Below are 72,089 nucleotides of genomic sequence, written 5' to 3' on the forward strand. Positions count from 1 at the left end.
TTTGTGCATATAGCCTGGCATACACCATACACACACCTGTGGACAGTTGTTTTGCTAATCCCAAATGTCTCAGCCACTACCCTGTACTCTGCACAGGTAGCCAGTTTATAAACAGCTATTGCTATGCGTTTATTTGTAGAAACTGGCTCCCTTGGGCATGATGCAGCAGGTGATACAAGAGGCCCGATTGCATTGCACAACTCCAAAAAAGTTGATCTTTTCATCCGGAAATTCTGAATCCACAGGTCTTCTGTGAAATCGCGCACTACAACTTCCCAGAAAAAACGCATACGCGGCCGCTCCCAAGTATAGGGGGCTTGCCTTGCCATTAATGCTTGTATGATGCGCAAACGTCTCCTTCGGTTATAAATAACGGGTAGTGTGGTGGCTACGATATACGTGAACCTACCAGCGTCTGTCGCCATGGTTTTTTGAATGACTTATCGCGGGAAAACGAGTTTTAGTCGCATAACACCGGTTAATGGAAACGCTGCCATTGCGCAATAGTTTTTTATCGACATTAGGAAAATAGCGCAAAACATTTGCGCAAATCTGTAATGGAAACGCGGCTATTGTGTACTTACGATGGGGAATTGTTGAATTTGGACGATGGGGAATTGTTTTAATTTGGACTCTGTGCATGCTCTTTGGCTGTGTTTACACTTGGCATTAACATGCGACCTGTATCTGGATGTTGTCCACATACACATTGAAAAGACGAGTGTAAACGCGCTTCTGATCGAAATGTTATCTCAGTGTAATGTAAACGCAATCCAGCCATCGTGTCTGCATTCACAGGTTGACGTACTATAAATCCCCGCCCAGTCTCCCCACGTGGCTGTCAGAAAATAATTGCCAGACGTAGACGTTTAGACAATAAATTCAATTTATTTTAACTTAAAAATTTCGTTCCACTAGATGTCCCCACATTTAGCGGAATGACAATAAATTGAACTTGACTTGATTTTTCATTTTAATTGTGCAACATTATCTGAACGAGGCGATCGCCTGTACAATCACAGCTGTGACTCATGAGATCTTAAAGCTACACTGTGTAACTTCTTTAGTTTATTCTTAGCTAAAAACACTTAGTTCTTTCAAAAATATATGTGCTCATTAATGTATATTTACTTCGTTCAAGTAATAAAGTATTCTCGTGAGTGTATAATATGCCATTGAAAATACATACGGGTGGGGGGTTCGAATGCCGGTCGCCATGTTGCCCCTCCATCTTGAAAGTACATTAGCCAAAGAGGGACATACCCGTTAATTCAAGCTTCGCCTTTCGCGTTTTAACACTCGATGGAACGGCACCGTGTTGGCACATGTGAAGAGGGGGATTGCTTGAGACTGCTATATAAAAACCTGAAAGCCTTTTTGAAAGTCTGTTGCTGATGGAGGATCACTCTTATTCTCGAGGATATGTATCAGAGTCGCCAAGGAAGCGAAAAAGAGAATTAAGACGGCAACGCAACAGGCAAATCAACAAGACAAATGAGACGCGAGAAACACACACACACACAATCACAAATTCTCCGCGCACATTCATATGCGACGCGAACACTCACACACACACACAAATTCTCCGCGCACATTCATATGAGACGCGAGCACACACACACACACACACACACACACACACACACAAATTCTCCGCGCACATATCCATTTGAGACGCGAGCACACACACACACACACAAATTATCCGCGCACATATTCATTTGAGACGCGAGCACACACACATACCTTAAAGATGTGGAAAAGTCGATCAAAAGTGTGGGTACATTTCTCCAGGCTCGATGCCAACAGCGCGCGATGCAGTATTTGCGATAAAATAATTGCTGCAAAGACCGGTACCACGACAAACATGATGAAGACCTTGACAGTGCACGGAGTAAACATAAGAGCAGAAAGTTGCTCCGTCTTCGACTGGTAAATGAAGAGATACCTTGTTGATCACTCTGACAGTGTTTATATTGCAATAAATAATAACCTACTGAATGTACACTGCCATTCAAAAATGTGTTGGTTAGTCAGATTTTTTTTTTTCAGTAAGAATGCATTAAAGTTATCAAAGGTGACATTAAAACGTGTGTAATGTTACAAAATATTTCGTTTGTAAATAAATGCTTTTATTTTTATTTTTTTATTCATCAAAGAATCATGAAAATTTGTATCATAGTTTCCAATAGTTACCTGATAGCTGATGTTAGCAATAAAATGGTAAAAAAAATAACGAAAACATAAAACTATTATTCATTTTACATAGATGTCATAACCTATATGTTAACTGACCAATTAAATTACTGCAAATTATAATAGTTTTCTAAAGTAACCTCATCACTTGAAGGAACACAATGGACGAGGTCGAACTGGAAGCCATGTTAATCTTGGACTACATTGGCCACCGTAGGAGTTAAAACGAAATCGGAATTGAGAGGAACAGAAACTAATATTCACTGGATGGTCATATACCCTTTCACCGCTAGATGGGGGTAAAAATCACATAGTGTAGCTTTAATGAAGAGCGTGCCAGAGGAATAATAGGAATAAACGTAGAATTTGTTTTATGTTTTAAATGTTGATTTTTTTTTTTATTGTTTCAGCATGTTTATTAATCTCCCATTTCTGTTAATATAGTCATTGCATGCTATAACCTTAAACCCAGATGATCGATGATGTGACTTGTGTTTTTTATATTTTTTATAGGCCTAACCCAGTTATTTTTGTATGATCAACTCTGGAAATATTCCTTCATTCAAAAAACATAATTTGATTTAAGGATGGAGATTGCACAGGAAAGTAAAGTGAGTGAGTGACAGCAATTGGGACATTGCTTAAATTGTATAATCTTTACTCTTATTGGTGTCGTGCTACAGACCTAATTTAAATATTATGCAGGAAACAGAAATCCGATCGGTTATCCAGATACAGAGGCTACTTAATATGAACAAATGTAAACGCACGGTGTCCTGATTGGCTAATGATCCGATCTGCTTGATCAGATCATGGTGATCGCATGTTAATGCCAAGTGTAAACGCAGCCTTTGAGACAGTGACCGTGGACCTGCATGATATGACTGTCAGACAAAAACGGTTTGACCTAAAAATATCAAAATTGAAACTACTGCGGATAAAAAGACACCTACATCTTGGATGCCCTTGAGGTAAGCTAAAACATACCAAAATTTAATTTCAAAGTGAACTATCCCTTTAAGCTGGCTATGATTAAACCGCTTGTTAAAAAATGATTTACTACAATACATACTACATAGCCTACAATAAAAGATAATGAATTTCAACCCTGAACCAAGCATATTTTTATTCAAAGATCAACAGTCTGTCATTAGTCTTTAGTCAGCCACAAGAAAAAACATTAAAATCTCCAGCCACAGACGTTCAGCACGGAGGAATCTAAGGTGGCCTTCGTTCTGACACTGCTCTCAGGTACCCCTTTTTCACCAGCAAGATCAACTCTGGAAATATTCCTTCATTCAAAAAACATAATTTGATTTAAGGATGGAGATTGCACAGGAAAGTAAAGTGAGTGAGTGACACCTGATCACAACGAGTTCCTGTCACGCAGTATTTCAAGAATGGACCAACAAGAGGAAAATCTGGCCACCACGGGGCGAGCGGTACAAGCCTTGGTAGCACAGGTGTCCGAGCTGACCCAACAGATTCAACACCTCGCTTGTCCCACTGTGCCCAGCCCACCGCCGATTCTCCCCACTCCACCCGCATCCAGCCGCCAGCCCGAACCGTGCCTGCCGGAGTGTTACTCTGGTGAGCCTAATTATTGTAGATCTTTCTTGACGAAATGTTCCATTTTCTTTCCCCTCCAGCCACAGACGTTCAGCACGGAGGAATCTAAGGTGGCCTTCGTACTGACACTGCTCTCAGGTACCCCTTTTTCACCAGCAAGAACCAGGTGCTGGTTCAGAGCTAGAGCTAGAGCCGGTTCGGAGTTGGTTCTACTGACGGGTCTTCTAAGAACCGGTTTGCCTTTCCACAGGCTAGAGCGCCACAACAGAGCCAGATCTTACGTCACTGTGTATACATCTCATGTTGCCCAGCAACGCTAGCGCGGCAGCGCCAAACAAAAACACAGGCTTGTTCGAGATGGTTCGGCTTCTCGCTGACCGATCGCCGCGTGACATCAAAGCACTGCAAAAGCGATCCAAAAGCACAAGGAGTCGTATGCTCTCCAAACACTCCCGGAGCTCTGATCGGTCCGCGCCGCTCCGATGCATCTCGAACAAGTCTTACATCAACAATGGCGGTCGTTGCGTTACTATTGATGCTCATGGCTTTGCGAAACTACATCGGCATCCAAACACGGCGAACCCAACACGTTCGTGCAGCTCGCCGTAACTTGCATAGACGGAGATTACAATCGTGCAGCTATTAGCTTGATTAGCAGCTATTTAAAAAATGGCGGTCACAAGTTTCTTTTCGTCTTGTTGGTCACGGTAACCAGCCCCTGACGCAAGCGGTTCTTACTCTAGCCCAGCAATGTTTTGGTGCTACTTAAGAACCACTTTTACTGGTTCGGAGCTGGTGCTTTGGTGGTCGAAAAACAAAGAACCGATTTGAAACTAGGCTCTGGCTCCGAACCAGCACCAGCTCTGCCTTGGTGGAAAAGGGGTAAGGGCGGGCGGCCCTGTGGGGAACGGCGATGTGGGAGAACCAACATCTATGCTGTTCCTCGTCCCAGACACTCTCAGAAGAGATGAGGCGTGTTTTCGACCGGGCGGTGGCAGGAAAGGAGGCAGCTCGTCAACTCGCCGACCTCCGTCAGGGTAATCACTCGGTCAGTGACTACTCGATTGATTTCCGAACCCTGACTGCTGAGTGCCACTGGAACGAGGATGCGCAGTGGGACATGTTCCTGCATGGGCTGGCTGACCGCATCCAGAAGGAAATCTTCACCTTGGACCTGCCCAGTAAACTTGACGGGCTGATTGAGCTGGCTTTGAGGGTGGACGCTCGCCTCAATCGTCTGGAACAGCAATCCAGGAGGTTTCCTCATCCAGGGAGCGTCGAATGCCCTCAGGCCAGCGGCGGTGATGCGGTCAGCCCTGTCTTCGATCTCGAGCCCATGCAGGTGGGTCGAGCTTGGCTTTCCCGGGAGGAGAGAGAGAGACGGAGATCCCTTTGCCTCTACTATGGCGAAACCGGACACTTCCTCAACAACTGTCCGGTAAAAGATCGGGCCCACCATGTAAACAGGAGGCTACTGTCGGGCGGGATCTCCGTGGATAGGACATCATCCTCTACTCTCCTCCCGGTAAGATTGCTGTGGGCAGCCCGGTCCCACATCTGTCAAGCACTTATGGATTTGGGGGCGGAGGGTAACTTCATGGACTTTTCACTGGCACAGACACTCGGTATACCCCTCACTCCACTCAAGGACACCATTTCTGTCAGTGCACTAAACGGTCAGGAACTTCCCGCCATAACTTTTACCACCGAGCCTCTGACACTCATCACATCTGGCAATCACTCAGAACTTATATCATTTCTCCTCCTGGACTCACCCCTGGCTCCCATCGTCCTCGGTCACCCCTGGCTGATCCAGCATAGCCCGAGGGTTGACTTGGGGACACAATTCCGTTTCATCCTGGAGCACTAAATGTTACGAGTTTTGTCTTGTGTCTGCCTGTTCATCTGTGTCTTGTCCTGTTTTTCAGGAGGCGGTGAATTTGTCTAATGTGCCCTCAGAGTACCTCGACCTGAAGGAAGTGTTCAGTAAGTCTTGGGCTGTTTCTCTCCCTCCGCATTGTCCCTATGACTGTGCAATAGATTTACTCCCAGGTAAGTCTTAGCCTAAGGGCAAACTTTACTCTCTTTCTGTTCCAGAAAGGGAGGCCATGGAGAAATATATTTCTGATTCTCTAGCCTCCGGGTTCATCCGCCCTTCCTCTTCTCCAGCGGGGGTGGGGTTATTTTTTGTGGGGAAAAAGGATGGTTATCTGCGACCTTGTATTGATTACCGAGAGCTGAACAACATCACGGTAAAGAATACTTATCATTTGCCATTGATGTCTTCAGCTTTCGAGAGGTTGCAGGGAGCATCCATTTTCACAAAATTGGATTTACGTAACTCCTATCATTTGGTTCACATCAGGAAGGGGGATGAATGGAAAACCACGTTCAACACCCCCAGGGGTCATTTTGAATATTGGGTTATGCCGTTCGGTCTATCCAACTCCCCAGCGGTTTTCCAAGCACTCGTCAATGACGTGCTGAGAGACATGGTAGATCAGTTCATTTATGTCTACCTGGATGACATATTGATTTTTTCTTCGTCTCTCCAGGAACACGTTCAACACGTCAGACGAGTGCTTCAAAGGTTGCTAGAGAATGGGCTTTTTGTCAAGGCGGAGAAATGCGCTTTTCATGCACAGTCTGTTCCTTTCCTAGGTTACATCGTCTCTTCTGTGGGAGTACGTATGGATCCTGACAAGGTTAAGGCTGTGGTAGATTGGCCAAGTCCAGATTCCCTACAAGGCCCTACAGAGGTTTCTGGGGTTCGCCAACTTCTATCGGCGTTTCATTCGCAACTTCAGCCAACTAGCCGCACCTCTGACTGCCTTGACCTCCCCCAGAACGACGTTCAGGTGGTCCGATACAGCCGAGGCTGTATTTTCCAACCTCAAAAGTGGCTTCGTTTCGGCTCCCATCCTTGTGGCCCCTGATCCTTCACGTCAGTTCATGGTGGAAGTCGACGCGTCAGAGGTGGGGGTAGGTGAGGTTCTATCCCAACGTTCTTCCTCAGACAACAAGATGCACCCTTGCGCGTTTTATCCCACCGTTTATCACCTGCAGAACGTAATTATGACATTGGTAACAGAGAATTGTTGGCCGTCAAGTTGGCATTGGAGGAGTGGCGTCATTGGTTAGAACCTTTTATCGTTTGGACTGATCATAAGAACCTTGAATATATTAGATCTGCTAAAAGACTCAACTCCAGGCAGGCTCGGTGGGCACTTTTTTTTCCGGACGTTTTGACTTTTCCCTCTCGTACCGCCCAGGGTCCAAAAACATCAAACCCGATTCTTTATCTCGCATTTTTGATCCTTCCGAATGCCCGGTTACTCCCGAATGCATTTTGCCAGAGAAGATAGTTATCTCCACACTCGCATGGGAGGTCGAATCGAAGGTCAAATCGGCCTTAGAAGGGGTAACGCCTCCGCCCGATTGCCTTACCGAGTCGATTGTTTGTTCCGGAGGAGTTGCAGTCCGTAGTCATACGATGGGGTCACTGCTCCAACATCGCCTGTCATCCAGGAGTAAACCGGACTAGCTGTTTAATAAAGCAACGATTCTGGTGTGTATTTGTGCATGTGGGCGGAGCCGCTGATCACTGCTGCTGATCAGCACACACAGCTGAGGCTGATCAGCGAGCCAGCTGCAGTTGATCAGCGCTCTCTATTTAGTCTCTCTGTTTTCCCCTTGTCTTTGTCAGAGCGTTGTTGGATGTTCCATGTGTTCCTGCCTGTTCTAGCCTGTTTCTATGTGTTCCCGCCTGTCGCCGTGTGTTCGTCGTTGTTCTGCGCTTCAGTCACCCGCGATATCTACTTCCTGGTTTCCACTCCTGTCTTCCTCACCATCATCCCGGACTGCTTCCATCATCCTCATCTTCACCTTCATCATCACCATCACCATCGGATCTTCACTGAAGGATTGGGCTGACCTCAGCGTCCCTGTGCTGCCAAGTGTTGCTCATCTGGCTACTCATTGACATCCATCAATCAAAACTAACTTTAGCTGGAAAATAACATTATTCAAGAACCGCTATGAAGCCAAAACAATCTGTTACCTTAAATTATACGTTTATCTCTGTAAAGCAGCTTTGAAACAATCTACATTGTTAAAAGCGCTATATAAATGAAGATGACTTGACTTGACTCATCTCTGGACACTATTTCCACCACCACTCTCACCATCTCTGGCCCACTCTCCTAATAAATATAACTTTTACTTACAATTGAATCTTCCTCATCATTTCGTTACAGACTCAACCTCCACGGACAGTTTTTAATGTTTTATCAGACAATAACTACGGTACTCAATATTTTGCTTTAGTATAATTTTCGGGACAATTAGGGCGGAATTCAGGACAATTCACCTTTGGCTAAGCCTAGAATGTAGATTTGTCTAACCCTAGAATGTAGATTGACCAATTATGCTGTTAAGCATACCGGTTGTTGATACGCTAGCACGCGCTGCTAATAAATACAACGTTATACTCGCATAGTCCGTTTGCTTTGTAATAACGATTATAGAAGTAAATTATAGAGACCTACCCATCTTTGCATTAACAGTGTTGCTCCTTGATATTGTTAGTCCCAGCCTAGGAAATGTGGTGGTTCATTTTGTCACAGTCAAAAAATGAACCACCACATTTCCTAGGCTGGGACTAACAATATTTTCAAGACATACAGGAACAAACGCAAGGAACAACAAGGCATCCAACAATAGAGCATATATGCTTTTGCCTCTATTTGGATGCCTTGTTGTTCCTTGCGTTTCACCTGTATGTCTTGAAAATAGCCTTCGAACGCATATTGCAGCCCCTTTTGCCTACTTCTATCGGACACTTTATTTGCTGCTTTATAAAAGTTTGATAAAATTTCAGCAGGAAGAGCTGTCACAGCATAAGCCATGTTGATACCATACCAGAGCCCAGATGAAGTTGTCGGACGTAGCTACAGTAACTAAGGGGGGCGGGGCTTAGCCAAAGGTGAATAGCTTAGATTTCGGGACGTCTGGTCACCCTACTCCCGCTATAGACCTCGCGGAACCACGCCCCCCTCGTCACAATGATGTTTCGAACGTACTACATCTTTCACATACTGATTTCTCCTACTATATAGTAGGTAAGTAGGCATATTCGAAAGCACTATTAGTATTCGCACGTCCGAATGTAGCGAGAATTAGTACGTCACCCAGGGCATTCTCACCTACTCTTTTATAAATACTACGGAATCGTACATACTTTTTCGCTCGCCTACTGCTTTTCCTCTACTTTTCCTCTACAGCTTACTCAACATCTCAGATTAACCTGACATTGCTAGCTTCCGTTATTGTCAGCACAACACGCTAACTCGCTAGCCTTTTAACGCACCACCCGTGCGCTCAGTTATTTATTTTTCTCTCGCGCGCCCGCGCCTTTGAGTTCATAAAAGCCCAGGTGAGTAAGAATCAGTCAACAAACACGGTGAGTAATGTCTTCTCCTGTTATTGTCACCTGCACTTCATGTCACATGTTTACCATAGCCTTCTCTGTCGGCAATATAGGATTTATATGTGATAAATGCAAGGAGACAGTCAGGCTGACGGAGAAGATTTCAGAACTAGAGACACGCATCCAAACTTTAATCGAGAATAGTAAGAAGAGTGCTTTTGGATGCGCCTAGCCTAGTGAACTCTTTACATGAGCCGGTTCCGGCTGAAGTAGAGCCCGTGCAGCAGGGCAGATGGGTGACAGTGAGGGATCGCTCTAGTCGCGGATCAAAAAACCACTTTTCCGTTCCGATAACAAATCGATTTGCCCCGCTCAGTGAAACACCCACTGAGAATTATTCTGATTGTGCCCTAGTTATTGGCGATTCTATTACACGGAACGTGAAAATAGAGACACCAGCCACCATAGTCACATGTTTGCCGGGAGCCAGAGCGCCTGACATCAAAGCAAATTTGAAAGTGCTGGCTAATGCTAAACGTAAATTCTCTAAGATTATTATTCACGTCGGCACTAATGATGTTCGACTCCGCCAGTCGGAGATCACCAAAATTAATATTAAAGAGGTGTGTGAACTTGCAAGTACGATGTCAAGCACTGTAATTTGCTCTGGCCCCCTTCCTGTTCGCCGGAGTGATGAGATAGTTAGTAGATTGTGTTCACTCAATGGCTGGCTGTCTGGGTGGTGTCCACGAAATAATATAGAATTCATAGACAATTGGAAAAGTTTTTGGGGCAAACCTGACCTGTTGAAAAGAGATGGTATTCATCCCTCCTGGGATGGTGCTGCTCTTCTCTCTAGTAATTTGGCTCATAGTCTTAGAGATAAAACATGACAATCTGGGCCTCAGGTCAGGAAGCAGACAGACTGGCTTAACCGACCGTCTGCTAGCGGCCTCACGTCACCAAGGTCAGATAAATCCCATCACATAGAGCCTCTTTCACCAAGATATCATCATATAGAGACTGTGTCTGTTCCCCGAACTTGGAAATCAAAAATACGTTCAAACCCATCTAAGGTTACAAATTTAATTGATCTTCAACAAATAAAAAATAGATATAATACAAATGAGCAAATGATAAAGCTTGGGTTGCTGAATATTCGATCTCTTACTTCAAAAGCGCTAATAGTTAATGATATGATTACAGATTATAACCTAGATGTGCTGTGTTTAACAGAAACCTCGCTAAAACCAAACGATTACATTGCTTTAAATGAGTCAACCCCACAAGATTACGGTTATAAACATGAACCTCGTCTGAAACGCAAAGGAGGAGGTGTTGCTGTAATTTATAGTAATATTTTCAAAACCACTAAGAAATCTAGTTGTAAATATAATTCTTTTGAAGTGTTGGTGCTTAATGTAAAAATATATAGTGTAAACGATAAATCACGTTTGAAAATTCTGCTGGCTACTGTATACAGGCCACCAGGGCACCATACAGACTTTATCAAAGAATTTGCGGACTTTCTATCAGAATTAGTATTGGCTGCAGATAAAGTACTAATTGTTGGTGACTTTAATATACACATAGATAATGAAAAAGATGCATTGGGATTGGCATTTAAAGACATTATAAACTCAATTGGAGTTAGACAACACGTGTCAGGACCGACTCATTGTCGTAATCATACTCTAGATCTAATACTATCACATGGAATAGATGTTGATGCCGTTGAAATACTGCAACAGAGCGATGACATCTCAGATCACTATCTAGTCTCGTGTAAATTACATTTAGCCAAGGCTGCAAAGCCGACTCCGTGTTATAAATATGTTAGACCGATCACTTCTGCCACTAAAGATTGCTTTATCAATAATCTTCCTAATCAGTTTCATCATCTCAGCATCCCGGATAGCTTAGAAGAACTTGATATTGCAACAGAAACTTTTAACTCTCTCTTTTCCAGCACTTTAGACACAGTTGCTCCACTGCGCTTAAAGAAGATTAAAGAACATAGTCCAACGCCGTGGCACAACGAGCACACTCAGGCCCTTAAGAGAGCAGCCAGAAAAATGGAGCGCAACTGGAAGAAAACCAAACTAGAGGTGTTTCGGATTTCATGGAAGGAGAGCTCGATTGCTTACAGAGAGGCTTTAAAAGCTGCTAGATCTGCTTATTTTTCAACCCTATTAGAAGAAAATAAACATAATCCTAGGTATTTATTTGAAACAGTGGCTAAACTAACGTAAAAGAAAGCTTCAAGCCCAGAAGCTTCCAAGAAACACAGCAGTAATGACTTTATAAACTTCTTCACTTATAAGATCGATAATATCAGGGACAAAATTATAACTATGCAACCGTCTAATACAGTATCGCATCAGGAAGTGCATTGTAGTCTCCCTGAGGGAAAATTTGATTCATTCATTGCTATAGGAGAGGAAGAATTTTGCAAACTCGTCAAATCATCTAAATCCACAACGTGCATGTTAGACCCTATACCGACTAAGCTGCTGAAAGAGATGCTTCCAGATGTCATAGATCCTCTTCTTAATATCATTAATTCATCTTTGTCTCTAGGATACGTACCAAAAACCTTTAAGCTAGCTATGATTAAACCGCTTGTTAAAAAACAGCAACTTGATCCTACAAAACTAGTCAATTACAGGCCGATCTCTAATCTGCCATTTCTGTCAAAGATATTAGAAAAAGCAGTATCCTCACAACTGTGTTCCTTTCTTGAAAGAAATGATATCTGCGAGGATTTTCAGTCCGGATTTAGACCGTACCATAGTACCGAGACAGCTCTCGTTAGAGTCACAAATGATTTGCTCTTATCATCCGATCGTGGTTGTATCTCTCTATTAGTATTACTGGATCTTAGTGCTGCATTTGACACCATTGACCACAACATCCTTTTAAATAGACTCGAACATTATGTTGGCATTAGTGGAATTGCACTAGCATGGTTTAAATCATACTTATCTGACCGTTATCAGTTTGTAGCAATAAATGAAGAGATGTCTTATCAATCACAAGTTCAGTATGGCGTACCACAAGGCTCAGTACTAGGACCGCTGCTGTTCACTCTGTATATGCTACCATTAGGAGATATCATTAGGAAACATGGAATTAGCTTTCACTGTTATGCCGACGATACTCAGCTGTATATTTCTTCAAAACCTAACGAAACCTACCAATTCACAAAATTAACGGAATGCATAGCTGATATAAAAAATTGGATGACTAGTAATTTCCTACTACTAAATTCAGAAAAAACAGAGATTCTAATTATTGGACAAAAAACTTCCACACGTAATAACCTAGAGTACTGTCTAACACTTGATGGCTGCTCTGTTAAGTCTTCGTCGTCGGTTAGGAACCTGGGTGTGCTCTTTGATACCAATCTTTCATTTGAAAGTCATGTGTCTAGTATCTGTAAAACCGCTTTCTTCCATCTTAAAAATATATCTAAATTACGTCATATGCTCTCAATGAATAATGCAGAACAATTAGTTCATGCGTTTATGACCTCAAGGCTAGATTATTGTAATGCTCTACTGGGTGGCTGCCCTGCACGCTTAATAAACAAACTACAGCTAGTTCAAAACGCAGCAGCTCGAGTTCTTACTAGAACCAGGAAGTATGACCATATTAGCCCCGTTCTGTCAACACCTGTTATAAACATCGTATAAATTTTAAAATATTGCTGATCACTTACAAAGCACTAAATGGTTTAGCTCCGCAGTACTTGAGCGAGCTCTTAACTTATTATAGTCCTTCACGTCTACTGCGATCTCAAAATTCCGGCCAGTTAATAATACCTAGAATATCAAAATCGACTGCTGGCGGTAGATCCTTTTCCTACTTAGCACCAAAACTTTGGAACAGTCTTCCTACCATTGTCCGGGAAGCAGACACACTCTGTCAGTTCAAATCTTGACTTGACTTGATTTGTATACAATTTGCAGTCACATGTCTAATGTTTATTTGTTTGTTTGCTTTATTCAGCTCTTACGGTGTTTTGGATATTAAATTCTTTAACATCAGTTCCTGAGAGTCAATTGCATCTGTTCAGCCGGGAATGCTACAGCGAGATTTTCACCCTTGTCCGTTCCTCATTGGGAAGCACTCACATAATAGCTAAACATGTCTGAGTAGATCCTCTGCACCTCTCGGTTTCATACGGATTACCTAATCAGATAACATGTATTAAATATTTATACATTTACAGGCTTTAGACATAGCCGATTTCTTATCGTGACTGAGTGGAGGCAATGGCTTTCGGTTAATTTTTGTGACACGCAGTTCCCGGAGACAGAGAGATAAACTTTTGTCATTAGCCTAATATGAATAAAAGTTTACAGTTTAGAACGATGTAGGCTACTCTACTCTTATCTGTATTACTAAAAAATTACGGAGTAGCCTATTAGGGCCTAAGTTATTTTAGCTGTTATGAGAAAAATAAATTCAAATGAACGCGCCGCCGCGTCTGTCGAACACTAATTCAACATGCCAGAATAAAACCCGACTTTAGAACAATGGATAGCACCACTCGGCGTGGTGTGCCAAAATACTTAATTATAAACTTCAATATTTCATTAAAAAGAATCTCAGAACGCTTTGTGACATTTTGAAAGCCGTGCATGCATTAAGGCCAAGTGAACCATGAACGTAACTGAAACTGGTTCTGATTTTATTGTTTCTCGTTTAAACGTGCCTGTTGCGTGTTGCATATCTTTATTTTATATATTTTATATGGTCTATTGGTGAAGTAATATATAGCATTGATTACTGTGGAGGGAGGGGGGATTAAAATAATTCAGCAGAAGCAGGGATGTTTAGACCAGAAGGAAATCCCCGTCCCCCCTGGCAAATCGCACCTTGCTTAAAACCATGTTTTACAAACTCTTTATATAGGCTAGGAACCAAAAAAAAAAAGGCTATCCTATATAAAAAATGTTTTGTTTGTTTGTCTGCATTAATAATAGGCTATGTATGACATGCATTAATAGGCTAATATAAAATGTACAATAGTGCATGTTTGTTCGGGATTTGAACCTGTGTCATCCAAATATCCGATACGTAAGTTCTACCACTCGGCTATGAATTTACTCACTGAGAAATGCCCGGTTTCTCCAGTGTTCTCCAGAGAAGCGCTCTTCATACGTCTCATTCCTCAATAAAATAGTAAAAAATAACCAGCTTCATTGCACCTAATTTATTTTTGTTATTATTATTATTTATCACGCTGCTCCCAACGAGCAATAGGCTTATGTCGCCCACCAACGTCTAGGCGTACAATATGAAATAAAGGCTATATTGTTCTCGTCTCTATTTTTAAATTATGATTCTATTTTTCTGACCTAAAAAAAATTCTATAGTATTTCATCCTTACTGTTAATTGACATTAACCCCGCTTAGATTTCAAAATACGGCAATAGCTGCTGTTTGGCACTATGTCCCTTTGCGCCACCTAGCGGCCATTTCGTGAATGACTTTGAAATGCGACTGGATTATTTGTACCGCGGTAGTTTTGCGGTAGTCACTTTTAGACACTTTTATAACATTATACATACAGAAAGATAATACAAATATAATTTCTCTCACCAAGCCTATCGCTTGAAGCAAATATCCACACCTTAAATGTCCGCGCCCACGGGCCGTTGGGCCGTTTAGTGAAACTGACGCATATCTAACGGCAGATGAAGTAAAACTGTAAATCTTCATTATGAGTCCTAATCATAAATAGGCTAGAGTGCATGTTCACAATAACAGTTTAAATAAAATTATGATTTAAAATATGTTTTACTTCTGTTAAACATTTAGATGAAATATGCCATTCTCATTAATGGTGTCACATGCCTGTCCTGTCTTGTGCTGCACATGGGTGTTTTGTTATTTTGGGCCATGTGCTCGTGTCATTGTCTGATCCCTCCCCCTTGTTATCTGATTATTGGTTCATTTGTCCCACCTGTCCTGCTCGTTACCCTCCTTTGTTTGTTCCCCTATTTAGCCTCCCTGTGTTTGTAGTCCTGTTGCTGGGTGTTGACTGCTGCGAAGGAGAGTTACTCTAGGTTGGCTCTTGAAACCGGTGAGAGATTCTTGACGGAGACTGTTAGCTGGGCAGATAGACTCGTGGAGGGTTAGCATCAACTGTGCTGAGACTGGAGAGGATGGATGAAGGTAGTATGGATGATGAAGATGACACTTCAGTTATCGATAGTGAGGGATGGTCACAGATTAATGATTCATCAAACAAAAGGAAAAACAGAGATTCTGAGTCAGAAGATAATGCTACAAGAGTAGGAGTAAACAAAACAAGGAAAATTGAGGTAGAATTCAAAGTAATTGTTGCATTTTCTGGATCAGGTGAAAACATCAATAATCCAATGAAACTCACTAAAATAATCAAAAAATAAATGGGAAATATTAAATCATTAAGGTATCTTTCAAACGACCGTGTACTCCTTTTTTGTGTTGACAAAAAGCAACAAGAGATAGCATTGATGATCAAATAGCTTGGATCAAAAGCAGTCAAATGTCATGTACCGGGTGAACTTGTTAATCTTAATGGAGTGATTATGGGGGTGCCTGTAGCTCTATCTGATGAGGTTTTAAAAGCTCAGATTATGACGGAAACAGTGACAGAAGTGAAGCGTCTGCTTTCTAATAGAAATGGTAAAAAAGAGAGTAGTAATACTGTTGTACTAACTTTCAATTGTAAAAACCTACCTGAACGTATTAAAATCGGATATATGAGTTATACGGTCAGGCTGTATGTGAGACCAGCATTGAGATGTTTTAATTGCCAAAAATTGGGACATGTTGCATCTGTTTATAAGGGGAAAAAAAGATGTTGCAAATGTGGTGGAGAGCATGATTATGGGCAATGTGGAGAGGGTGTTGAGCCCAAATGTTGTAATTGTGGAGGGCCACACAGCGCAGCGTTTCTAGGATGTAAAGCCCAAAAACAAGCTACGGAAGCTATGAAACTTAAAACAGTTCAGAATATATCACATGCTCAAGCAGTCAAGCAAGTACAAGCGACTACTGGAAATCTGAGAGGAAATAACATAACTCAGCCAGAAGATACTTGCAGTCATAAGTGTTGTGAGGACGGAAACATGCTTGTGGTTAACAAAATTAATTTTGTAGCTTTTATAGCTGAAGTCATTAATTGTTCAGCTCAAACAGACAAAAGGACGGAAAAGCTGAAAATTATAATAGCTGCAGCTGCACGACATCTCGGTATTACCGAAATATCAGTAGAACAGATTCAAACAATTCTTGGTCAAACTGAAGGAACAATAGGGAAGTTGGGTAGCCAGAGAAGTAAAAATAAGAAATGAAAATATTACAGTGGAATGCTCGAAGTTTGATAGCGAATGGGCAAGAATTTAAATGATTTGTTTATCAGCTAGCAGGTTTACCCGATATAATATGTATTCAAGAGACTTGGCTTCGCCCGCAATTAAATTTTAGCATTCCTGGCTATAAGCTGGTGTGGCATAAGCGGGTTTCTTTTCGGTGGTGACGCCACACACTCTCCTTTAAGAGCAGGCGTATACTCCAATAATGACAACAACGGTCGACTACGCCACCCTAGAGGACTGGGGACTAACCGCCCTAAGGGCACACAGATTCGTTATTTATTACGTGGGTAAAGAGACGTGGGGCAACATATAGAAAAATATACTTTTTATTTCTCTCATCAGCACTTCATAATAAATAGTTAAAAGGTCACAAGATTTTTAGAATCAATTTTACAGTAACGTTCACACAGTTTGTATCAGAAACACATTACAACAAACCTATATCTACATTTAACTAATAGACCACCAGCGGAGGTTCCTGGAGGTACAGACTAGCTACCAAATTAACAGGAGCCCCAGTAACCCCATACACGCGCCCACACACACACGTGAAGATTGGATGCAAGAAAACACACGGCCTAGGTGTAAATCACCACACACGATAGCAGCTAGCCCTCCCTTTCCGGAAACCTCCAGCTCCTGCAAAGAAAATAACACAAAACAATATAAACGCACAACAATAACAAGAAACCACAAAAAGGCACATACAAATAACTGTTCTCGTAAGAGAGAACAGTTAAAAACACGCATTTCACTCAGACTCAGCAGTTATGCATTACAATGCCCAGAGTGAATTATGCACCATAACAAAACAAACATTCATAAAGAAACTCCATGTACTGATGCACAATCAGAAGATCAAGCAGGTGGCAGCTGGTGAAGACAGACCAGCCAACCAAAGAAGCACCAGCCTCGACCGAGGCGCATGACGGTACCGCACCAACGTGCACACAGTTTAACGTTACTATAAAAACTAGAGAGGCAAAACAGCAACATAGTCACACTTAGCCGCTTCACGAGTTAATATTGACGCTCAATCCCATTAAGTAGGCAGGGAGAACCCTCAGATCTGCAGATAACCTGCAGAGCATAGCAATAAGTTAAAGAGAGTAACATTATTAAAATCAACAAAGCTATAATTATACATACCGCGGGATGGTCAATGTAACCAAACCATTCATGGTCGCACACCATGTCGGAATACAGCCACTCCATCAGAAACATAATCGCTGTAAATGACATGCTATAAATATTTCACTGTGAATAAAACGGATAGCAGCTAAACAGGGTCAACACTAATTTCTGACACGGCTAAACATACCTGTGACAAGTAGGCAGCGAGCGCACAGCAGACGCGAACAGTTTGAACCGTCGGCGGCAACAGATGACGTGACATCACGGCAATACCAAGACGCATATCAGGTCGCCAAAGCCCACTTCTTTTTTTATTCCATACAAGGGCAGCCAATAAGCCGCATGCATGCGCACGATCTCCCAGTAGGTGGAGTTATTCCACCCTGCTACACTGGTTAGAAAGGATAGAGTTGGTGCAAACGGTGGAGGATGCGGGACATTTGTTAAAGATGGGGTGGCTTTTAGAGAAATAATAATAGATGTATTAGAGGAATGTGTTGTCATAGAGGTGTGGACACAAGGAGGGGGATTAAAGGTTTTAAACTTTTATAATCCTTGCAATCAGTTAACATTAGAAGTTTTAAAAACAATAAGAATAAAGGTCGGTGACAAATTGATATGGTGCGGTGATTTTAATGCACATAACTCACTTTGGGGAAGTTTATGCACAGATAATAATGAAAGGGTAGTAGAAGATTTTATGGAGGAATATAAGTTAGTGTGTTTAAACAATGGTAAGGGTACTAGATGTAATATAAGGGATTCATCAATTTCATGTTTAGATCTAACAATAGTTTCAGGAGCACTAGCGTTAGAATGTCAGTGGGAAGTTCTAGAGCAAACAACATTGGGAAGTGATCACTTTCCAATTATATGTAATGTAGGAATTGAAATTTGTCAACAAAATAAAACAATGCCAAATAGATGGAGATTTGATAAAGCTGATTGGAATAAATTTAATAGGTTGTGTACTGTAGGAATGGAAAATTATAGCTTAGAAGAGGATATAGACCTGTGTTCTGACAGGTTAAATGCAGTTATTATAAATGCAGCTGAAGAATCAATTCCTAAAATGGAAGGTAAAGGAAGATTGAAAATTGTTCCATGGTGGAATGCTGAATGCACTAAAGCTGTTAAAGATAGGAATAATGCTTTTAGAGAATTTAAGAAAACCTTAATCCCCATAACTTTAATTATATATCAGAGGAAACGGGCTCAAGCTAGGAAAAAAATTAAGCAAGCTAAAAGGAAATATTGGCAATCATTTTGCTCCACAATTAGAAGGGAAACACAACTAGGAGTTGTATGGGGTGTCCTCAAAAAGATGGTTGGAGTTTATAGAAATCAGAATATCCCAGTCTTGTTAGGTGGTGGGAAAACAGCAGTAACACAAGAAGATAAAGCGGAAATGTTAGCTTCCACCTTTCAAAAGGCACACAGCTCTGAAAACCTAGAAATAAAGTATAAGAAACGGAGGGAAGAAATTTTAATGCAAAATCAAGATATTTATACTAAAAAAGCCGATAGTCAAACAGCTATGGATGCTTCTTTTAATATGTGGGAACTTAGAAGAGTATTAATGAGGGTAAGAAGTACTGCTCCTAGAAAAGATATAATTTGCTATATTATGATTAAACAGATGGATGAAGTAATACTTAAAATAATTTTAGATCGTTATAATAAAGTTTGGAGGGAAGGTCAATTACCGATATCTTGGAAACAAGCTATTGTAATCCCTATTCATAAACCAGGGAAAGACTCTGCAATAGCAGGAAATTACAGACCTATAGCTTTGAGGGCTATTCTCTGTAAAATAATTGAAAAAATGATGGTTAATCGACTTTATTATGTTTTAGAAAGTAGAGGATTAACAGCCCCTTATCAGTATGGGTTCTGACCAGGTAGATCCACCTTAGACGCATTAATAAGACTGGAAACTGATGTCAAAAAGGCTTTAGCAATGAAAGAAGTATTAGTGGCAGTTTACTTTGACATCGAAAAAGCATATGATATGATGTGGAGAGAAGGCTTGCTATTAAAGTTGCAAAGAATTGGAATTGAAGGAAGATTGTATAATTGGGTTTTAAGTTTCTTATTTGGACGATCAATCCAAGTTAAGGTGGGCAATACAATATCTAAGGTGGTAAATGTTGAAAATGGAACTCCACAGGGAAGTGCAATAAGTCCTGTTTTGTTTAACATAATGATTAATGATGTTTATGAAGGAATTCATCCAGGAATTAAAACAGCATTATATGCTGATGATGGAGCAATGTGGAAAAGGGGAAGAAATGTTACATTTATAGTGAAAAAAATTCAACAAGCAATTAAGACTGTAGAGAATTGGTCATTGGAGTAGGGATTTAGATTCTCTATGTCCAAAACGTGTTGTCAGTTTTTTACAAAAAAAAGGATTGCAGAAAATATTAAACTTTATTTATATAAACAGCCACTAGAAAGAGTATCAAATTTTAAATATTTAGGTTTATGGTTTGATACCAAATTGACATGGAATATTCATGTCAATTACATAGAAGTGAAATGCAGCAAAGTATTGAATTTAATGAGATGTATAGTAGGCCAAGTATGGGGGACTAATAAACAATCTTTGATCAACATATATTGTGCTCTTGTAAGATCTGTTTTGGACTATGGATGTTTTGTATATGGTTCTGCATCAGCTAGCACGCTTAAAAGGTTAGATGTAATTCAAGCACGAGCTCTGAGATGCATTACAGGAGCAATTAAAACTACTCCAATCTCAGCAATGCAGGTGGAAACTGGAGAGTCACCATTAGAAATTAGACGCCAAAAATTAGCTGTTGCATACTGGATCAATTTACGAGGGCATAAACAAGAACATTTTACTAAAGTAATAGCAGAGGGGAGTTGGGAGACTTTAAACTTAACTGGAAATGAAAGCTTTAGCATAAGTTCTGCCGGGAAGACTCTATTACTACGTCATCTTTTGCTTCATTTCTATCCAATCATATTCTCATGCTCACTGTATAAAAGCTCAGTACTTACACATGTTTGAGTTCGCAGATGCTGACGCTTCCATTCACCTCCATCCTCCCCACCACCACCAGGATGGTCCCTTCTCAAACCTTGCAGGGGGTCGGCTGCGCCCCTGCCTTCATCTTCAGGCAGGAATTGCAGATCCGATACCCTCGGATTATGCACTACGGACGGGGCCTACGCCAAATGACTTTGTATATTATCAGCTTGCTGAGCTGTCAATAAATGTACGATTGTTGAAATAATTCTCCCGAGACTTTCTGGTAGAACTGGTTTTGCTTGGAAAGTAGAGGAATGGGCTGCCGGGATGTCACTAAATAACAAATCATTTTCATTAACGACAATCATTTCCCCAATACCCCCTTGGTTATTTAGTCAACCTGATGTAGATCTAATAATACATGAAAGCATTAAAAACGGAAATGTTGACATTAAAAGTCATACAATCGAATATATTAAAACTATGTATTTTGCATTTTTACCAATATACACAGATGGATCAAGAAACCCAGAGACAGGTCGTACTGGCTCAGCATTTTATATCCCAGAATTTAAAATAGGAAAATATGGTAGGCTAACAGATGGGACCTCAGTGTATACTGTAGAAATGGTGGCAATTCAGATGGCACTTAGCTGGGTGGAAGAAGTAATGCCAAACAAGGTAGTAATTTGTTCGGATTCTATGGCATCACTTATAAGCTTACAAACGTACCAAACCGTTAGATTAGATATTTATTTCGAAATATTGAATATACTGTATAGATTAAGGCAAGCTGGAATAATAATTAAATTTGTTTGGGTACCCGCTCCTGTAGATATTCCAGGGAACGAAAGATCGGATAAAATGGCTAAAGAGTCACTGAAATTAAATACTCCCACGATTACTGTAGCATTAAGTAGGATGGAAGGGAAAAGTATTATAAAAGAAGCTTGCATCCAGATTTGGCAAAAATACTGGAATGAATGCAAAACCGAAAGGCATTTTTATAATATTCACAAATTCGTAAGACAAAGAGCTAGAACAATTCATTTAAGTAGAATGGATCAAGTTATTTTATCAAGATTAAGGACGGGGCATACTAGACTAAATTCCACACTTTTTACAATAAGAAAACATGATACTGGATTATGTGAATTCTGTCCAGTGAAGGAAACAGTTGAACATGTGGTATTATCTTGTCCCAATTACGAACAGGAAAGGAATGAGCTAATAAGAAAGATACAGGAAATGGGATGCAAAGAAATAACTATTAACAACATGTTAAATCTGGGAATTGGACACTGGGAAAGTATAAGAGCAGTTTAAAAATTCATTAAGCATAGTGGTCTTAAGAATAGAATTTAGACATCTTTTAACATACTACTAGAATGAAATCACTTCACACTCCAGCACAGGTGGTGGCGGTATGCACCATAAAGTTGGTATGCGACCCGCCATTAAATCCAAAAGAAGAAGAAGTCCTGTTGCTGGTTCGTTGTCAATGTTTCCTGATGTTCTTGTGTTACCTGTTCCTGTGCCTGAAGCCTCTCTTGTTTTCCCCCTCGGGGTTGTTTTGTTTATAGCTGCTCTTGTATCCTTGTCTCCGTTCAACTATACTGTGACAGAACGAACCAGCCAAAGAATGTGGATACAGCGGAATGAGATTTTTCCTGCGGGAGAGAAGGGATCTGCTATTTCCTTATTGGACTACTTCGCTATGTGCGCTCGTAGGACTGAGGAGACCATGGGAGCCGGCGGTCAGGTGGGAGGAGGTAAGCCCAGGACTGAGACTGGCAGCTCCTCTAAGACTCCGGCTCACCCGCAATCCTTTGAGGGATCCCGTTGGCCAGATTCTCGGGGACTCGTGGAGGCCATAGAAGGGGACATGGTCGTCATGGACACCAAAATCAGTCCACAGTCCAAGCTCTCTTCAGCCAGGTACCAGGGCCATTTAATGACGACATTCCTACGACTTCGATGGTCCCTAACCTGAGGGTCCGGAAGGACCAGACGACGTCGGGGTTCTCAAGTCCGGTGGTCCGGGAGGACTCGACGTCGAGGGTCCCAAGTCCGTTGGTCCGGGAGGATCTGACGTCGGGGGTCTCAAGTTTGGTGGTCCGGGAGGACTCGCCGTTGGTGGTCTCAGATCCGGTGGTCCAGGAGGACCCAACTTCGGTGGTCTCAAGCCTGGTGGTCCAAGGGGATCCGACTTCAGGGGTCCCAAGCCCAGTGGTCCAGGAGGACTCGATATCGGTGGTCCCAAGCCCGGGGGTCCAGAAGGATCAGACTTTGGGGGTCCCAGGTCCGGTTGTCCCAGAGCGGTTCACTCTTCCCGCAGCGCCCCCAGTGGTGGCCGAGGAGCCTATAAGACCTGTTCACTCACGAAAGAGGAGGAGGAGGAGAGCTTCCGGTCAACCACGAGGCCCGGAGGTTGTTCCGAGGCCTGCAGCCGAGACCCCGAACCATCCAGTGAGGCCAGCAGCCGGGCCACCCAACCGTCTCGGTCTGCCGGTGCCACCCAAGCGGCTCGCCCTGCCGTCGCCACCCAAGCGTCTCGCCCTGCCATCGCCACCCAAGCGTCTCGCCCTGCCATCGCCACCCAAGCATCTCACCCTAACGGCGCCACCCAAGCGTCTCGCCCTGCCGGCGCCACACAGGCGCCTTGCCCTGCCGGCGCCGCCCAAGCTCCTTGCCTTGCCTTCGCCGTCCCAGCACGTCGCGTCTGCCGATCCAGAGGCCGTTCACGTCACTGGTCTGTCCCTCCCGTCCCGCCCTGGTCTGTCCCTCCCGTCCCGCCCTGGTCTGTCCCTCCCGCCCTGGTCTTATGGAGCGTCTGGTAGCCGCTCCGTAGGGAGGGGGTAATGTCACATGCCTGTCCTGTCTTGTGCTGCACATGGGTGTTTTGTTATTTTTGGCCATGTGCTCGTGTCATTGTCTGATCCCTCCCCCTTGTTATCTGATTATTGGTTAATTTGTCCCACCTGTCCTGCTCGTTACCCTCCTTTGTTTGTTCCCCTATTTAGCCTCCCTGTGTTTGTAGTCCTGTTGCTGGTTCGTTGTCAATGTTTCCTGATGTTCTTGTGTTACCTGTGCCTGAAGCCTCTCTTGTTTTCCCCCTCGGGGTTGTTTTGTTTATAGCTGGTCTTTATTTTGTATTATTTAATAAACATCATCTCATCCTGCTCTTGTATCCTCGTCTCCGTTCAACTATACCGTGACAAATGGAGTTAAACACTTAAACTACATGAAATTTCCTGAAAAGTTTAATAATATATATATTCAATAAATAGCCTATACATATTTGTTGTGGATGCAATGCTTTTGAACACATTTCCTTTGGCATGCTGTGTTTTAATGTTTTAACTACAGAGATAATTGCTTATCATGATAATAGCAGATTGTGCAAATATAATGCACAACAAGGTCTATCTGTTTCCATTAAAATAAATCAATTAAAAATACTATTTGGTCAGTGGAAAAAAATTAGAAAAACTTTCTCTGAAATGTATTTTACACTATTTGATTTATTTATTCAAAAACAAGGCAAGGATAGGCTACTAAATGATTTTTATTAATGTAATAGACGGCACATCAGTATTTCATATTTTCCTAATGTCTTGTACCGTTAAACATGTTCTCACGTGGATGAATAATCATATGCAAATGATATGCAGATGAGGATATGCATATTAAAACTAGGCGTTGTAAGCTCCATATATGGTTATTTCGGGGAGGAGACGCATGTGCGCACAATCTTCCACTGAGTGGGATTTATAAAGTGAATCCTGCACAGGTTCTGGTGTACGCACGGTTTTATAAGTCTGAATATTTTTTTGCGCACGCCATTTTTGGCTTTCGGGCGCATGTACACTTTTAGTAAGGATCCTACGCACCGTTTTATAAATGAGCCCTCAGAACAGCGATAGAAAGATGAGAAAATAGTTAGCAAAACATGCAGTGTATTAAAAACGAAGGCAAAAAAATAGCCTGCGATTAATTATTTTTCAGTTTCAAAGATATGATAAAGTTTTAATTTATATTTTCATTCGTTTCTTGAAAAGTTACGTTCATTATTTTTGGCCCAAAAGTAATTCCATAGTATCGCAAAATAACGCCAACATTTTCCTATTTACAAGTTGTAATTTGTAAAGTCACAGCGTGTACAAATAACATGGTCACATGAGACACAGCAGTCTTCTAATCGTATACACACTGGGAACTATATTCTCAGAAGGCGAAGTACTGCTACTTGGGCGGCGTGATTAGCGCAACACTGAGCGAACTCTCTGCTCCTCACCATGGGGCTTCTCATGTGCTGCGAGCAAATCACTCCGCAGAAGTGGCATATATACATACACATATATTATATTCAATCTAATTTGCTAGACAGTACACATCTCAACCTAATTACATTTCAGCCAATCAGTCTTATCAAATGCTTACAATCATGAAATTAATAGTGGATTGATAGAATTGGAAATATATTGTGCATTTGGTATTTTTAGGTCCATAGGTGTTGGAAGAATTTAATGAAATTAAAGAATAATACGGATTATGATGGAGCCTTAATTACAAAAATTATATTCAAGAAACTTTTTGAGAGTTTAATATCGACTTCAAATTGATTAGAATATTTGAGAGATGTTTCTTAAGATATTTTTATTATTATTTAAGGCTTAATACAAGGAATGTATGTTTATTTGTCTAATGTCTGAATATGATGATTATTGTGAATATGATACTGTGGTGAATACATAAGTGTTTACAATAAAAGCTTTACATTGGAAAGAATAGTAGAAAAGTTAATTCATTTTTTTCCCTAAACAAGTGATCTAATTTCTTTATGTTTCTCGGAAAGGTCTCTTCCTCTCTGGGTCTTGGGCAATATACAATGCAACACAATCCTGTGACCGTTTCCACTGATACCTAAAGAAGCCACACACAAACACAGTGGTGTTAACCAAACAGTTGTTATCATTCACACTGACATAAATACTTGCTAATATGGTTACCTTTCACTGAAATTTCCCATCTCTTGCAAACAATTATTTCACTTAAAGGGGTCATGAAATGGAGAATCTTGATATTTACAGATATCTACGCTAAAAGTCTCAGGTTATGACTGTGACCCTAGTTACCTGAGAAGGGAACGAGACGCTGCGTCGATGGCGCTTTGGGCATGCCTATGTCAACTATGTATGTCAACTAGTCCAATGGCAAGAGGGAACGTCACGGTTGATCTCACGACCAGGAAAGAATAAAAGCACATCCTGAATGACCGGCGTTAGCTTCCATTAGCCGAAGCAATTCGATCACAGGGATGAAGGAAGTATGGCAGGGCCTTTCTCAGGGAACTAGGGTTACAGTCGCAACCTGAGATGTTCCCTTTCAAGGGAACTCACGCTACGTCAATGATGCTTTGGGAACGATAATACCCAAACGCTGTACTTACAAGTGCCTGTCTGTGTGGAACTGTGGCACAAAGGTGTAAAGTCCAGATTCAGAAAGTTTCTAGTAGGCAAGTCCTTCTCAGTATTTTGTTCCAATCACCTGGATTTGCAAATTGGCACAGTTTTTCAGCCAGATATAACTAATTAGTGAAATCAGCTGGCTGAGTTCATGGATGGAATAAACATATGGCAGGACTTTTACTTTCTGACCCCTGGACTTTACACCTCTGGGCACAACTAAGACATAAGGACCTGAGTACCTTGGGCAGCGTCCAGGTCCAGGCTATAAAACCTCACGAATGTGATCGGGGAAGACTAACACACCGCATCACAAACCTCTTGAAGGGATACACCCGAAATTAAGTCCTTGGAGGCCACCATACTCCTGGTAGAATGAGCTCTGAAAGCCAATGGTGAAGGCTGACCAGAGACCTCGTAAGTAAGAGAGATAGCCTCGACTGCTGACTTACTGCTTAGAAGCAGGAATACCTTTCTTAGGTAATTCAAAACAGAAAAACAGCTGATCCGATTTCCACCACAGGGTGGACATATGTATCCAGCGCTCTTCCTGGACAGAGAAGGTTCAGCTTTTCCTGATCCTGATCTCTGGAAGGAGGAGGGCAGAAGGCTTGCAAAACAATAGGCCGCGGTACATTGGTCGGCACCTTAGGGACATACATAGCCCGGTTTAGGGTAAAGAAATGCCTTGACCATCCTGATGCGAACTCAAGGCAAGTGGCTGATACCGATAACTCCTGAAGATCTCCTCCTCATTTAAGAGAAGAATTAGCTTTTTACGTCAGAAACGTTTCTTGAACAGTTTCAATGGGCTTGAAGGGAGTCACCGATAAGCCTTCTAAAACAACATCCAGGTCCCAAGCAGGAACCCTGGTTCGAATTGCAGGCCTCAGCCTCAAAATAGCATGAAGGAAACAAGTTATTAGAGGGTTCCTCCCCAAAGATGCCTTATCCACAGGGGCATGGTAAGCAGCTATGGCAGCCACATAAACCTTTAAGGTAGAAGGGGATATAAGATTTTGGCCATATTGCCCATCTCGAAGTCATTCATTCCCTGTGTGACTTGCAAAGGCTTGCGTTTTGTTTGGTCACACCACAAGGTGTCACTGTGGCCTCAAAGCTTCAGCACTCCCACTCTGAGCTCGATTGCTATGTCTGAGGTAAAACACGCCCCACTGATTACCATACGAACAAATAAATGTATAAATAAATAAATGTAGGCAAATGCAAATATACATAAATAAATGTGGAAATAAATAAAAGTGGAAATAAATAAATGGGAAAAAAAAGAAGAAAAAAATATACATAAGTAAATAAAAGTTTAAATACTCATTTATTTATACATGTCTTTGTATAATTATTTATGTATATATTTATGTATTTTAGTTTTTTTTACATTTCTTCATATATTAATTTATGTATTTATTATTATGTCAACTTTGGAGTAAGACCTTCTAACTCAGTCATTGTTCTGTCAGCTTGGAGTACGTCAGAAATAGAACAAGGCATCAGTTTACTGTCAAGTGCATCCAGTGTTGACAGTATCACAGATTATAATGGGTTCTATTGTCTTTTGTTATGTCACTTGCGTCCAATATAGACACAGTGTTACAGTGTGTTTGTAATAAACATCTTAATAAACATTCTTCTGTTAGAGATCTGGCTTAGCACATTGCTTGCCATCTCAAGTATCAAAACACAAACGACATGCAAAAAAAGAGGGCATGGATATGATGCAATCACAGCAGAGGGCATTTACTTCCATTTCTGCTGAGGCAACGGCCCTTTCCCAGAGAGTGTAAATAAGGATGGATGTTTTTTTACTTTTACAAATAATAGACAGCTTTTGGTGCAAAATCTGGAACTGCATTTCATGACCTCTTTAACACACTAGTAACACAAATCCTCATCACACTTACTCTGTCTCTCCAAAAATAAGAAGACAATCCCCTGCAGACAGGATGTACTCCTTGCCATTCATGAAGACATGGGAGGACCCTTCCTAAATAAAACACAATCAAAAGTAGAAAAAGAGAAGGAAAGAATAAAGCTAAAGTAAATATAAAACAGAGGGAACATGAAGATTAAACAAAAAATGTAATGAAGAAATTCTGTAACAATATTAAGAATAGATGTTACCAGCTGCCAAATCCAGCCATCAGTTCGTCTTCTAGAGGATTCAGATATCCCAGGACCAAAGAGTAGCGTCTAACAGAGAGAAAATCTAAGTCAGCATATGCATCACTGCCATAGCTTGATTCTTGACCAAACCTTTTTATTGCTATTTTCACGTTGCATTTTAAAGACTCTCTCGATGAAGGACTGTAGAATCAAGGAAAAACTTTTATTTTAAATTCAAAACCAAGAAACTCAGGAATACCCAGGCAGACCAGCTGTCACGGTTCATGAATTCACCATCTCTTTCTCATCTCGTGTGTTTTGAAAGTGTGGGTGTGTCATCCGATCATCGCTGATCATCAGCGCCAGCTGATTCCACTCTACTCACCTATATAATCTCAGTGACTGCTGTCTCGTGTTGTCAGATCGTTGTGGTGTTTTCCAGTGCTAGTTCCTGTCCTGTTTTGTGTCCTCTCGTGTTTCTCCGATCCAGTTGGTTGTGTCTCTTCGTGTTTTCGTTCCCTGCTGTCATCATCGCACTTATGGAATTACAGACACTTCATTCACCTGCCATCCACCCTCAGCCCGGTTGTCCATCGAGGTCCCTGCGTCACTCTCCTGCCCTGTGTGTCGGGTTGAGTGGACCTGACCTTCACTGTTTATTTATAATAAACATATTTTACCTGCGTCTTGCTTCCTCTCGCATTTCATGACAGAACGATCTGACCACATCATGGAAGCAGCAGGTGCCACCGCAGTCAGCCTTGATGAATTCATTAACCTCAGTATCTCGGACGGACACGCAGGAGTAGAGTATCTTGAACACAGGGCGGGCAGTTCAAGCTTTAGTGGTGCAGGGTTCCTGACGCTGCTGACTGGGAGAGCGGCGCTATTGGGAACGGCGGTGTGGGAGAACCAGGATCCATGCTGCGCCTCGTTCCAGGCACTCGCTGAGGAGATGAAGCGCGTGTTTGACCGGTCGATGGCAGGTAGAGAGGCGGCCAGGGTTCTCGCCGACCTGCAACAAGGAAATCGCTCCGTGTCTGACTACTCCATCGAATTCCGCACGCTGGCGGCTGAGTGCCAATGGAGCGAGGAGGCAGAGTGGGACATGTTCCTGCGTGGGCTGGCTGACCGTGTCCAAAAGGAGATCTACACACTGGACCTTCCCACGAGTTTAAATGGGCTCATTTAACTGGCTCTAAGAGTGGGCGCACTGCTCTCCAGGATGGAACGTCAGGCACTGAAGGTTCACGGACCAGCGGTGGGGACACCGTCAGCCCCGTCTTCGATCACGAGCCCATGCAGGTGGGTATAGAGCTCGGCTTTCCTGGGAGGAGAAGGAGAGGCGGAGGTCCCAGGGACTCTGCCTTTACTGTGGGGGAGCGGGCAACTTCCTATACACGCCTGCCCAGTAAAAGGCCAAGCCCGGTAGTAAACATGAGGCTACTATCGGCTGGGATCTCCGCCGGGATGACCTCACCATCATCTACGCTCCTCCCGGTAAGACTGAGATGGGTAGCCGGCACACACAACTGTCAAGCCTCGGGAGCGGAGGGCAACTTTAAGGACCCTCAACGGTCAAGATCTTCCCAAGATTTCACTCAGCACCGAACCCATAACACTCATCACATCAGGCAAACATACAGAAACTCTGACATTCCTCCTCATGGATTCACCTCTGGCACCCGTAGTTCTTGGTCACCCCTGGCTCACACAACACAACTCCAGGGTGGACTGTGTTTCTGTGTTTCAGGAGGAGGCAGTGGATTTATCAAACGTGCCCGTTGAGTACCTCGACCTGAAGGAAGTGTTCAGTAAGTCCTCTTTCTGCTTCTCTTCCTCCACACCATCTCTACGACTGTGCCATAGATTTACTGTCAGGTAAGTCTCCGCCTAAGGGCAGGTTATACTCGCTCTCTGTTCCAGAGAGGGAGGCCATGGAGAAATATATTTCTGATTCTCTAGCAACGGGGTTCATCCGGCCTTGCTCTTCTCCTGCGGGGGCGGGGTTCTTTTTTGTGGGCAATAAGGATGGTTCTCTGCGACCTTGTATTGATTAGCGGGGGTTGAACAACATCACGGTAAAGAATACTTATCATTTGCCGTTGATGTCTTCAGCCTTCAAGAGGTTGCAGGGAGCATCCTCCATTCTTCACAGAATAGGATTTACGGACTGCCTATCATTTGATTCGCATTAGGAAGGGGGATAAATGGAAGACTTTGAATATTTGGTCATGCCTTTCGGTTTGTCCAACTCCCCAGCGGTCTTCCAGGCACTCGTCAATGACGTGCTGCGAGATATGGTAAATCAGTTCATATACAGTGCTGGTCAGAATGATTTGCCTCCTTGGTAAATATGATAAAAGATGGCTGTAAAAAATAAATCTGCATTGTTATTCCTTTTGATATTATATTTAAAAAATGTGCAACCCAATCTGCAAACCCATCTTAAGTGTTTGCTGCCAAAAAAACATTTTTTTGGTTGTTTCATCTGAGCATAGAACCCGTCCCGTTTGAAGTTCCAGTAGTGTCAGGTACTTTTCAAATGTTTTATGGACAGATGAAACAAACAAAAAAAGCTTTTTTGGAAGCAAACACTTAAGATGGGTTTGGTGCACACAGGGATAAAAAAGTATCCCATGTGCAAAATGAAATACTCTGCTGTGGGCCTAATTTTCTGCCAGAGGTCCTGGACATGTTGTTCAGATACATGGCATCAGATACAAGGCATCATGGTATGTCTACCTGGATGACATATTGATTTTTTCATCTTCTCTCAGGGACATGTGCAGCACGTCCGACGAGTACTTCAAAGGTTGCTAGAGAATGGGCTTTTTGTCAAGGCGGAGAAATGCGATTTTCATGCACAGTCTGTTTCTTTTCTAGGATATATAATCTCGTCTGAGGGAGTACGTATGGATCCTGATAAGGTTAAGGCTGTGGTAGATTGGCCAAGTCCAGATTCCCGTAAGGCCCTACAGAGGTTTCTGGGGTTCACCAATTTCTATCGCCGTTTCATTCGCAATTTCAGCCAACTAGCCGCTCCTCTGACTGCTCCTCAAACTTGATGGCTGCTCTGTTAAGTCTTCGTCGTCGGTTAGGAACCTGGGTGTGCTCTTTGATACCAATCTTTCATTTGAAAGTCATGTGTCTAGTATCTGTAAAACCGCTTTCTTCCATCTTAAAAATATATCTAAATTACGTCATATGCTCTCAATGAATAATGCAGAACAATTAGTTCATGCGTTTATGACCTCAAGGCTAGATTATTGTAATGCTCTACTGGGTGGTTGCCCTGCACGCTTAATAAACAAACTACAGCTAGTTTAAAACGCAGCAGCTCGAGTTCTTACTAGAACTAGGAAGTATGACCATATTAGCCCTGTTCTGTCAACACTGCATTGGCTGCCTATTAAACATCGTATACATTTTTAAATATTGCTGATCACTTAAAAAGCACTAAATGGCTTAGCTCTGCAGTACTTGAGCGAGCTCTTAACGCATTATAGTCCTTCACGTCTACTGCGATCTCAACTGTCCACCGGAACCAGGCCGTATCCAGATCTGATGAAGGACCAGCGCCAGGACACGACGACGATGCCGCTGACCTGAAGTGTCAACCAGTCTCTCCTCCTCTCCACTCCGACTTCAACCAACCGGAACTGGACAAATACTCTGATTCATTCTGAACTTCATACACTGTTCACTCATTGGCCAGAGGAGAACTGGCCCCCGACTGAGCCTGGGTTCTCCCAAGGTTTTTTTCTCCATTCTGTCACCTGATGGAGTTTTGATTCCTTGCCGCTGTTGCCTTACTTTCTGGCTTGCTTAGTTGGGGACATTTAATATTCAACAATATTATAGATCTGCCTTAAAGGTGGACGATGATGAAATAGTTTTTTGTATTATTTTCATGTTATCACTGTGAAGCTGCTTTAATACAATCTGTATTGTAAAAAGCGCTATATAAATAAAGGTGACTTGACTTGACTTGACTTGACTGCCTTGACCTTCCCCAGAACTACGTTCAGGTGGTCCGATACAGCTGAGGCTGTATTTGCCAAACTGAAAAGTCGCTTAGTTTCGGCTCACATCTTAATAGCCCCTGATTCTTTACGTCAGTTCGTGGTGGAGGTCGACGTGTCAGAGGTGGGGGTAGGCGCAGTCCTTTCCCAACGTTCTTCCACAGACGATAAGATACATCCGTGCGCGTTTTTTCCCATCGTTTATCTCGTGCCGAACATAACTATGACATTGGTAACAGAGAGTTGTTGGCAGTCAAGTTAGCGTTGGAAGAATTGCGTCATTGGTTAGAAGGGTCCGGGGTACCTTTTATCGTCTGGACCGATCACAAGAACTTGGTATATATCAGAACCGCCAAAAGACTCAACTCCAGGCAGGCTCGGTGGGCTCTTTTTTTTTGGTCGTTTTGATATTTCTCTTTCGTACCGCCCGGGATCGAAGAACATCAAACCCGATTCTTTATCGGGCATTTTTTACCATTCCGAACGCCCGTCCACTCCCGAGTGCATTTTACCAGAGCCCCTATTTGTCTCCACACTCACATGGGAGATCGAGTCGAAGGTCAAGACGCCCTTAGAAGGGGTAACGCCTCCGCCTGGTGGCCCACCGAACCAATTGTTTGTGCCGGAGGGATTGCGGTCCGACGTTATTCAGTGGAGGCATCCAGGAGTTAATCGCACCAGTTTTTTGGTCAGACAACGATTCTGGTGGCCATTAATGGCTCGGGACATTCGCAGTTTTGTCTTGGTTTACTCGGTTTGTGCCACTGATAAGACTTCCAATCGACCTCCAGATGGGTTCTCAAAGGCGGCTCATTTTATTCCCTTGCCTAAATTACCCTCTACCAAGGAGACAGCGGTGACTGTTGTAGATCACGTTTTTCGCTTACATGGCCTCCCGATGGACGTGGTTTCCGACAGGGGGCCCCAGTTTGTGTCCAAATTTTGGAGAGAGTTTTGTAAATTACTGGGAGCGAGTGTTAGTCTGTCTTCGGGGTTTCATCCCCAAAGCAATGGCCAAACCGAGAGAGCCAACCAAGATTTGGAAAGAGTGTTCCGATGTTTGGTATCCAAGGATCCTTCATCCTGGAGTCAGCAGCTCTCAATGGTTGAGTACGCTCATAACTCGTTACCAGTGTCATCCACGGGCCTATCTCCATTTGGGTGTAGTCCGCCCACGCCTTCATCCAGAGGTGTCACCGCACATGGACCAGAGCCCGTGAGACTCTGCTCTAGGTGGGCGTGCGCACCAAGGCTAAGGCCGATCGCCACCAGTCAAAGTCTCCCGTATACGTCGTTGGTCAAAAAGTGTGGCTTTTAACCAAGAACATTACACTCTGCTCTGTCTCTAATAAACTAGCTCCCAAATTGATTGGCCCGTTTACTGTCACCAAGGTCCTTAGTTTGGTGGCAGTCCGATTCCAACTTCCTCCTGTGTACAGGAGAATTCATTCCGCCTTTCATGTATCCAAATTGAAACCCGTATTTTATTCTTGCATTAACCCGCCGGCCCCGTTTTCTCCCCCGCCACGTCTCGTAGATGGGGAACCTACATATTCGGTCAACCGTATTCTAGATTCGAGACGGAGGGGACGCGGATTCCAGTACCTGGTGCTTTTATTTGGTAACACTTTAACACAATAAGGCACAATAACATGTTAGCATAATACGGTTTAATTGGTAACATTAGTTAACACATTAAGTATCATAAACTAGCATTTTTTATTCTTGGTTAATGTCAGTTTATACATTTTTCATATATTATAAATTTTTAATATTAGTTAAAACATTAGTTAATGTATTAAAATGAACACAAAATAGCAATGAACAACATTTATAAATTAACAGTAACCTAATAAATCCTGTAAAAAATTAGCTCATAGCTAAAAATGTATTGTTCATTGTGCAACTTCTTTATAACACTATTTATCTATCTATCTATCCATCATCCATCATCCATCCATCCATACACACAAAAAAAACATGCAACATGGAATAGCATTCCACATTGCCATGTGTTAGACTGAATTTTACAGGACACAAATGTGTGGAACTAGTAAGAAAGAGCTGAGGTTCAAGTTGTACGTTATATTTCCTGTTCTTGTAGTGTTTGAGTCAGTTTCTGTCTCCCTCTCTCTGTCTACCTTATGCTTATGTCGATACCTTTCTGATGAGAAATTGCTCATAGTTAGACCTCTGATCAATGATTAGGATCTCATCTGACTGAGTCCTGCAGGAAGTAGGACTGATTGGTTTAGCTAGCCACCTTCTCACCTCAGTCTCAAACTTTGCTCCAAACATATCAACTGGCTGACCATAGGCCAAGGCAGGCTTCTGCTTTTCCACCCACTCTCTGAAGCAGAACGGTGTCATCACATCCATAGTGTTAAGTGGGTATGGGGCTGGCTTGATGGGTTCAGCTGCAAAAATTAAACAGTTACTGGATAAACCAAATTATTAAGTACAAGAAATAAGTCACCACAGTGTACAATGGATACTTTTAATTTGGTCTGATCTTGTTTGAGGTATCATGTGAGTCAGGCCTGACATCACTTAAAGTGTTAGATCACCCAAAAAAATAAAATTGTCATTAATTACTCACCCACATGTCGTTCCAAACCTGTGAGACCTTCATTCATCTTCGGAACACAAATTAAGATATTTTGATAAAATCCGAGAGCTTTCCCCCCATAGACTGCACCACTTTCAAGGACCAGAAAGGTAGTAAAGACATTGTTAAAATGTCCCACGTGACTACAGTGGTTCAACCTTAATATTACGAAGTGACAAGAATACTCTTTGTGCGCAAAAATCCCCCCCAAAAACTACTTTATTACACGTGAGCACCACGACGAATTTCAATACTGAGCCGGCGTTCTGACATAAGGTCTTACAGGTTTGGAATAACATGAGGCTGAGTAATTAATGAAAGAATTTTCATTTTTAGGTGAACTAACCCTTTAATATTACACAAAAGAACAAGTCATCAGGAGACCCCTGAACAGCACTATACCATAATGGCATGTTAAATGTAAATGTATTTCACATTGTTTCACCGTGCATGGCACACAACAAACAGTAAAGGGAACTACTCTATTTACCTGGATCAGGTTTTCCTGTTTTATGCTGTTTGGAATCAATAAACCTGTTATATACAAAAGCAAGTAATTATTTGTGCTTATATGCATATAAGTAATTTTAAGGTATTTGGCACATTCCATTATGCAAGGTACATTTGCTATATGTGTGTATATTTGCTGTAACTAAGGAACAGAATATTGTTTCACATGCTTTTTATTAAATAATATGAAGAAGAATGAAAACAGAACTGTAGTGACACACTAGATGACAATAATACAACCTTTAGAAAGGGAACTGCACTGCGTCCTGAGACACTATTGGGGAACGCCTCAGCATGACTGATGAATGAAGCACTGCGAAGATTACGACAATTGTATTGGCCAGCGACAGCCATGACGTCACTACTAGTGTGATCAGGAAGTATAAAAGGGTTGCCTAGAGAACATGTCATCCTCTTCTTCGTCTTCAGGGACTGTTTTGCTGAGTACTGAATATGGCAAGTGACAAGCCCTCTGGGGTCGGCAAACGCGCCGGCGCGTTTTGCTGGGGTTTTTTTTCATAGCAGCAACATAGACTTAAAATACTCCGTCATTTATTGTCATACAGACTTAAGAAATATGAAAAAAGAATCTGTGAGATGTCTATTTTTGTATGTGTCCACTTACAATCAAAACAAAACGTTGTGCTTTTGTAAAATAAATAAAGAAAAAAACAGGGTGTGCTTTCTGCCTCTCCGTCTTGTGAACTTTTTTTTCTTGGGCACGTCTCTAAACATAAACAAAGTTATAACAGCGAATACTTGTCACACATTTATGAGCTGTATATCTTTATAAACATTTAAGTGTGTACTTTTAAATGACTTGATTCAAAAAGAAAACAAATATTCTCTGTTTAAGTAATTTAAGGAATAAACCAACAAGATATCCAGTTTCTCAAACCCTTGCTCATTAGTTTTAATGTGACCACACCCACACGCGCAAAAGATATAGACATGAAAATCGTCCATGCGTCACGCGAACGTGCTCATTACCTCAAAAACAAAGCACCTAACTTCATCAGTCCTCTGCTGTTCGTCGAGCTTGGAAGACACGATAGCTGTGAGCTTCTTGGATTTACATCCGAAAAAGAAGAACGCGATTTGAAGACAACGATTTTAAGGTAAGAAATAATTCTGAATTATATTAGTTAGTGTTATTGTTGCATAAACTTCACATTCAGCGGCTCCATTGCTTCAGTAAATGTTCTCTGCACGTGCTGTGAGTTTGAGTCAGTCCGCTGTCTGTTTGAAAAGCAAAACGCATGTTTTTACTCCAATCACATTTCATAACGATTGTAAACATTTGCTCCATCGCTTCAGTAAATGTTCTCTGCACGCGCTGTGAGTTTGAGTCAGTCGCGCTGTTTGTTTGAAAAGCAAAACGCATGTTTTTACTCCAATCTCATTTCATAACGTCATAACGATTGTAAACATTTGAAGTAACATATGATAATCAATTATATTTTTACTCTAGTGTAGTGTTACTGAAGTGTTTAACGATTTATAGGCTGCCTAGCTGCTATAGGCTTATTATTATTGTATGCGGCACTGCACGTATATGCCTACAAGGCACAACAATGTGTTCATTACATTTTTTTTTTTAAATCGCAATTTTAACCCAATTTTAAAAATCTAAAAATGTATTCCCATAATCGTGCAGCCCTATAGTTTATCTTGATATCACCATGTTCACAGTTGTTGTTTTTTTTTTTTTTTTTTACAGGGACCAGATGAGAGACCACTGATGGAGTCCTGCTGACTTAAACATTCACATGATTCTCTGTACATGTACATGTACATGAACATGGTAAAATGAAAAATCAAACAACATGGACATGACAGGTATGTACTATGTTTCAGGAATGGCACAAAGGTGTGATCAGTGTGTTCAATAATGTGCTTTTTTGTCCTTTGTTGTGTATCTTTGGATTATGTTGTGTTGTAAATAAATCCCTAAAATCAAAAAGCCATTCTTTTAAAAATGCAGTCATTCTTTGTGCAAGGTTCCTCATAATGATATGGCCTGAGAGCTCCTAATAGGGCCATTATGGGAGGGTCTTTGTCTTTCTCAGGTGTGAAACACTTAATATGCATGGATTGTTCACGCCTCCTCGCATACAGCTTTCTTACACAAAACATGTCGTACAAATTTTAAATCAATATATTGTTTTATCTGAATGAGTATGCAGGATGATTTTCACATATTTTTGAAGCAAATATTCTAGGCTACGTGATACAATTTTCAAAAGTCGTGTGAAGAAATAATCAGTATGGGTTTCGTGACCTTATTTCAGTGACAATTTTTTTTTCCCACAAACCACGCATAAACATAATTATCTCAAAACTACAAACTTTTACATACATGCTGCTGATATACTATTGTAGCAGAGTTTGTTCTGAATACAGTGTAATAAGACTTTAGCCATGAATATGTCATAAGTAACAGAAATAAGCGCAAATGTCAGAGCATGTCAGAACACCTCCAGGACCCAGAAAGGGTTAACCCTCTGGAGTCTAAGGTGTTTTTGGGGTCCTTGAGATGTTTTGACATGACCCCTGATATTTGTATTTTTTTCAGTTGCTTATAAACATATTAATGGCAAAGGTGTAATTACACTCTATTTAGCACGAACATGTCTATCATAATATGTGAGCAACATGCATGTACATGTTTGCATTTTTGAGAGAATATTATTTATGCGTGGTTATTCAAAAAACTCAAACTTAAATTGTCTGATATAAGACCACAAACGACAAACTTCACATATTCCCACAATACTTTTGACTAATGGATGTTGTCGGCTAAAGTGTTTACTTTAAAATGATCTGAAAATTATCCGGGCTAATCGTTCACATTAAACAATAGATTGATTTAAATTTTGTAAGACACTTTTTGTTTGGAAAGGCAATATGCAGGTGGGCGTGAATGATCCAACAAGGTCATGAATAATGTCCTAATTCACACCTGAAGACAAAGACCTGCCAATGCTGCATACTAATGAGCAATTCATAGGTGTCACTGAGCCACAAGATGCAAAGACAACACACACACACATATACACACACACACACATATATATATATATATATATATATATATGTGACCTGATCCAGCAAAATGAGTCACAGTGACCCAAATTTCAAAATTGAGATTTTGATATCAATGGAAAGAGGAGATCATAAGCTTTCAAATGATATCCTAGTCAAAGTCATACTTTAAATGGATTTAAAGATATACACATTTGAATTATGGTCGTCTGCCCTCTTTTTCCAACTGGAAACCTGAGAAAATAGCTTTTAAAGTTTTTTGCCCGTATTTTTGTAGATTTCTTTCAAAATCCATTGCATTTAAAGGGATAAACTATTTTTTTTACAGCTTAATTTGACCAAAGATATTAATATATATAAATGCTGTATATAAGTGTGTGTGTGTGTGTGTGTGTGTAGGCTAGTTGACAATAACAGTGTAACAAATTAATAACGGAGATACCAACAGTTAAATATTGGGTTTACACAGAGCGCTGCGAGTCTGACAGGAGGATGGCTGGACCAATCGCGTGCCGCGGGGCTTCCCATTGACAAATGATCAGCGTTTGTGTACATTTCTAAACTTTTTGATTGGCTCAATACAACGTGTAACACCATTTGGAGAGCAGAGATAGTGGCTTTTCAGGGGATACCCGGGAAATGCTCAGAGGTGACGAGAGGATTTGAGAAAAGCAATGTTCATTTCCAACGAATTTAGTAAAACTTTGTCAAGTTTAATAGTCATTTAAATACATTTTCTCAATTATCTGGACCACGAAACTTTGGAAGATTATTTTTGAATGTCTTTTCTTTGAAATTAGCACAAAAAAAATTTATTTTATTGTTTTTTCACATTATCGGCCCGTATCTTAAAATGGAACGTTGCGACTTCCGACTCATTTCGCCAGATCGGGTCCCACACACACACATATATATATATATATATATATATATATATATATATATATATATATATATATACATACACACACACACACACATATTTATATGTATACACACACACACACACACATACACATACATATATATATATATATATATATATATATATATATATATATATATATATATATAACTACAGAATTGGTTCAGAGTTGGAAACATCTTGAAAAAAGTGTATTTTCCCACAAACTGTGTATGCTTGCAAATTGTATAATATCCGAGGTAAACATTTCTAGTAATTGTGCAGTTAATTCTCATTCGTATTTTCAGAAAGTTTTGGATGTAGGCTATCCTCTCCCCAAATTTGTCACTAATAAAACACAAAAATAATTTAAAGTCAAGGCTTATATTGATATTTTAAGATTTTGTTTGCACCTTGTAAATTAGGTTTTGATGTGGCAGTAAAAACTTTATAATCTATCCAAAACGAAATGTTGTCTTTCATATTTAGTCTGTAACATATTGTCTTTTATAGGCTAATAGGGCATAAATGTTAATTTGCAGTTTAATATGTTGCTTATCCAAAGACATTTTATTTCAACGTATTCAGTCGATTTTTACTCATCTCAGTATAGGCAATATAGATAGTTTCATTCACACACAGACACGCGCGAGCTGTAGTAGCTAAACAGCAACATGCGTCTGTGCCGTTCATTCATTCAAACACAGAAACGCGATTCAAATTTAAACAGTCTTTTGCGGTTTACAGACACCATTTCATATCGCGATTAGAACAAAGCACTTACTGATGATCTGCAGCTGGATCCATTGTTAGGCTACTCCAGCACGTTTGAGGTAAAATTTCCAGGATTATCACAATATTATTATTCCTCACAGCGAGTGTGTTATCCAGCTGTTGTGGGCGTTGACTGGTTTGCATGTGTTGCTTCAGATCATCTGCGTTTGAATAGCGCGCGCTCTCCATGGGCGTGTCACATTAGCAGAGTAATGAGCTGCCAGAACGATAATGAGACCGGCTGATCTCTCGCTCTTTATATATAGATTACATAAACAGAGAATATTTATTTTAGTTTTGAATTAGATAATTTAAAACTACACACTTAAATGATTACAGAGATATATAGCTCATGTCTGAGTGAATAGTATTCGCTGAGTTTTGTTTGAGTTTAGAGAAGTGCTTCAGAAAAAAAGTTCACGGAGACGGAGAGGCAGAAAGCACTCCCTGTTTACTTTCTTTATTTTACAAAAGCACAATGTTTTATTTCGATTGTAAGTGGACACATAAAAAAGTAGACATTTAACAGCTTATTTTTTCATATTTCTTAAGGCTGTATGACCAAAACTGACGGAGTATTTTAGGTCTATTTTGCTGCTATGTAAAAAAAAAACGAGTAAAACGCGCCCGCGCGTTTGCCGACCTCAGGGGGTTAAGAAAGTGTGCTAACCCATGTCTGAGATTTCTGACACCTGGTGACACACACAACAGGGGTCCATTTGCATGCACTGTGAGCGTTTTTTCTCTAAAGACGGCCCGCTCTCATCTGTCCTTTCTTCTCTTCATGCTGAGGCGGAGAGGAGACTGAGATGGTGGGGATCTCAGATGGAGCTTGCTGAGGAGTTTGAGAGAGGTATGATTCTCTTGCTCCCCTCAGCGGCTGACGAGGGTGAGCTGCTTGAAGAAGATGCATTGTCAAATGCGTCTTCTGGTCTACGCCCCCCTGCCCCATGTATGCTGAGCTGGTGAGGTAACGAAGCGCGCTACCGCCACGCTCGAGTTGCCATGACAGTGCGGGATGGAAAAGACCTCTTGGGGAAGGCTGGACGAGAGGTTTCTTTCTGACCACAATCCACTAGCTCCTGTGAGCCTTCCATTCTTCCCGATCTGCATTCCGAGATTGAGAAGGTATGCAAAACCCGAACTCTGCCCGCATCCATCGATATCAGCATGCCAAATGTGCAAATATCGAGGGAATGTGCGAGCATGGGTATGTGTTAATGCCTCCCATTGAAGAGACGTTTGCAAGCTATCTCTGGGTGAGACATCAATGCTGAAAGCTCTGGCCCTGCCATCTAAGCCACTTAAGACTACATCACGCATAAATGGCAGGGAATGTGTGGCAGTGGGTCAGGCTGGTGCTGCACTGCACATAATGGCAGTGTATATCAAGCCGACCTGCTGAGAGACTTGGACCAGGGTCCAGATCTTTGCCCTGACGCGATCGCTGAGTTGCGGCTCACTACATACCTGGCTCTCCGGGCCACCAAGCAGACCATTGGCGCGGTCGGGAGATCGATGGCGGCTATGGTGGCCACGGAGAGACACCTGCAGGTGAACTTGGCGAGCATCGGGGAGAAAGAGAAGGCCTTTCTTGTCGATGCCCCTGTTTCACCCTTTGAATTGTTTGCCATATCCATTGAGGCGGTGGTCTGGAAATTCAGAGAGGCGAAAGCGTTTTCAGCTGCCTTTAGATCTTGAATACCATGCCGGTCCAAGTCTGCACCCAGACAGTCAGGGGGGGCCCTGGCCCGCCTCGGTCTGAGGACTGAAGTTGGGGCCAGAGGGACAGTGCTGCTGCTCGTGCGCCTTCTCCGTTTAGGAAGAAGCAGGACCTCAGGAAAGTGAATCAAGTAGATGTGAAATATATGAATAAAAATTATGTTATATCAGCCAGCGCACATACCTGTATTTAGTTCCTGTTTTCGGTCGAAGTCCAAAGTAGTCGATTGTCGAGTTCACGCGCATAGGTTTAGTTACCAATGATCACTCGCGTGAAACAGGAACTAAATACAGGTATGTGCGCTGGCTGATATAACATAATTTTTATTAATATCTTTCACATCTACTGTCAGATTCACTCGTGTTCACTCTGAAGGAATCACTCAACATGGCTGGGCACTTGTATGACACATCAAGGATGATAAGAGAAATAAAAGCAGGTTTAAAATTAGACCCCATTCAAGTCAATAGGGTGCAAATTTTAAAAAGAGGATAACACGGTGTAGGCAACACCGATTTTTGTCGTTGTTCTCTGTATTGACAGCACTCCAAATTTACTAAAAATTGAGCTCAATGTTAAAATTGACCGGAGTTCTCCTTTAATATGAGAGTTCACATGTCTGCGGCTTCCGCTCTCCAAATAACAGGTGTGAGCTTTGTTAGATCTCCTCCCAGTAGTGAGAGTCGTTTAACAGAGATATCAGTTCCCTGTAGCTTCATAGTTTTATTGTGGATGAGTTGTTGGCACTCTTTAGCCTCCTCCAGCTAGCCTTTAGGAGTTAGAACATAGTTCTAAAAAAAAGGGTAATCAGTCGGCCTCCACTCCCTCAAGCCCCTATATTACTTGTGAAGCTGTTACAGGGACTCTATTGCTACTTTTATATATATATATCCTAGTTCTATATATACACAATAGCACATCTAGCTTAGCGGTAGCTGGAGATGTTGACCTTATTGATTCAAGACCCCTCTGCTAGATTAAAATAGGAAGTATTTCCTTCTTGGCTTCCTCTCACTTTGAGAGTCATTCGGTTGAGGCCCATACTGTGCTTTACAGTGCTTCCGTCATCAGTCATGCTGAGGCGTTCCCCAATAGTGTCTCAGGACACAGTGTTTCGTTCCCTGCTCTCAGGGAACCAGGGTTACAGTCATAATCCGAGACGTTTTCCATGTAATTTAAACAAATAATTTTGCCATTTCAGTAGATACAGATACTGTTATAAATATAAGTGATATATATTAATATATAGTTAAATATAAGTTATTTTTTATATATATATATATATATATATATAATCTTTTTTTAATTATATATATATATATAAAGAGAGATAAACACTGGTGACTTACTCTTTGATGATGGGAACTAGTTGTGTTCCAAGGTTCTCACAGTAGAACCAACGTTCAAACAAGACATCTGTACTATTGACCACAAAGTACCTAGAGTAAAGTAAAAGGAAACAAAATATCACATACATCTTTTATATTTTATTCCCTGATCCAGCATCCAATAGTATCATGGTTCAGATAAGGTCACAGGAGAATGGCAGACGTAATAAAGAATGGATGTGACTGGGAGTATTATCCCATGGTACCTGAGGCCATCTGTCTCTGAACGAAGCCGCCTCCTCTCCACCACCAGCCCTACTGTGTCTGCCTGTCTCTGAGGGGAGTGGGGAATCCGTGCTGGAAGCAGGAACATCTGAATTCAGCAGCAATAAGCAGGCTTTTGAGCAAATATAAAATGTCTTTATAGACTAAATTGGCTTTTGTTACATGAATTCAGCCTGTCAGACAATAACAATAGCAGAGCCATTTAAGAGGCAGCTCACACAGACAAATCTGGATTATTCTCACCTCTCCTTCTCGAATATGTATTTCTTTATGCTTGCCGTTCTCAATTACTTTCAAAATCATGTCACCCCTCACCTGATAAAAGAGCTGAGACACAAAGACAAGTGCAACAGAAAGTTAGAGGAATATTAGTGTTCTGTGAACTGTGGATAACAAATATTTTAGCCTGTATGCCTTTATTTGAAATAAAGGGGTAAAGTACAGTCTTATCATGTCTGTAATATCTAGAGAAAAATTAGCTATGGCTCAGCTGGATGGTTTGCGCTGACCTTTGGTGATCACCATTAAAACATTAACTAAAGAACAGTTCTGACTTGCTCACTAAACTAGGTCCTTTTTTGAAAGGGACAGAGGACAAGAGACAGTTCTATTAAATTCCTGCTATCATTTGATTTGAAAGCTGGCCTCTGTAAAGGTGCTGTAAAAAAATTGCCATTGAGGAACTTTCTCTACTTCCTGAAAGATACTAAGGAATTAGGTGTCATTTACATATTCAAATCTATTCACTTAGCAGATGCTTTTATCCAAAGTGACTTACAAATGAGAAATCCATTAGATATTTATCCTAACCTTAAATATTTGTAAATCATTTTGTTTTGTGATCTCCGTCAGACGTCAACTCTGTCAGATATTTTCTCTGATGATGTTGACATGTAAGCTGAAGGAGTGGAAAAGTGCTCCCACATACTCATTAAGTAATGTATAAAAACTACATAACATGATAATATTATCTAAGTATACATGTTGATTGTCTTAAAAATATCTTATTATACCCAAATGGCAAATAATAACTTTAATAAAAAGTATTGTTCTATTACGAGAGGTTCTCTTGTACTGCGTTACGCTACGGGTAAAGTCATCTTTTCTCGAGATATGAAGTCAAAAAATTATCCTTCATTTTTGTATTTATTGTCAACGCAGTGCAGCAGCAGGCAGACCTAGAGCAGGCTGTCTAGCGAGCTCATTGGCTGCAGTGTGGCAATTGCTGCAGCCAACCACTGATCCTTGCGTGATGTCATGCCCAAGGCGCCCTCACGCGTCATAGCCAGCCAGAATAGGGGTGGCTTAGCGTATATAAAAGGAAGGGCTCAGGGGCTGCAAACCTAATTTTCATCTCTTCAGCGAAGCTCGCTCTGTCTTCGGGAGGCTGTGTCCACTGCGATGAGATGTCGATGTCGACCCTGCGGGCTCGACTCGCCGTGTTCTATGCCGAAGCTGTTACTCCGTGTAGCACCATTGCCAGATGGTGATAGATAAAAGCATACATTTTCTATTTTGTTGACTTATTGCATGGCTAAGAGGTTTCTTGACAGTTTGCTAAACTTAGACAAAACACAGACTTTGTGATTTAATGCATTCCAAATTGTCTTCTCTGCCTAGATAAGGTGAGATACCCCGGAGTTTTAATTGAATTTATCGCCCGAAAGACGCACATCCCGCGTCTGGGTTCTTTCACAGGGACTCCCCGCCGTGAAAGTTCCATTCATGTATTGTTCTAAAAGCCGAACGCACACACACACAGACATATGTTTACACCCCTTTAGGTCAACAAGTCAACTGCGCGCCCCCTTCGTCCCACACACACACACACACACACACGGTGGGGGGTGAGGAACAGAAACACACGCATGAGAATTCTAAAAGTGAGAAAAACGCTTTTTTGTGAGAATGCAACATTCTGTTTGAAACGGCGATTAACAAGCATGCAGAATCTGACGTAGAATGCGCGTTTTCCGGATTAAAACAACCAGTAGAAGCGCATAATACCCAAAAATCAATATAGCTCTCTTTAACCTAATCTAAACTCTTATCAAATTTGGTATGATTATAAACCAGGAAATTAGACGAATCCGAATCTGCTTTGAGAAACAACCTATTATGCATTATTAAATATTTACAGATGTGCAGAATAATGTTAGAATAAAACTCTGACCTCTCCCCACGCGCTGAATAGGCGTGCCGTCAAACAAAGGGGATCTTGGCGCCACAAAATCCCCACTCGTGATTGGCTCCCAGGCTCAGAATGGGCGTGCTCCTGTTTCATTCATATTTTGGAGACGAGCCCATCTTCTGTGTCTTCCGCTCTTCTACACTTCTGCTCTACAATTCTAGCACGCCACTCTAGTCTCTAGTCTGTAGTTCTAGTCTAAACGGCTAGTCTCTCTAACTCTACCTTCGCTTCAAGAGAGCCTTGCTCTCCGTTTACTTTCCGTTTATTACTATTACTAAGTCTTTATTTTTATACAAGTTTTAAAGCTACTTCCTTGATCCAGCGTTTTAACGAGCGAAAGCTTAGCATCTCCACTCTGCGTCAAAACAACCACATGACGCAACCCGGAAACCCGCGAGGCTCCAAAAGAAACAGCGCTAGCACCAGACGACTTTCCAACGACAAACACAGTAGGCTAATTCCAAATCTGATCTTTGAAACAAAGCTAGTTAAGGTTGTCTGAGAATCCTCCGGTCTCTTGATTATTGAAAGTATTCCTTAAACTGTGTAATCTCTCTCTCGCTCTCGCTCTCTCTCATCTCTCTCATATCTCACTCTCTCTCTCTCTCTCTCTCTCCATCTCTTGGTTAATATCGTGTTACTATATATACGCTACGTAATCGTTTTATAATCATTTGTTTTGTTTATGCATATTGTTATACTCTTGATCGTGTAACCTACGTACTTTTAAAGTGTCTTTTATTAAATTTAATTTAATCTTTGCCTGAATTTATGTGTTTTATGAATCCATAAACCTGAATGTCAATGAAAAGAAAGATTTTGTATGCTACCTTAAACGCTCCACTAAACCTTTGTTAAACCTTGCATAATTAGATATTCTATATCTGGTCCCTTGGGAGGTAAGTTATATCCATTATGGCCATATGGATGTGATTTGGCTTGCCAAGAACTAAACAGATCGAAGTGTTGATGCAAATATTATATGTCATACGCAGTGGTGGTTACAGTCGTATTGCGACTGATTGAAATCATTTCCTCTCCCTATTTGAATTATTGTCATGAGTAATCCTGATACATATTCATATAGTTAAGACGGAACAAATACATATTTGGAACCACTTTGGGGCGTATGCAAATAATATTCATTAAAACCCATGAATATTTAATTTCCCATTTGAGTGCTAATTTCCCCAATTTATACTCAAAGTCAGTATTGCTACATCCGCCTGTCTCCAGCGGGCCGCATAAGAAGAAGCGCCGCTCCCAGAGACATTAGGAGTCCGATGTAACGCGCGAACGCTTGCGTCTCCCCTCCCCATCCCCCCACTTTCCTGTTTTTAGCACCCCGTACATTTACGAAGTGCATGGACGCGGCCCTCGCTCCCCTGAGAAGTCAGGGCATGCGAATCAGTGGTCTGAAAACATTTCAGAGAATGTTGGGCTATATGGCTTCAGCTGCAGCAGTGCTCCAGTTGGGTCTACTGCGTATGCGCTAGAGATGCGCGAATGGGCTATTATTTTATACGCAACCGCATCACAAAACTCATCATCCGTCCGCCATCCATCCGCACCAATGTTTTTGACCAATTTTCAAAACCGCACCCGCCCGCCATCCGCTGATTGGGCGATGCAAGGCACTGCTGATGACAGCCGCGAGACTAGAAAGCTCTTACCTCAGAATATCAGCAGTGAACTCGTCTCCGATCAGCGCACAGGGACAAAAATGAATAAATAGCCTAAATTAAATGCACTTCGGCAAACCTGACCTTATCTGATAGGCTACTGTACAATATTTTCATTGTAGCCTAATAGAAAATGCATTTTGGCACATCATTTCAACATGCTGCTATTTAGCCTACTAATAATGAATGCCTATTTCACTTTATTTTTTAGCAAATAGATAGAAAGCTCGAATAAAATAACAAGTCATTTACATTATAGGCAAACTCTACGCACTGTCATCAGGGTGACGACTATAGGACAGCGCCGCCGCTCACACCACGCGCATCACGCGCTGTGCGTAGGGCACCAAAAAAATAGCCTAATGAAAAATCAATAATTATAATGCCGATATTATTTCAGTATAGAAATGCAGACATCCCAAGTCTCCCGGAAGTTCCGGGAGTCTCCAGCATATTGATAGCGGCTCACTGATGCCCGCGAATTAGTTAAAATCTCCCGGAATCTAGAGCGAGCTAGAGCGCCCCCGCGAGACAGAGACTGTGCTCCAAACCGCGTAGCGCTTGCACGGCAGAGAGGGAGAGAGAGCAAGAGACCGCACGCGTGTGCTTCATGAAGCGCATGTAATATTATTCCCCTATTTTCTTTTTTTGGATGTAGGTATAGTCAGATAACAATATTTAACAATGTATACATATATTTTTCATTTGATTGGTTCAACCGCCCGCCACCCGCCCGAATTTAATTAAAATAAAAAAAATTGTCACGTCATCCGCCCGAGTCCGCGGCTGTAACCGACAACTGTACGTGTTCCCTCCGGTCTCACTGCTGCTTCAGGTCATCAGGAGAATCAGGGAGGTTCGCCCCACTGTGCTTCTTGTAGCAACATTGACTATTGACATCTGGTCACATTAATGAGTCGTGATCCTCGCGAAAACTTCATTAATTTGCCTGAACAGACAAGAGGTCTTTGTCTCGTTTTCCCATTCCAACATGTAACCGGACACCACACATTCCTCACGCCAGGACACTCACATGCCATAAAACAGAAGAAACTCTGTTTGTCTATCACCACGCACACACACACAAACGTTTCCTTAACCCCCTGGGGTCGGCAATCACGCCGGCGTGATCTGCTCGCTTTTTTTCTTATCAGTGCAAAAGAGATTCAAAATACTTTGTTGGTTTTGATCTTACATTTAAGTGTTTTACATCATTCGATCCAGTTAAGTTTCTATTTTTTTTGTGTATACTCACAATAAAAACAAAGTGTTGTGTCTTTCGCCAAATAAAGAAAAATAAACATGATGCGAGTTCTGCCTTCTCTCTGTCAATGAAGTCCATTCTGAAACGCGTCCGAAAATGAACTGTAACTCAGCGAATACTTGTCACTCAGGAACGAGACATTTGTCTTTATGAAGCTAGAATTCTCTTCTTTTAAATGAAGTAATTTATATTAAAAAACACATATTCTTAGTTTATGTAATCCGTTTGAAACCAAGGAGAGGCGCAGTTTTTCTTTCTCTCTTCGTTATTTTTAATGAGCTGATGCCGCCACGCCCCCCGGCGCTATTCACATGCTAATAGTTGAGGTGATCTACACATCGCACACGCCCTCAATGCCATGTTGAAAACACGCAGTTTCTCGTCAGATTCACGGATAGTTCATCGCGTTTTGAGGATGACACGCTTCTCCGGTAAAGTCGTCCTCCAGATGATTATGGACAGCGAGGAAGAATTCACCTTTTCCTCAGAGAAACGGTTGCATCTCAGACGGAGAACGGCTGCATTTTCAAGAGCGAATTGATCCCACAGAGGATACAAGTTCGAGTAAGTTGTTTAGTGTTTATATAATTCTTTTCTGATTATATAGAACTCATGTGAATTTTCAGACTATATTTTGCTTAGTTTTGGTTAGCTTTTGACATCTTACAGGAAAGATTGCCTTACAATATCCCTAACATTCGTATATGGTCGTTTTTCAATGTGATATTACTCTCTAAACATATTTGTATTATATTTCAATCCGTTTTGATTAGCTTATGACACTGATTATCATGCTAAAAATACTGACTTTTGCGAATATCTGCTTAGGTGTAAATATGATTTCGTGCAAATATATTTCAGCCTCCGGTAAAATGTGATACTGTCTAAATAGCCTACTAGACATTATATTTTTATATATAAATGTTCGGTTTTGGTTAGCCTATGACACACGCTAAAATATTGCCACAGATGATTGTGAATGCAGGTGTAAATGTTTGAAATGCTCTAAATGCGTGCGCAGATAATGGCCATCAACAGCTCGCGATCTATGGCCCATAAATAGATATTTCTCCGTCCTATGGCGCATCAACAGATATATAGACTACATGCATTGTGCGTCCATACCCATTAATCGCCCATCTTTGGATAATGTATGCTAACACAGTTGTTTTTATTTTTTTAGGAATGTGTTTGCATCACACTCTCCTTCTCCAGCACCACAGAGGACGCAGGTGTCGTTCAGTTCTCAATCGAGAATGATGGTAAGTGCACAGACGTAATATTTTACTGATGAAATGTAATTGTGTTTACAATATACATAATATACTCGTCATAATATACAAGTAGGGCCTACCTATTCTTGTGTGAAATTACAAAATCGGTTGTCTTTTTCTTAATCCATGGCCATAGTGATTGATAGCGATAATAATACAGTTTCTTTGATTGTGTTATCAACAGATGTGACAATGAACATGTCCAAGCACCGGTCCCGAAGAGAGCCATGGCAAACAAGCAACAGGTCCAAGTCCACCCTGTCATGGAAAACCGAGACTGATGTTGACATGGTTGCACAGACTGCGTGATTCCTGCCCGGGAAACTGGACCGCAAGTGACCTCTGTTTACTCACATTCGCCCATGAGTCTGTTTGTAACAGTATACACTACCTTTCTTTCTTTTTTTTAAAGGATGTGTTAAGTTATATTGTTAGGAAAGATTTCTATTTTGAATAAATGCTTTTCTTTTTAATCAGTGAATCCTGAAATAAATATCACAGGTTATAAAAAAATATTAAGCAGCACAACGGTTTCCAACATTGATAATACCTGATTATCAAATCATTATATTAGAATGATTTCTGAAGGATCATGTGACACTGAAGACTGGAGTAAGGATGCTGAAAATTCAGCTTTGATCAAAGAAATAAATTATATTTTAAAGTATATTAAAATAGAAAATCATTATTTTAAATTGTAATAATATTTCACAATATTACTGTTGTTTCTGTATTTTTTATCAAATAAATGCAGCCATCTTCCAAAAATATTAAAAATATTAAAAATGGTAATGTGTCCAAACGTTTGACTGGTACTATATGTTTATATATGTACGGTAGCACTGTGGTCTTGTGAGGCACAACATTTAGTTCCTCCACATAGAGGAATTACAATAAAAACAGATTAAAAAACAAAACCTTTGAATGTCCTCTCATTCTCAGATTCTCCTCTCTGCCTCACAGCACCGTGATGGGGCATTAGCCATGGATGGGGGAGTGTCTATTGTCTCCCCTCATTCATATTCATGGCCATCAACACCCCTACGCATAAAGCAGTACTGGCACAAAAACTGACTTGCAAAGTTTAAATCATTATATTGTTGTTTTGTGAAAGAGTGATCAGAATGATTTTCACATCATTTTGTAGTAAACATTCTAGCCTACAAGAATGGTAACTCAAAAGTCTTGTGCCAAACTATTCAGTATGAGTTATATGAGCTCATTGCAGTGACAAATTTTTTCCCAAAACTTACTAACCACGCATAATATTTTTTTTCTATAAAATGCAAACATGTAACTTCCATTTTGCTCACATATTATTGTAGCAGAGTTTGTGCTGCAATACAGCATAATTATGTGTTGGCCAAAGGTATGTTGTAAGTAGATGAAATAAGCACAAATGTCAGGGCATGTCAAAACCTCTCAAGGGCCCCAAAAACCCCTCAGACCCCAGGGGGTAAACGAATCATATTTAAAACATTACCAAATGTATTCCGTGTTGCCATTTATATGTCATGACAGGTTTGGGATTTAATGTAAGTTTTAATGTGTATTAATCAAACTCTAAATGCTTCTAATATTATATTCCCTATATATTTTATGTAACCTTGTTATCAGATAATCTGAACCTGAGGTGTTAAGTAGCATTTTGAATCTTGAGACCTAACGGAGTCGAATTCTGATAGCAGAATGCAGTAATGTACATTGTTTTACACATGTTATATTTCTGGAGCCAAAAGGTTTAAGCCACACACTTTTGTAATCCAAGCCAGAAGGATGTTCACAGCAAACAAAGAGAGTTTCCCGCTTTCGAATCACTGAAGGTGATTGGCTGCTCGCGCCGAACGAAGGTGGAGCTATACATTCTTTAAAGCCAAAGCTCCCCCAAAATCGCCCCTTCTCCTCTCTCGCGTCCTGCCTTCGTCTGCTCATCATGTGAAGTCCGCGATCGACTCCTCTCTGGAGTCCGTCTTTTTATTTTCTTTATAAAGTTTCTTTTGTTTCATTTTCAAAGTCTCCTTGGTTCGTTTCCACCTACGAGTCGAACGAACGAAGCCTGAATTCCTTCAGTAACATATCACTTCCACAAGAGGCCTTCTTCAAAACTCGCGCCCTGTCCGAGGAGACACGAGCGCGTGCACTCTGCTCCGAGAACACGCGCAGGCTGGACACAGCTCGTGCACACAAACGAACTTTGCAAGTATTATTCACTCTAACGAGTTTTAATGTTTTAAGGTTCGATGCATTGATGTCTCTCAAGGTTTCTGTGATTTCGCTGTTCTATGGTCACACGTGACCATTCTCTCTTTCTCTCATTCTCTCTCTCCAACTCTCACTCTCTCATTATCTGTTACCCGTTTTGTCTTGTTTGTTAACTGTAAGTAAATGTACATAGACATATAAAACGTGTATCTTGTGTAGTAGCCTATATTCTGTAGTTTTGCATTTATTAAAACCATATATTATATGACTGTTTCTGAATGTTGAAAGTTAATAAATGAGATATATCCAAAAGAGCTACCGCGCTCCTTGTTTACTACATTAAGTAGTTTTAATTTTATAAACACAGGAAAATTTATGTTCCCGGCCGGAAGTTAATGTTTCTGGGAGTTTATAAGGAGATAGCTTTACTGAGAGGTTGATGGGTGATCTTTGATGGTTTTTGCAGGACAAACACCTATTTGATCATTACATGAATTTCCCTTAAAGGTTATCTCATAATCGAAATTAAATAAGATTATTGATATATGAATGAGGAATTATAAGACGTTGTGATCGATTATTCATATATTCATATAGTCTATATATTTTCAATTTCGATAATTTAATGTAACTGTAATATGCAAAATATTAATCATATTCATGATAAGTTATTAAAATTCCCTATGGATCATTTGAGTTAATTCATACGGACCCAGAGTCCGAGGCATATACGCTACATTCTCATAGCTCCGCGTTGGGAGAACCAGACGTGGTTCCCAGAGCTGATGCGGCTGTCAGACTTAGCCCCATGGCCGATCCCGGTGAGGAGAGATCTCCTCTCTCAAGCCGGCGGTTTGATTTGGCATCCTCATCCAGAGTGCTGGTCTCTGCATGCATGGATAATCAACGGATACCCGTTGCTCTGCCAGAAGGGGTTGTGAACACAGTCTAGAGCTCCCTCTACGAGACGGCTCTATGCGTCCAAATGTTTACTAAATGGTGCACTGACAAAGGTTTGGACCCGTGGGTGCTTTGCTTCCTTCAAGAGCTGCTGGACATGGGCAGGGCCCCCTTCACGCTCAAAGTATATGTTGCGGCCATTGCGGCGTTTGCAGAGTCGACGCGCAGCCAGGCAATAGGAAGGAACGAGCTCATCATCCACTTCCTTAAAGGAGCTAGGAGGATGAATCCCCCCCGGCCCCCATCAGTTCCTATTTGGGATCTTTCTTTGGTCTTGGAGGCCCTGAAAGCTCATCCCTTTGAACCCTTACACACTGTGGATCTGAAATACCTCACGTTCAAACCCGTTTTTCCTGATCGCCCTGTCATCAGTTAAACGTGTGGGTGACTTACACGTGTTATCTGTTAACGCCGCGTGTCTCGAGTTAGGGCCCAATGACTCTAAAGTCATCCTTAAACCGAGACATAGTTACGTCCCCAAGGTGATCGGCACCCCGTTCAGAGCGCAGATCATTTCTCTCTTTGCTTTGCCGGCATCCGGCAGCGAGGTCAATGGTAACCTCTTCTGCCCTGTTAGAGCGCTGGGAATTTACATCGCTTATGCAGTGGATGCTTGGTGCGCACGGCGTTGACAAGGGGATCCCGTAAGGTAACCGAGTACTTTTTTGCGCGCCTAATATAACACATATTATTGGACAAATGGCGAGTTTTTATAAAAAGTGGTTAAATAAAAAACCTGTTCCTTTTCATGGTATGATAGATGAGACCAGTGTTTATGAAGATATCCAATTCAAATTAATGTAGTATAGATTTTTTGTTTGTCACTTTTCAAAAGTACTTTTGTCCCTTATCTCAATAATCAGTGATTTACTTTATAGTGGCGTTCCCTAAAACTAAATATAAATTATAGTTCACTAAGTGTTATAGCCAAAAATTGTAAAATCAAGAAAGACAATAAAGTGTGAGTGACTAAAATATATTAGATACAAACATGCTCTTAAAAGCAGTGAATTGCATCTTCACATAGACTCTGTCCCAATTTTTTTTTAAATGCAAAGTGTATTTGGAAAACTATTCCAGTCTGGTCACAGTAGAAGTGCTGCAATGTAGTCCACGTTTGTGCTGTAAATCCTGACTAGCAACAATTAACAAGTGGAGAGCAATCAAGCTTCAAAGCAGAAAATCTGCAAAAATAGCACTATCATCAATATTCAGATCATCTTTAGTTATGAGTTTTGCCCCCTTCACTGCAAAAAATGCTTCTCAAAAAATGTCTTGTTTCCAGTTCAAATATAAAAAAAAATCTTAAATCAAGAGTCATTTACTAAAGTAGTAAAATGACATAAGATATTAAGTCTTGTTTTCTGGGGAAATAAATACAAATTAAGTGAGTTTTTGCTTAAAACAAGAAAAATTATCTACCAATGGGGTAAGAAAAATAATATTGTTTCTGTTTGAATTAAGATTATTTTTCTTACCCCATTGGCAGATAATTGCGCTTGTTGAATTTTAAAGCAACAACTCACTTAATGTTGATTAAATCCCCCGAAAAACAGGACATATCTTATGACATTTTACTCATCTAGTAAATGCATCTTGATTTGAGAATTGTTAGATATTTGGACTGGAAACAAGACAAAAATACTAAGTAAGAAAAGCATTTTTTGCAGTGTTGTCCATTTTCTCTTCTGAGTCTCAAACACTAACCTTTTGTAAATCTCATGACTAATTCTGTTTTTATCAACTGTTAGCATTCTCTGTGCAGTCTGATTCCCAAAATGCAGATCAGTTCATCCCAAAATGCAGATCAGTTAATCAAGAGAAAGTCAAGTCAGCTAGTCTTGTCATGTAAATTTGTAATTTAATCTTATTTGGTAGTACATGTAGCACCTTACCTCTTCCCCTTCCTCAATGTGATAATCCTTTCTCACGTTTGGACCACCAACATACATAATATTCAACTGATAAAAGAACCTAAAGAACAATGTAAAGATAGGAGTTATTGTTTGTAAATGTGAATATATAAAACATATTTTGTTTGTCGATCAAAGATTATTTCAACTTACATTAATTTGTTGCAAACAGGTGGTGAAAATGAACTTTCATTCTCAGCAATCCACTTGTCAATGTTTACATGAAGAGATTGGTTGGTCATTTTTCTCTCTAATTTGGGAATACAGCGAGATGCTTGAATTAATCTGTCTGGGTAGGTAGCAACTTTTTGAGCAGTGGATCACTACATCAGAGAATTTATGACAAACATTTGAGTTAATGAGTAATAGGGGTGGTGCTCATGTATGCAGTATGTGACTGTGAGGTTAAAATCCATGTTTACACAGCAGTAACTTTTCAGTGCGGACACTGCCCCATAAACCTAAATTTCAATATAGAGACCATTGTTTTACAGGTTTTTATGTGATATAAATTATGCACATTTGCATTTAAATGACTTAGAACAAAGGCTTCATCATTAGACTTTGAAGACCTGACATATGTGAATAAATAAAGTTTTGATTTTGGGCCTAAAATAAGCCTACTGAAGAATAACACATTTATTAAATGTTTAATTTAGGAAACTGCAAAAAAGTGAACAGACTAAATGTTTAGATCAGCTGCGAAACTTCCAGCAAGAGAGTCCGGTCAGTCCTGTTTTCTGTATTTGTTAGATTACTGAAAACTGGCTCTTGGAGCTCCTGTTTCAGCAATTGAATCCTGCCAGCCCTGTTCTCCCTGCCCCTAAAAGTACATAAATTGAAAGTACACTGTTACAGTTCAGATTGTTTTGAAGATCTGCAGCCGCGCTCAATAAAGAATAACTTCTGCATGAACGTGATCCAAACGTCTCCTGGTCTTTGCTTAGAAGAAGGAAAAGTTTCCTACACTACCCACTACTAAAAATCAATAAACCAAATAGGGCTGTCAATAGATGTTCTTTTTAATTGCGATTAATCAGACACTTATCGTTAAATTAAGCATACACCAGTTACCTTGATTAAAACATTAATTTTGTCATCATTGCTATATCTAACAAAGTAAACCATTAGATTGAAGGGTGATTCTCACAAAACTGTATTTTATGCATGTTTTTTCAAGGTACATTTTTTAAACGGACTCATTGATCTGAGCTTATAGTCCAATTATCCAGTATTAAATGCATTCAAACAATCAGTCCAAAACAGCTCTCATGTAAAGAAAGCCCATCGGCTTCAAACCAGCTTCTCGCTGTAAAGTTTTGGTGGGTGTGAATTGTGATCAAGTTATAGAGTCGTCCTGTAAGCATGTGTTAACTCCGTTATTATTGCTGCATTGTTTATATACTGTATATATATATTATATATATATATATTGGTGCTGTCAATCGATAAATTTTTTCTACGCGATTAATCACAATTTTTTTCTGTGATTAAATTTATCTTACTATTTATCTTTATTTAATATAGGTTCAATGTAAATGATTTCTGTTGTTTTCACAGTAATACGACTGTATTTTCAACAATTCCCTACTGTTGAATCTGAAAAAAGTATGTTACTTTAGATGTTGTCATTTTCAAAGCATTATTACTGTCTGCAATGACGTTTTCTTCTAGGATTTCCTGATACTTCAATGAATCCATCTTGCCTTCGACATAGCGCAGGTTTTCAGTGCCAGATGATCCGAAGCAGCTCCAGAGCATCACCGAGCCACCACCATGCTTAACTGTAGGCAGTGTTCTTTTCGGCATATGCTTTATTCTTCTTCCTCCAGACATACCGCTGTTCCATAGGGCTGGCAAGTTCCAGTTTTGTTTCATCGCTCTACAGAACAGAATCCTAAAACTTCTGTGGCTTATTTATATGATTTTGAGAGACTTTTCTTGTGGTTTTGGGTCAGTAGGTGTCAGGGGCGGACTGGCCATCTGTGTGATCTGGAGAATCACAGAACGGCCGGTACTCCAGGACGGCCGGCGGGCCGGCCCACCACCCACGCAGTCATCACCTGTTTTTTTCGGTTAACGCGGCCGCGGGTAAAAAACGGAAAGAAAAGGGCGGGGCTGAGAAGGCGAGATACATTTTTTTTGCGGAATTTAGATACTGAAACCGCTAAATGTCGCAAACTAACTGAAATATTTAGCAGCACAGCCAGCAGCAGTAAATATTAGCAGCAGTGAAGAAGTGAGCCAGACAGCAACATGCCACCAGTGATGATGAGGGACAGAGAGATGAGCTGTTCCACAGGTATCCAGGGCAAGTAAGTGTGGAACATGAGAGGATAAAGAGAGTTACTTGCTAGGGATGATGTTAGGAAGTGATATTCAGGTTGCTACATTTTTAATGATTACAGTAGGCTAGTTAAAACAGCAAAACTTCAACATTTTAGCTGTAAAATGCCACATGCAGTAGCTAATATTAAGAAACATGTTGTGCTTTTACTTTTAAAAATGTTGGTAACGTTACAGTTAAAGCTTACAAACTTTGAAGATTTTGAATACAGAAGTTACATTTGTAATGGTGTATTTTCATTTAGATGTGGTTTTATTATTTGTGCAGTAAGATTAATTAGTGCATAAATTAATTAAGATTATTTTTTTGAAAAAAAATAAACATTTGTTTATTCAGGTTGAGCTTAGACCAAGAGCAGAGAAAGACACCCACCTCAGCTCAACTTTAAATTACTTTAAGCGCCCCAAGTCAGACAGTCACAGCCTAGAGGTTTTTTACACAGGACTGCAGTGTGTTGAGACCTCCATTTATATGTAGTATTCAAGTTAATCTAGAATAATATGCTTTTAACACAACATCACAGTGCTATTGCTATAATTTGGATGGTATAGTATCATGAGCCACAATTAAAGTCTTGTGACACTCATGCCAGGCGTTATTGTTGTAGTTGACGAGTTTCCGCGCGCCGATTGCTTTGGGCCGGGCCTAATCAAAGTCCAGAGCCATTTTTTAGTCCCAGTCCGTCCCTGGTAGGTGTACCCCTTGGAGTTCTGGCAATGGGAACCTTCTGAAGTGAAGCGATGCTTTCATGTAAGAAAAATATCCATTTTTAAAACTTGTTCCACCAAGGCTTGGTTGCAGAAGAAGTCCTGGAAGATTCTACAGTGGCCATTACAGTCACCTGACTTGAACCCGATATAACATCTCTGGTGGGATTTGAAGAAGGCGGTTGCAGCACGCAAACCCAAGAATATTACTGAACTGGAGGCCATTGCTCATGGGTAATGGGCTAAGATTCCTCAAAAACGCTACCAGAAGCTGGTGTCTGGTTATACATCTCATTTGCAGCAGGTCATAACAGCAAAAGGGTGTTCTACTAGTACACTTTTTTTTTTTTACATTCTATGCTCACACTATACGTGTGAAATATGCGCGAATCAGCGCAATAAACCCCTGTGCCGGGTTGCGCCAATAGATGATATCATGTAGCCTATCCAGAGATATTGTGAAAACAAGCATTATCTATCAATATCAAAATGATTTAGCATTTCCAATTTATGTATTAAATTATTATTACCGGTAGTATTATTGTATTATTATTATTATAAGGGAAGGCCTAGGCTACTTTTATTATTAAATTGTTAGGCTATTATAATTAATTTGCCATGCAATAATTTCATAGCGCATCACCGCATAACAAACGCGCTGTGAGGATAATAAAATATTACATAGAAGCTTACTCCTCCTAATTTAATTTTTTTTAAAACATTTAGGTCAATTACAATGATCGAATCATAGGCATATAATTAATTATTAACGGTCTATAATATGTCCGAACAGTGCAATAATTAGTCATCAATGAAAATTAAAAACAGCTTTATTTCAAAAACATTGTTTAACAAATGAATAAAAGAAGCACAGTGTAGATAAATGGTAAAATGGTAAATGGACTGCATTTATATAGCGCTTTCACAGACCCAATGGCCACCAAAGCGCTTTACATTGCCTCACCCATTCACTCACTCATTCATACACCGACGATAGATAGCCTACATCGCAGGTGGCTTGGAAGACGTGGGTAATGGTTCATCCATTTTGCAACACGAACTGGAGGTAAGCAACAGTAATTTGTAGCTAGTTTGAACTACAGAACTTAAATATCTCCCTCTTTTCTTTTCTTTTCCTTTTTTATTTTTTTGTTGTTGTTGCTGCAGATGAAATGGTTAAAGGGTTAGGTCGCCCATTTAAGACATGAAGTTGTATGCAATCCTTACCAGCACTATAGTGCATACACACTGACCCACTCTGTGGTCACCTCCCTGGTCAGAGTTCTGGCCGCTGGAAGTTTTTCAAGAAAGTAGTTCTGGTTAGTTTCCGGGGCCTCAAAACTGTGCGTTTTTACGTGAAAAAATTATTTGCGTTTCAAAGCTTGATTAATTTACATCACAAAAAACATTCCAGACAAAATTCATACCTCAGTTTAAATCGGCACTATTTTCTTTCCATTTCTATCAATCCGCGCTGCTGTCAACGTCAACAGTGCTCACGTTCCGATCAGCTGTTGATAGCGCGACTGACAACATGTCTGATTACGAAACTTCTGATGATGAAACCAATTTTAGCACGATGTCAGATGGAACAGATGATGATGAAAGTAATTTTAGCACAACGCCAAAGGGATACCTTTATGAACCAGAGTATACCGATGCCGAACTTCAGCAGATGGAGATAGAACGGGAAGAGAGAGAGCGAGAGGACAGAGATGAAGTTGTCCAAGTTGATGCTGGGCCCACACAAATTGTACCTATATCCCTATATACTGTTTTTATATTAGACTTCTTTTCACGTGATTTCCACTGGAGTCTAAACATCAGCTTGTTTACCGTACAGTTTAGACATGGGATCATACAGTTAGTAAATAGAGCTTACCCGTGGTACTGGTACAGCAAAACTCTTTAAAATGTGTTTTTTTCTTTTTCCTCCTTTTAGCTCCCGCAGAGTAGCCAATGGCAAATAGCCAAAGCTGTCTCATAGCTATATCCGAAACAGGAAAACGATGGAATCTGAACGGTGATCCCGGCACATTCTTGTGGTCACAACCTGGGAATTTACAAGTTCGCACCATTGTTAATTTTCTACTTTTTACGTCGTTGTCATTCGATTGTGTAAACACTATGGAACAGCTGATCGGAACGTGTACACTGTTGACGTTGACAGCAGCGCGGATTGATAGAAATGGAAAGAAAATAGTGCAGATTAAAACTGAGGTATGAATTTTATCTGTAGTGTTTTTTTGTGATGTAAATTAATCAAGCTTTGAAACGCAAATCATTTTTTCACGTAAAAACGCAGTTTTGAGGCCCCGGAAACTAACCAGGACTACTTTCTTGAAAAACTTCCAGCGGCCAGAACTCTGACCAGGGAGGTGACCACAGAGTGGGTCAGTGTGTATGCACTATAGTGCTGGTAAGGATTGCATACAACTTCATGTCTTAAATGGGCGAACTAACCCTTTAAACTTTTCACGCAGGCGCAGTGAGGGAAAAAACATAGAGTTTAGGGCAATCGGTTCGTAGCTCTGCTTCAACCGTGCGATATAGTCACGAGGAGGGACCAAAATTTCTAACATGCCAGCAATTCATCCGACCATCCGATTGCCGGTTGGGGGAGGTTAATCGCCTCTCGTTTCTCCCTGTACATTACACGAACACTGCACGACAAACGGCGCATGACAAAGCTGAAAATCGGCCCGACACGAAAAAGAGTCGCACTAGTCAAAATTTGGCTCAAAATCGGACGAAAATCGCACAGTGTATGCCCGCTTTAATATTCTTGGGTTTGCGTGCTGCAATCACCTTCTTCAAATCCCATCAGAGATGTTCTATGGGGTTCAAGTCAGGTGACTGTAACTCCGGATCTCCACCAACTGCGGAATGGCTGCGGATCGGCTCCGCTGCGTGTTGGCTCCGTCGTGCTCTGCCATCCTTCAATACGCACCAAGTCTGGATTTGGTGCGGAACGGCTGCGGCCATGACTGACAGCTGAAGTCACGAGGACCCACGAGATCTCGCGAATGCACGTATGATCACGCGATATAACAATCTGCCTTGTGCTGAATTGCTGTGGAGCTCTCCGGCATCCGGCAAAAATAGAAGCTCTGCGTATCTGTTCCGGAGGGCTGCGGATCACCGCAGTCGGAACGCAGCCGTTCCGCAGTTGGTGGAAATTGGGGGTAATGGCCACTGTAGAATCATCCAGGACTTCTTCTGCAACCATGCCTTGGTGGAATTTGAGGTATACTTGGGATCATTGTCCTGTTGGAAGGTCCAATGACACCCAAGCTTCAGATTCCTCACTGTCTGCATAACGTTTTTTTCTAGGATTTCCTGATACTTCAATTAATCCATCTTGCCTTCCAGGCAGACAGCTAGCTTTCAGCAGACAGCTGTGCGCATCGATTTATGCCAAAAGAGTAACCCTTGAACTTGACGCACAACGTAAAGACGAAAAAAAAAAAATGTAAAGATTATATGTCAAATTCATTTTGTCACATGGTGAAAGCTAGATAAATTAGTGCCGGATGCAAAACCATGAACAAAACTACAAAAGGGAACTAAGAAACAACAGCAAAAAACATTTAAAAAAACATTTAAAAAAAAACAATGTCCTTGCCATTAGAATGTAATAAAAAAAAGGCTCATGAGCCATATATAAAAAGGTGGAAGTGAAACCATGTGTCTTCCTCATTAACATTACGTAACCTCTTGTGTCCTCACAGAAGCTATGTTGTATTTTCCAGCCAACTGTATTTGAATTAATGAAACAAAACAAAAATGACTTGAGGTAGCATTTATGAATACCATACCACATTATTAATGCTTCATTCAAAGTTGACAACATAAAATCTATTTCTGTGTTAGATGTTCATGAAAAGGATTGTGTTTTCATAATATATTTCCTATAGTAGTTATATAATTTTCACTGTAACCCATATTTCATTCAATAAGCAAACCTTATATACATTGAAATGTGTTTTTCAAATATTCTAATTGTGATTACAGGAGAGTCGCAAAATTAAAAATACTTACCAAACTTGAGGGTGAAGTGCTCGCTTTAAAGCTTGCATTCAAAGAGGAAGTGATATGACAACAGCTCTGTCTGATGCATGAATTCCTCATTTGCAGGTAATGCATTAGAGATCACGTTGTCAGTCATCTTTTATATCAAATCCTTGCTAAGGCAATAGCTAAAAACCAGAAATGAAGGGCTTTGAAGACTCAATTTAAAGTACAGATTTTATATAAGCTGTGAGGTCTTTCAGCAGAGAGGCCCTCAAACACCTGAAGAAGTGTTAAAAACACAAGAAGAGATTTCTGCCAAGAGCAAAACAATCAACAAAAGATTCATAGCAGAATATTATTTTTTTATTATTAGTGTAAACTTTTAACAAATATTGGGTCACATTTTAACTACGTACTTACTACTACTAATAATATTTGTTAGGTACAATGCACTTATTGTGTTCATATTGTATTGCAAAACACTTTTGCAGCTATTGTGTGATACGGGTAAGGTTACGGACAGGTTTTGTGGTATATGGTTATGTGTAAGGTATGGTTAAGGTGTAAAGGAAGAATCAACAGTGTAATTATAGATGTAATTACAGAAATTAATTACAGTTGTAGTAATTACATATTCAATTCAATTCAAAAACTCAGGGAACTAGGGTTACAGTCGTAACCTGAGACGTTCCCTTTCGAAGGAACTCGCGATGCGTCGATGACGCTTTGGGAACGAGAATACCCCAGCCAACACGTTTATGTGTGGCCCATATGGGTTACATACGGGGTACAGAGTGGGCATGGGCTCAAAATGGGCATCTGGGGCCCACTTGGGTCAACTAAGTAGGTCCGACATGGGCAAACCCAGGTGGGCTCCTCATGTGGGACCTAGTTGGTTCACTAATGGGAAATGGGTTGCACAGGGGACTGATTTACCAAGAAGACAAGTGCAAACACAGTCAATCCCAAAGTTAGTAAACAAAAATGCACAATAAAAATCTACAAATGCCAGCACAATTGCAATTTTACACAATTGTCTGCCATGTTAAAGGATCGAAGCCTGCGGATACAGAGAAAAAAGGCAAAAAAAAAACAACAACAAAAAAATGACTCAAAATTTGACAAAACTGCAGGATGGATCTCGAGAGATTTCATTCAGCAATTCCCATCCCCACACCCTGAATCGTGCAGGCGCGGGCGCCCCTCTCACTCAATCTGCTGTCATTTTCGGGAGAAGATTCTTACTGTCTTACTGTGTGTATTCAAGGTAAGAACTACAATAATTTCAAAACTGAAGTGTTAAATTGTTTTTCATACATAACCAAAAGCTTGTCACGTTAGAATTTCAATTCGAATTTCGAGTTCCCTCAGATCGCGCCATATTTTCCGTTATTTTTGGCGCCATGACCAAATGCAATCTGTACACGCTATAGTAACGTTCTTATTTTCTCGTTAATACACAAACTGTGTAGACCTATTATTACAAATTGATTGGAGTTGAGTATCCACCTTTAAAATTTTACCACTATTTTACCCTATAAATCCCACAAAGGCAGCAATTTCTTAATTTGTATATGTGCACATCAAACACCCAAAATGGTAACTAACCCATTAATATTCCGAATGTAATACCGAGACATGCCTGTTTAATCGTGTCTGCTCCCTTTTATTTTGTGATCACAGAACAGTGCCATACAGCGACCATTTTAGCTTTTATTCTAAAAGTGTGCACATTCAATTAAATATTTGCATTCTCAAATGTTTAATTTTAAATGCATCTTTAATAAATGTCTATTTCGCAACAACTCCTAGTTTCCACTGAATTATCAGATTTGAGAAGAACACCATGTCTGCACACCTCAGATTCCTGTGCTCTTTTTTTCCCTTTCTTATTTAGTGCTAATTCAAATAACAAATGCACAAAAGATACCCAATAGTTACATTTCAGAATACTTTTCAAACTAATTACTAATTCCTTCTGATGAGTCATTACCAGGTTACCATGATCTTTAGAATTAAAACATCAATTATAAACCTGTATATATTAGTTCTCTGGGAGGTATGAAAAAAATAGCAGTTATTGATTAGTTAATAATGAATTAACTCATTTGACTGAGTGATGAGCGAAATCAGAGTTCTTTGTAAGTTAATAGTAGTTACTAGAATGTTAATAATGTATTACTCATTTGTTCCTGTGTAGTTATTCATTAATGGCGAAACAAATATTATAAAACATTATTAATAATGATAATCAGAAAAAAAGGGTTATTAGTCAAGTCAAGTCACCTTTATTTATATAGTGCTTTTTACAATACAGATTGTATCAAAGCAGCTTCACAGTGATAACATGAAAATAATAATAATAAAAAAAACAATTTCATCATCGTCCACCTTAAGGCAGATCTATTATATTGTTGAATATTAAATGTCCCCAACTAAGCAAGCCAGAAGGCAAGGCAACAGCGGCAAGGAACCAAAACTCCATCAGGTGACAGAATGGAGAAAAAACCTTGGGAGAACCCAGGCTCAGTCGGGGGCCAGTTCTCCTCTGGCCAACGAGAGAACAGTGGATGATTATGATTCAGGAGCATAACAGGTCAGAAGTCATAATGTATCAGAGTATTTGTATTAAGGGGTATACATGTTATATAGGGGTATTTTCTCCAAACAAGTACAAATCTATCTAGATTAATTACAATTATTCAATACTTTTCAACAGTCTATAGTCTTAGTTTACTTAAAGGGCACCTATTATGGAATTTTGAAATGTACCTTTCATGTAGTGTGTAACATAGATCTAAGTGAACAAAAACATCCTGCAAAGTTTGAAATATGAAAGTGCACCGTATATAAAGTTATTGTCTTTCAAAAGTAAGAGTCGACTCGGAGTCATTTTTATGAATCGTTAGAAGACCGAAGCTTTTTCTCTGACTAGATGAAGTCAACTTGTCAAGTTATTTGAATACGATGCGCCCACTTATTGCGCTCCAAGGCCAGGGAAAATATCATGGCGACGAGACTGTGTTCTGAAGTGCGACTCAAAAGACAACTTTTTTCATCTGCCCAAGGAGGAGCATTTGAAGACCATGGCTACAATTCATATATACAACTATACCACAGAAGTATAGTCCGAGCCTTGTGCTTTGTTCGCGCCATTTTGAAGACGATTGCTTTATCAACTCAAATGCAATCAAACTTGGATTCGCGAGCCGGCTGATATTGAAGGAAGGTTCATTTCTAAGTGTATTTGCATCAGCTTCCTCCTCCGTATCACAACCTGTAAGTGTTATTAATAATTTTTGCTTTTATATTTTATGTAGCATGCTTTATAATTATTTTGTTTGTTGTGTAAGCACCGTTTAGCTTCTAGGTCTTCAATGACAATTGTATTGATATATGTGAAGTGTTTGTCGTTGTTTTCGGAGTTGTCTTAAAGAATAGAGTAATACCTCGTAGTAACGTAACTGCATTTTTTTTGTGTAAAAACGTTATGTTTATGCATCGGGCTGACGCAAACAAAGACTGATTGTGCTTTTACAATATGAACTCTGCGCTATGCTCGCTAACATAACATTAAATTACTTATCTTATTTTTCGTTTTTTACTACAAACTATAAAGCAGTGGACTATAATCATTATTATAACACAATTTAATTGATAAAAGTATCATTGTACTCCGTGTTAAACAATAAGTATTATCTCTGTAAACACTGCTGGGTCATCTGACCAATCGCAGATTAGCGTCGCGCAAAGGAGGGGTTTGGAAAAACGAGTCGTTGAACGAATCATTTGGGAGTCGGTGAGCAAATCAGGTAAAAATAAATGCATATTATACGACAACAAAAGTGTTTTTTGTCATTGCATGCATGCAAAACTGTTGTTGGGGACTCCCACAACAACATTAGGAACATTTTAAATGTCATAATAGGTGCCCTTTAATGTGTCCTGTAACAGGACACCAGGTTCTGCCAGTGGGTAAGCTTCATTTGTGATGTTAGTTTTTGGGGGAGTTTCATAGACCTTTGTTGGGAGAGTGAGTTTGCTGGATTATTCATTAAATATAATGAATTGTTAGTGCGTGTCTGATTGGTCCAGACTTTTTTAACTTTTTTAAATGTATGATAGAAAATTATGTAATTTTAACACTATTTAAACACTATTTTGATACGTTTTAGAAAAATGTTAGAATGTTTTTAGAATGCTAAAAAAGGCGTGTATTTTAATGTTTCACTTTTATACAGTTTTAAACATTATTTTGAACAAAGTATTTTGTGTAAAAGTACAACTTTTTTTCAATTGTAAATGTGATATACACTTTCTTTAATAAAAAAAAAAAGATCTCATCTCTGTTTTCTGTCATCCTTCTTAAACAATTTGAAAAAATATTGTTTTTGAATGTTTTTTACACATTTTTGAACATTTTCCCATTGAACAAACAATAACACCCATAATACAATTATACTATTCTTTTAGAAATATTTGAACATAAGAATTTTCCCACGCTTCACTAAGTCAAACCATAGGGGAGGAGAATCCATGGGAAAAATCCCACGGTCACATGACCAGTCCGGAACTAGGGCAAGAAGGTGGGGGCTAAGGGGGCGGGGCTTTTATTGACCACTCAAAGTGACATATAGTGCCCAATATAGTCTCTCTATCATGCTTTGAAATAAAATGAGTAAAATGTAATATTCGCTCAAGACAAACTTTACTCGTGGGCCAAAAGGGCTTTCTTAAAAAACAAAACAAAACAACAAAACTTTTGACAAACTTTGACAGCATGTTTCATGTGCATGGACAAAAATACTGCGTTAGAAATATTTGTGTATAAATAAGATCTAAGCATACTTTTTTCTTTAAAAAACATTTATTTTAATTTTTTTTGAACAGACACTGTTTAGTAAAAAATAATACCTTTTATTAAATTGAAGCAAAATCATCTATATCATAAAGAAGTCTTGTAAGAAGATAAATAGAAGAAACGATTTTAATAAAACTTTAAAGATTTGATTTAAACAGTCTTTTCATATTAAAAAATCAAATTTAAACTTTTAAGATTATGCTTTTAAATGAATTTAGTATGTATAAAACTCTGGAAGTAGTATGCTCTAGAACGCAAACTAACTTTAGATATACTGTGACATTGTGACCCAGAGGCTCATCTGGCTCTCTTCATCATTTCACCATGTAGTTTATCACTAAAGGATTTTGTTTATGACAACTTAAACTATTTGCTTTTGGATAGTTTTTAACTACTTCTTCAGTGGTCTGAAAATGTAAGGTGTTTTTTATATTATATATATATATATATATATATATATATATATATATACATATATATATATATACATATATTCTTTTTTATATATATATTTATTTATTTATTTCGCTAAAACTTTGTTTACATTTTTTAAATACATTTTAGTAACATATATTATTATTAATTGGTTATATATTTTATTAATAATAATTTTATTTAAAAATAGAGATTAGTTCATTTGTGTGCGCGGGTGCAAAACAGCTTAGAAATGATATTAAATTATTTATTTATTTGATAGTTTTCTGTGATGGTTGTGTTTAGGTGTACGGGATAGAATATGCAGTTACGGTACAAAAATCATTAGGGCTATGGAAGGCCCCCACCATAAAAATTGAAACCCCCGCATGGACAAAAATGCTGATTGAAACTTTTCATATAAATTAGATTAAAGACGACTAAGTACAGTTTTTCAACAATCTAAAGTTTTTGAACAGACATTGTTTAATAACAATTATACTTTAGGGTCACCGTTAAACAAAATCATTACAGTAATCTTCTAAAAGATAAATAGATTATACGAATGTATTAAAACTTCAATCTTTTCATTTTAAAAGATCATATTTAAACTTTTGCGATTATGCTTTGAAAAAAATTTTGTGCGAACAAAACTTTGACTCTGGAAAGGTGTTAGCAGACTAACATTACATGATGCACAGGCTCATCTGCTCTGTCACCCTATATCCTGAAGCTAACATTATTGTCAAGTAACGTATTTCTCTGAAGATGTGATGGGATCAGAAGGACCTTATAAGCAGCCTATCAATGGGGATCGGCCTCACAGATTCTAAATGTCTTCATTGTTGCTCTCTCTCTAAAGTCAAGTCACCTTTATTTATATAGCGCTTTTTACAATACAGACTGTATCAAAGCAGCTTCACAGTGATAACATTAAAATAATACAAAAAACTATTTCATCATCGTCCACCTTTAAGGCAGATCTATAATATTGTTGAATATTAAATGTCCCCAACTAAGCAAGCCAGAAGGCAAGGCAACAGCGGCAAGGAACCAAAACTCCATCAGGTGACAGAATGGAGAAAAAAACCTTGGGAGAACCCAGGCTCAGTCGGGGGCCAGTTCTCCTCTGGCCAATGAGTGAACAGTGTATGAAGTTCAGAATTAATCAGAGTATTTGTCCAGTTCCGGTTGGTTGAAGTCTGAGTGGAGAGGAGGAGAGACTGGTTGACACTTCAGGTCAGCGGCGTCGTCGTGTCCTGGCGCTGGTCCTTCATCAGATCTGGATACGGCCTGGTTCCGGTGGACAGCGGTAAACCTCGGGATAGACAGAGAGACTAATATTAGCGTAGACGCCATCCTTCTTATGATGTACCAAGTACATCAGGATTTACGGGAAGTATTCCCGGTCCCGGCTGTTCTAAACTATGCAGCCTAACATTGAATTATAGAAGTCTATAATGTGTTATGTGTATGCTAGGCCGAAGAAATGTGTTTTTAGTCTAGATCTGAACTGACAGAGTGTGTCTGCTTCCCGGACAATGGTAGGAAGACTGTTCCAAAGTTTTGGTGCTAAGTAGGAAAAGGATCTACCGGCAGCAGTCGATTTTGATATTCTAGGTATTATTAACTGGCCGGAATTTTGAGATTGCGGTAGACGTGAAGGACTATAATGCGTTAAGAGCTCGCTCAAGTGTTGCGGAGCTAAACCATTTAGTGCTTTGTAAGTGATCAGCAATATGTTAAAATTTATACGATGTTTAATAGGCAGCCAATGCAGTGTTGACAGAACGGGGCTAATATGGTCATACTTCCTGGTTCTAGTAAGAACTCGAGCTGCTGCGTTTTGAACTAGCTGTAGTTTGTTTATTAAGCGTGCAGGGCAACCACCCAGTAGAACATTACAATAATCTAGCCTTGAGGTCATAAACGCATGAACTAATTGTTCTGCATTATTCATTGAGAGCAAATTACGTAATTTAGATATATTTTTAAGATGGAAGAAAGCGGTTTTACAGATACTAGACACATGACTTTCAAATGAAAGATTGGTATCAAAGAGCACACCCAGGTTCCTAACCGACTACGAAGACTTAACAGAGCAGCCATCAAGTGTTAGACAGTACTCTAGGTTATTACGTGTGGAAGTTTTTTGTCCAATAATTAGAATCTCTGTTTTTTTCTGAATTTAGTAGTAGGAAATTACTAGTCATCCAATTTTTATATCAGCTATCATTCCGTTAATTTTGTGAATTGGTAGGTTTCGTTAGGTTTTGAAGAAATATACAGCTGAGTATCGTCGGCATAACAGTGAAAGCTAATTCCATGTTTCCTAATGATATCTCCTAATGGTAGCATATACAGAGTGAACAGCAGCAGTCCTAGTACTGAGCCTTGTGGTACACCATACTGAACTTGTGATTGATAAGACATCTCTTCATTTACTGCTACAAACTGATAACGGTCAGATAAGTATGATTTAAACCATGCTAGTGCAATTCCACTAATGCCAAGATAATGTTCGAGTCTATTTAAAAGGATGTTGTGGTCAATGGTGTCAAATGCAGCACTAAGATCAAGTAATACTAATAGAGAGATACAACCACGATCGGATGATAAGAGCAAATCATTTGTGACTCTAACGAGAGCTGTCTCGGTACTATGGTACGGTCTAAATCCGGACTGAAAATCCTCGCAGATATAATTTCTTTCAAGAAAGGAACACAGTTGTGAGGATACTGCTTTTTCTAATATCTTTGACAAAAATGGCAGATTAGAGATCGGCCTGTAATTGACTAGTTTTGTAGGATCAAGTTGCTGTTTTTAACAAGCGGTTTAATCATAGCTAGCTTAAAGGTTTTTGGTACGTATCCTAGAGACAAAGATGAATGAATGATATTAAGAAGAGGATCTATGACATCTGGAAGCATCTCTTTCAGCAGCTTAGTTGGTATAGGGTCTAACATGCACGTTGTCGATTTAGATGATTTGACGAGTTTGCAAAACTCTTCCTCTCCTATAGCAATGAATGAATCAAATTTTCCCTCAGGGAGACTACAATGCACTTCATGATGCGATACTGTATTAGACGGTTGCATAGTTATAATTTTGTCCCTGATATTATCGATCTTATAAGTGAAGAAGTTCATAAAGTCATTACTGCTGTGTTGCTTGGAAACTTCTGGGCTTGAAGCTTTCTTTTTCGTTAGTTTAGCCACTGTTTCAAATAAATACCTAGGATTATGTTTATTTTCTTCTAATAAGGTTGAAAAATAAGCAGATCTAGCAGCTTTTAAAGCCTCTCTGTAAGCAATCGAGCTCTCCTTCCATGAAATCCGAAACACCTCTAGTTTTGTTTTCTTCCAGTTGCGCTCCATTTTTCTGGCTGCTCTCTTAAGGGCCTGAGTGTGCTCGTTGTGCCACGGCGTTGGACTATGTTCTTTAATCTTCTTTAAGCGCACCGGAGCAACTGTGTCTAAAGTGCTGGAAAAGAGAGAGTTAAAAGTTTCTGTTGCAATATCAAGTTCTTCTAAGCTATCCGGGATGCTGAGATGATGAAACTGATTAGGAAGATTATTGATAAAGCAATCTTTAGTGGCAGAAGTGATCGGTCTAACATATTTATAACACGGAGTCAGCTTTGCAGCCTTGGCTAAATGTAATTTACACGAGACTAGATAGTGATCTGAGATGTCATCGCTCTGCTGCAGTATTACAACGGCATCAACATCTATTCCATGTGATAGTATTAGATCTAGAGTATGATTACGACAATGAGTAGGTCCTGACACGTGTTGTCTAAGTCCAATTAAATTTATAATGTCTTTAAATGCCAATCCCAATGCATCTTTTTCATTATCTATGTGTATATGAAAGTCACCAACAATTAGTACTTTATCTGCAGCCAATACTAATTCAGATAGAAAGTCCGCAAATTCTTTGATAAAGTCTGTATGGTACCCTGGTGGCCTGTATACAGCAGCCAGCAGAATTTTCAAACGTGATTTATCGTTTACACTAGATATTTTTTTACATTAAGCACCAACACTTCAAAATAATTATATTTACAACTAGATTTCTTACTGGTTTTGAAAATATATCTATAAATTACAGCAACACCTCCTCCTTTGCGTTTCAGACGAGGTTCATGTTTATAACCGTAATCTTGTGGGGTTGACTCATTTAAAGCAATGTAATCGTTTGGTTTTAGCCAGGTTTCTGTTAAACACAGCACATCTAGGTTATAATCTGTAATCATATCATTAACTATTAGCGCTTTTGAAGTAAGAGATCGAATATTTTTAGCAACCCAAGCTTTATCATTTGCTCATCCGTATTATATCTGTTTTTTATTTGTTGAACATCAATTACATTTTTAACCTTAGATGGGTTTGAATGTTTTTTGGATTTCCAAGTTCGGGGAACAGACACAGTCTCTATATGATGATATCTAGGTGAAAGAGGCTCTATGTGATGGGATTTATCTGACCTTGGTGACGTGAGGCCGCTAGCAGACGGTCGGTTAAGCCAGTCTGTCTGCTTCCTGACCTGATAGGTGGTGATTTTCTCACAGATACTACTTAAGGAATTATTGAACATTTCACACAATGTGTGAGATGACTTGTGAGACCCCCACATGTAAAAAGTTATTTACATGCACCCTGATAAATAAAATATATACTTTTGAGTTCAAGTCAAGTCTTTCCCACAGACCATCGATGTAGAATATTTGTTTTTATTAATTCAATTTAATTAAAAAAACAAATTT

The 72,089-nt window shown here is 40.1% G+C and overlaps 1 protein-coding gene across 2 annotated transcripts; it reads right to left on the bottom strand.

Annotated features, from left to right (window-relative positions):
• Window positions 1-24,223: 24,223 nt before the first annotated feature.
• haao (3-hydroxyanthranilate 3,4-dioxygenase) lies at window positions 24,224-55,694 on the bottom strand. Of its 2 annotated transcripts, none has more exons than XR_013800261.1 (10): window positions 55,132-55,694; window positions 54,961-55,039; window positions 43,736-43,819; window positions 43,474-43,580; window positions 43,229-43,318; window positions 35,414-35,457; window positions 34,587-34,732; window positions 28,309-28,377; window positions 28,089-28,167; window positions 24,224-25,627 (listed from the first exon to the last, which is right to left on the bottom strand). XR_013800261.1 is itself a non-coding variant. In XM_079635725.1 (10 exons), the coding sequence occupies exons 1-10, from the start codon at window positions 55,218-55,220 to the stop codon at window positions 25,543-25,545; spliced, it is 876 nt and encodes a 291-aa protein (XP_079491851.1). In that variant the 5' UTR covers window positions 55,221-55,683; the 3' UTR covers window positions 24,225-25,542. The 2 variants fall into 2 exon arrangements, 1 of the variants encoding a protein (XP_079491851.1); XM_079635725.1 differs by having other exon boundaries at window positions 24,225-25,627; window positions 28,089-28,171; window positions 55,132-55,683.
• Between the last annotated feature and the right edge of the window lie 16,395 nt (window positions 55,695-72,089).

This window comes from Phoxinus phoxinus (genome assembly GCF_949152265.1).
Source record: "Phoxinus phoxinus genome assembly, chromosome: 14".
NCBI lineage: Eukaryota > Metazoa > Chordata > Actinopteri > Cypriniformes > Leuciscidae > Phoxinus > Phoxinus phoxinus.

Bases quoted from the DNA above. Each gene is read 5' to 3' on its own strand.
- haao (XM_079635725.1), bottom strand. From the start codon at position 55,220: ATGACCAACCAATCTCTTCATGTAAACATTGACAAGTGGATTGCTGAG. The intron at 55,040-55,131 runs GTAAGTTGAAAT...ATTGTTCTTTAG, and splicing joins CCTGTTTGCAACAAATTAAT to GTTCTTTTATCAGTTGAATA. The intron at 34,733-35,413 runs GTAAATAGAGTA...TAATTTTTGCAG, and splicing joins AACAGGAAAACCTGATCCAG to CTGAACCCATCAAGCCAGCC.